Source organism: Oryctolagus cuniculus, chromosome 12 (assembly GCF_051225735.1).
Source record: "Oryctolagus cuniculus isolate XC-2025 breed Fujian yellow rabbit chromosome 12, ASM5122573v1, whole genome shotgun sequence".
In the NCBI taxonomy this organism is placed as follows: Eukaryota; Metazoa; Chordata; class Mammalia; order Lagomorpha; family Leporidae; genus Oryctolagus; species Oryctolagus cuniculus.
Genome location: NC_142878.1, coordinates 91822716 through 91892870, shown reverse-complemented (window position 1 = coordinate 91892870; position 70155 = coordinate 91822716). Strand labels below are relative to the sequence as shown.

Below are 70155 nucleotides of genomic sequence, written 5' to 3'. Positions count from 1 at the left end.
GGCTGGCCTCGGCTCCCTCTCTGCAGAGTGGGGACAACGCCGCCGGCACTCCTGGGTGATGGTGAGGACACACTGAGATGACCCATATGACACGCTAGGCCCCCCGGTGTCCGGACTCAGTAGGTGCCCAGTTAGAGGCCACTGTTATAATTAAGAAAGCTGTGAAGAAGAGGGGTGTCCAGAACCCCTCGGTTCCTTTCTGTGTCTTTTTTGTCCCCTAACTGGTGACCTCCATAAACGTTGCTTCCATGCCCACATCCATCCCCCAGGGGGGAATAAAACAAACCCTGCTTTCATAAAGGACCCCACAACGTCCTTCTCACTGGTGAAAACAATGGGTGCGGTGCGGTGCTGCGCTGGGCTCCCGGCACTGACACTCCCACGGCGCGGGCCGGCTTGATGAAACCGCGGAGGCGCAGGTGAATTCTGAGATGTCAGCCATCCACAAAGCTGAATGGGGTGGGGGGGCTGCTAGGCCAATGGGAGGTGCTCCGCTGATGCTGCCCACAGCCTCCTTTTCAGGGGGCTGACACGCGCCCCCCGGTTTCCTACTCTCCCCTCTCCACCTCCCCCTCCTCCTTCCCTCTCCTCTCCTCTGCTTCTTCCGTCTCTTCCTTGCCTAGTGGGCCATCCGCATCAACGGGCTTACATTTCCATAGGCAGGTGCATGTCTTGTTTAGTCACATTAAAAATAAATCACTTGGCCACACACAGCCGATGCATCAATCTGTTCCTTTCTAGGAACAGATCGCTCAGAAACCGAACGGCTGTGGGTGAGAGGCAAGTGGGGGAGGGAACTACTCCTTCCGAGCTTGTCGGTCACCCAGTCGGAAATTCAGTCCTGACCACAGTCAGGCCAATAACGCGATGCCCCAGCTGCAGTCTGTGGACCCCCGACATGAGCTGCACGAGCGATCTGGCTTGGAGTGGAGGGCTTGGTTTGCGTTTGCGTTTACTGAACACCTACTATGTGCCAGGCCCTGCACTTTCTCTTGCATCTATTCTCCTCAAAGGGGGCACTGGGACCCTGGCTGAGGGAACCCTGGACCACTCCACCTGTCAGGACCTCGTTCTGTCAGCTGCACCACAGAGAGTCATCGTGGACTATTCTTCCCGACGGGATGGGACGTCATGGGGGTTGACGGACTCAGCTTCAGAGCTCTGGTGAAGTGACTCAGCATCTCTGAGCCTCGGGTGCTGTGAAACGGGGATGGAAACTGAGGCCAAAGGAGATGACATATTTAAGACATATTTTCAAAACGGGCAGCTGGAGCGGGCATTGGGAGCGGCCGATAGGATGCCCCTTGGGGACTCCCACATTCCACATCAGAGGGCCTAACTCAAACCCCAGCTCCTGCAGTTCCAATCCAGCTCCCTGCTCACCAGCACCCTGGGAGGCGGCAGGTGTCAGCTCCTGTGCTGTGTCCCTGCCACCCATGTCGGAGATCCCAGTGGGGTTCTAGGCTCTTGGGTTTGGCCTGGCCCAGCCCTGGCTGCTGCAAGCATTTTGGGAGTGAACCAGTAGATGGACGATCTCTCTTTTTCTCTCTCTTCATCCCCTTATCTCTATGCCTTTCAAATGAGTAAAACATTTTAAAAATAAAATAGGTGGCTACAAAGAATGGCAGCCAGTGTCTTCAGATGTACACATACCTTCACCTCTCAGAGAGTTCTGCAGGAGGGGGCAGCTGTGTTCCAGGAGGTGTGTCTGTGGGTACGTCTCTGTGTTTGTTAGTGTTTCTATGTGTATGTCTGGGTGTGTCTGGATGTGTCTCTCTGGATGTGTGCCTATATCTGTATGTATTTGCAGGTGTCTCTGTGTGTCTGTGTGTGTATATGTCTGGGTGTGTCTGGATGTGTCTCTCTGGATGTGTGCCTGTGTCTGTGTGTATTTGTGGGTGTCTGTGTCTGTGTCTCTGTATATCTGTGTGAGTGAATGTCTGTGTGTGTGGTTGTGATTGTTTCTGTGTATATGTGTGTATATTGGTGTATATGTCTGTGTGTGTCTGTGGGATCGTGTCTGTGTTATTTGTGGGTGTCTCTGTGTATCTGTGGTTGTGAATGTGTGTGTGGTTGTGACTGTCTCTGTGTATATGCCTGAGTGTGTGTGTGTATATATGTCTGGGTGTGTCTGTGATTGTGTCTGTGTGTGCCTGTGTGTGTGTCTATGTGTATTTGTGGATGTCTCTGTGTGTCTGTATGTGTGATTCTGATTGTTTCTGTGTATATGTCTGTATGTGTGTGTGTATGTGTGTCTGTGTATATGTCTGGGTGTGTCTGTGGGATTGTGTTTGTGTCTGGGTGTGTCTCTGTGTATGTGCGTCCACGGGTGTGTGTTTGTGAGTGTTTTCTTATTCCCAATGAAAACAGTCCGAGGAAGAGGCAGCTGGGATTTCATGGAAATCTTGGCACTAAGGAAGCCAATGCCAGGCTCCATAAGACACCGCTGGCATTTGGTCAGGAGGAGCAGGTGTCCTAGAACCCCAGGCCAGGCCTCCCCATCACCACACCCAGGTGAGGTCACTCCCAGCTGGTCTGCGACTCACTTCAGGCAATAAAACACGGCAAGGGTGACGCTGGGCCAGCTCTGGTTTAAGTCTTGAGAAGTCAGAGAGGCTTGTACTGCTGTGTCCAGGGGCTGGAAGCCAGCACATAAGCAGTGTGGTGTCTGCACTGGAGACACTGTGTATGGAGAGAATAAGCGAGGGAGAGACTTTGAGACCACAGAGAGGGGAGCCCAGCTGGCCCAGTGCCCTGACTCAGCCACTCTTAACCCCCCTCCAGTGAGTGATCCCTGATGGACAGTTTGGTCCAGTCCAGCTCCCAGACCACCATGGCCTCAGCCAATGCCGTGTGCACCTGAAAACAGCCCGACTGGTCCCAGTGAACCCACGGGCTCCTGAGACGGCAGGGACCCTGAGCCATCTGCTCACTTTGGGAGCGGGGTGTCACACATCCACAGGTCCCGGGAGCAGGCAGCCACCGTTCCCAGCTTCCATGGGGTCCCGCATGCACGCTCCCATTGGGAGGGGCTCCGAGGCACTGCCCTGGGGAACTTGGGCGAACAGCTCCCAGGGCGAAATGATGGCACACGGGCTAGGACAGGGCTGGAGACACTAAGACGCACACGGGGTATGCTCAGGATCCCGGTGCAAACAGACCCATTGTTGATAGGGATTGGGGGGGCTGGGAGGGAGGCAGGAGTCACCCCAGCGGGGCAGAGTCTTGTGTGGGGTTTGGAAGGAAAGGGCAGATGATGTTGGGGAGAGTGGCATGGGAGGCGGCGCTGACAATGACATAGCTAGAAACTTAGGCTCACGTGGAGAGGGACCTGGGAAGCAAAGTTTGACATTACTTGGATATAAAAGTGACGGGGCTCCGAGGGGCTGGTAGTAATCCAGGTTCCAGACCTGCAGCAGAGATCCCAGGAAAGCAGGTTCCGTCATGAGCTCTGTCTTCTTCCTCCCATTACAGCTGAGCAGTCCCTTCGGTTCCACCCATCTGTAGATGGCCGCATAGTCCCTTTGTCACGGAGCGGGGGCGGCTGGGGGCTTCCTCTCGTGCAGCCCTGGAGAAAAGTGTGCAGAGCCTGTTTGCCGAGAACCCCTTGATGCCTCCCCCAAGGACAGCTGGTGGGGACGAGAGGGCCGGGCAGGGCCCCTCCATGTGGTTGATGAGGAGCAGAGCTAATTGGTTGGTAATTAGCAGGTTAATGGCCCACGGCAGGGACAAGGCAAGGCTGCCGCCATATGGCAGGGATGGCTTGCGAGTCCCTCCCTCTGCTGCTCTCCCAGCTGGCGTCTGGGGGGCTTGGAAGCTCTGCTCCTGGGAAGATTGGGGTGGGCGTGGTTACCCAGCTCTGGGAGTCAGGCAAGGCCACGAGGTGAACACCAGCACCCGTGAGACAATGAGCAGAGCTGCCACGCCCTTGAGCGATGGGGTGCAGATGCAGGCTGCAGGGGCCGGGGACCAAGTGGGCATAGCTGCAGGATCAGAAAGACAGGGCGGGGGTGTGGTCAGGGAGCCAGCCATGGCTGTGTGAGCGCTCTTCTGATTTGAGGTGGTGCTTCTGCCCTGTTCCTCCATTTGCAACCTCAGCAAGTGCTGTTATTACTGGTTAACAGTTACCGGGTTAGGAATAGGCTCCCGTCAATAGTGACCTAGGCAACCTAAACCTCCCCTCCAGCCAGGAAGGACTGTGGAGGGGTGACAACATGCCGGGGCTGCTGCACCACGGGGAGAAGGCGGTGGGAAGGACCCGCTTCCTGCCCTCAGGCAATAGGGGCTTGGGGCTTCTGCCTCCCGGCCACGGCAGAGCTCAGGGGCCTAGGATCTCAGTCAAGGCGGGAGGCAAGAGGAAGAAGTGGCACCTGTTCTACCTGTTCCTTTCTTTTCTTAAAAAAAAAGATGTATTTATTTGAAAGGCAGAGTTACAGAGAGGCAGAGGCAGAGAGATAGAGAGGTCTTCCATCTGCTGGTTCACTCCCCAAATGGCCGCAACGGCCAGAGCTGAGCCGATCCGAAGCCAGGAGCCAGGAGCTTCCTCCGTGTCTCCCACGTGGGGGCAGGGCCCAAGGACTTGGGCCATCTTCTACTGCTTTCCTAGGCCATAGAAGAGAGCTGGATCAGAAGTGGAGCAGCTGGGACTTGAACCAGCACCTATATGGGATGCTGGCACTGCAGGCAGCAGCTTAACCCATTGTGCTCCAATTCCAGCCCCTCGTCTGTTCCTGTCATCAGGAGAGCAAAGCCTTCCCTGAATCCCCAGCAGGCACATCCCATGCACCATCCCCAGGGAGAACCAGGCACCTAGGGGACATCGGAGTTTTCCTGAATAGTTCATCCAGCTGCTGTTTATCATCTGGGCTGCCCAGAACAAAGTCAAGGTGTGACTTGCAAGGGAGAAGAGGGTGGAGACTCGACAGGCAGGCAGGCTGTCACTGTCTGCAAGGTGAGGCAGGCATGGGCACTGTACATGTCCCTTGGTAAGTATGCATAGGCAACCACCCTAACAGTGACGTTAGATGCAGTGGGAGGTCAGGCCCAGAGTCCTTATGGAGTGCTTGCTATTTACTGAGGTCTTTCCCAAATGCTGTGCAGGGAGTGTGAAGGGGAGGAAGGGATCCAGCCCCAGGGGACCTCCAGACTGGCCGGGGACCACGCACACCCCTGAGACCACCTGCTCCTGGGGCAGTAAAAGGGGATTTGTGGAAACTGAACGCACTGCTATCCAATCATTGTAGGAGGCACTTTCCCTGCCCGCCCTGCCCACGCCCCTTGCGCAGATCACGCCTTGCTCAATGCTTGCAGGAGCCCAGGCCCATCCTCACCCCCGCAATGGCTCATGGGCCCAGATGCATCCTTACCTTAAAAACTTCAAGCAGGGGCCGGTGCTGTGGCACAGCAGGCCAAGCTCCTCTTACAGTGCCGGCATCCCAAATCCGAGCGCCAGTTTCAGTCTCCGTTGCTCTGTTTCTGATCCAGCTCCCTGCAAATGCTCCTGGGAAGGCAGCAGAAGGTGGCTCAAGTGCTTGGGGCGCTGCACCCGTGCGGGAGACCTGGGTGGAGTGCCAGCCTCCTGGCTATGACTTGGTCCAATCTCAGCTTTTGCAGTCATTTGGGAGGTGAACCAGCATATGGAAGATTCCCCATCCATCTCTCTCTGTCACCCTGCCTTTCAAATAAATCAATCTTTTTTTAAGAAAATGGCTCCTCACTGTTTTGGATTAAAGTCAGAACCCCTTAGCTGGGCCTTGAGCCCCATCACCATAAGGGTACCCCCGATCCATGGCTCAGCCGCTCCAGGATGGACTGAAGCAGCCCAGCACTTTCGGAGACATGCCAGGGCCTTGTGCACAGAGCCTCTCTCCCCTATCCCCGCCTCCTCCAAGATCACAGTCAAGGTCACCTCACCCCACCCTGACCTTCCTGCTGCTGCAGCACCTCAAGACACCTGTGCTGGCACCTGCCTCTCTGTTGCTTGGTTACATGGGCGGGGCCCTGCCTCCTCTGAGTACCCTTGTTGCCTGGTCCAAGCCAGGCCTGGGAGCCATGTGGAATGGCGAATGAATGAATGAATGAATGATTCTCCGATGGTGACTGGGGAGCATTGTGGGGGGAGGGTGAGGGGTTTGCGGAGGGTGGAGAAGAAAGGCTTCCCTGCCCTGGAGTCTGGCTTCTGGGTGGGGGTCGGTGGCACTGGGGAGGCCGTCCGCGCTCTGCCTCTCAGTCCCCATCTCAGAAGGAAATCCCCTAGGAGCCAGCAAGGTGGCTGGGAGCTGCCAAGTGTGGCTGCGATTTGACAAACAGGCGGCCGCAAAGCCGTCGGGAGAGAAGAGATCGCGGGTTATCCCCGGAAGAATTCACAAGGCAGCACTAATGAGCTGGAGGGCTGCCTCCCCCACTCCCCCCCCCCCCCCCCCCCGAGCCCTGGATCCGCCAGATTTGGGCAGAGACGCAGGGAGGGGCCCTGTCGCCCTCTCCACTTCCGGTTTGCTGGCCCCTCAAGCCTGGCGGTCGTCCACAGGAGGGATGGGCATTTTACTGGGGACCTGAATGTGACTTGCTCACAAAGGACCCCAAGAAGCCGCCTGGTGGCAGGGGCAGGGGGCACACAAGGAAGGAGACCCACTGTGACCTCCCTGCCGAGAGAGGTCAAACAGACCAAGTCCTAACATCTGGGAAATTTCCAAATCACAGCTGTCACTGACTTAGCACCTCTCCAGGCGTGCAATGGGCAGGAGTGGTGATGGACATTCACTGACCACTTCCTGCCCAATGCTCCTTGCCCCCCTCACACTCAACACGCACCCTACTTGCCCACGTGGTGCTGACAGGGCACAGCCGCCCTCGTATGAACTGAATTCCCATGATGTCCAGAACGTGGACTCTGCACATCATACTCCCTGCCCCTGCCCCCTCCCTCTGTGAGCCTGCACTCTCTGGAATGCCATTGCTTATTTACCTGTTTGGCCTGGCCTCCAGGGGGCAGTAGTAAGGACTGGGTGGTCAGGATGACTCAGCACTTACAACACACACACACACACACACACACACACACACGCACACACCCAGCACTGCTCCAAGCACCTCGGGTATATGAACTCTAGTCCCTGTCAGCATCCTAGCTGACAGGCTCATGCTTATGCTCATACCCATTGTATTGACAAGGAAACTGAGAGCAAGGGCCTCGGTTCTCCTGTCAGATGTTGAACCCACAGTTTGTCTACTTAACTGCTCCACAAAGTACTCTCTTGGGAACCCTATGGCCAGCAACCTCCCAGACCACAGCTTTGCGGGACCTGGGGGGACTGACTGTGCTGGAGCCACAGGAGAGGCTCTGCCTGCCCCTTCTGGGCACCCCAGTCCGGCCCTCTTTCCTCCAGGCTGGTTTTCTAAGGTTCTGGTGCAGGGTCCTGAACAGAGAAGGACTGGGTGTGTGAGTGCTGTCCCCAAGGAGACCGCAGTTACAATGTAACGAGCAGGTACAGTCCGTGCAGGAAAGGCATGCAAGAGTAAGGTCTGAAGTAACAAAAAAACACGAAAAGAAACAAGGGATGCTCTAATAATTCTGTCATCCATTCAAAGCAGCAGGCACTGGGGCCAGCCATTGTGGCACAGAGGGTTAAGCCGTTGCTAGGGATGCTCATGAGCCCCGCCTCTTCTTCCAATCCAGCCTCCTCCCAATGCGCCTGGGAGGCAGCAGATGATGGCTCAAGTGCTTGCGTCCCTCCCAGATGGAGCTCCAGGCTCCTAGCTCAACCCTGATTGTTGTGGACATTTGGGGAGTGAACCAGAGGACAGAAAAAGATCTCTGTTTCCCTACTTCTCTCTCTCTGTTCCTCTGCCTTTCAAATCCACACAAATGCAATCATCAACATTAAAAACAGGATGCACCCAGTGGGCTGGAGCCTGGAATACAGAGGTAAACGTGGCTCAGATGAGGCAGTGGCTGCCTCCCCTTGGGGAGAGAAGGCTCCAGGGTGAACCCCTGCAGGCCATAGGGGTCTCCTCCCAACCCTTGGAGGGGCCCAGAGCCAGGTCTCCAGGGGCCCAGCTGTAGAATAAACAGGACAGAGAGCAACCCTCCCCCTGGACCTTTGGGCCAATCATCCCCTTTCAGGGTTCCTCGGGCCTCCTTCTTCCTGGGGGGCTGGCAGAGACCCCCAGGCTCCCGGCCCAGTTGCTCAAGCACAGAGCTACCCACAGACACCACGCCCGTCATCCCACCTGCCCTAGAGCTTGGCCATGTGATGGATGAGGCCCTCCGGCTCTCAGTCCCACAGAGCGCCTTTGAATAATAACTTGGCAAAATGACTCTTTTTTTTTTTTTTTTGCTTCCCCTATTTCTGATTCATTTGCTCTTTCTAAGTCATTCATCTCTTTTGAGTTAGAAGAAGAAAGCGGGAGAAGAATGAGGAGGAGGAAGTGGGGGAGGAGGTGACACAGGAACAAGGGACCATGGGCCCCCCCACCTCCTTCTGCATAGGAGCTGCCACCAGCTTTTTGGAGTGACTTTGAGGCAGCTCCACTCTGCAGGTGGGGTTTGGAAATCAAACCTGGGCTCTGGTCGTGGAAGAAAGGCAAGTGTGGGTGGTTTAGGGGGAGGGGGAGGGGCACTCTTTCCAGGGCTGCAGAAGTGGACTTGGAAGACAGCTGCCTGCTCCACCCCCTTGCCCCAAGCCTTCAGGGCTTGAGAAGGAAGGGGGGGGCGGGGCAGTCTCAGCGGCTCCCAGGAGCCCAGCCCGAGAGAGACAGTGTGCTGCTCTCAAGGAGTTCACAGTCAAGTACCTGGGTAAATGCAGCACTGTGCAGCACCCGTGTTAGAAGCAGCCTGTGTACACACAGCCCAATCAGAGGGAGGAGGCTGTCCATTCTTGCTAGATGGGAGCCCTGGCGGTGGGCAGGGGGCTCCAAATGGCAGGCCTGGCATTTGTCAGGGGTGGGGGAAGGTGTGAGGGGCACAGTGTTGGGGGGAGGGGTGTGGCGCTAAGTGGGGCCTGAGAGCATCAGGAGTGAGACGCCCAGGTAATGACACTGAGGATGGGTCCACTGTCGGTGGGTCCCGAGTAAGGGCGGGGGTGACTCATGGTACCAGGCCAGGGGAGTCATCCGGCTGGGGGGGGGGCGCGGCCAGTCCTGCACCTGTGTGGAGGGTGGACCCCAGCTGGCAGAGGTTGTGTCCTCAACCTGACAGAAACTGACTTAGGCACGGATCCAAGGCAGGGCCCAGGAGGAAGGGGTGGGTGTGAGGCGCACTGGGCATGCCCTGCTGAGCAGGCTCAGGGGCCCTCCTGCTGCCGCCCTTGGCCGAAGCCTCTGCGGAGCCCAGCCAGGTGTGGGGAGGGGGCATGCTGTGGTAGTCTCTGGGGACCCAGAGCTCACAGCATCCAGTCCCAGGGAACACGCTGCAGGCGCACGTATGAACTTGCATTGAGCAGAATATGGCTCCTCTTTTACCAAAAATAAAAGCACATCCCTTTCTCCCTGCTGTGCGGAAACGCCCTCCTCCCTTCCTCCCCTCCTCCTCTCCCTCCACCCTCTCTCTCTCCTTCCATCCTTCCCTCCTCTCTCTCTCTCTCTCTCTCTCTCTCTCTCTCTCTCTCTCTCTCTCCATCCCTTTCTTTTCCAGCTACAGGTGCAGGGAGGACCCAGGTGGCGCACATGCTGGGTGGCGAGGTTGGGAGGCCGATGCTTCCTGGGAGTCCAGTCTGCTTCCAGCCCTCTCTGCCCTCACTCTTGGGTGTGTTTCCCCTGGGGATGGATTTCTTGGTTAATCTTGCGTCACCTAACGGTAAAGACAGATCGTAAGAAGATGAGAGGAGCATCTATTCCGCGAAGCCTCTGCACCCCAGCGCAGCTGGGCGGCCGCTGGCCATAGCCCTGTGGACACCACCTCCCTCCCCCTCCCCCATCTGCCCAAGAACTCTGCATTCTTCCTGCGCCAGGCTCCGGCCTTCTATTCTCATCCTTGGGTCTTCCAGGGCCGGCAACTTTGCGTCCTCAGTCTGGGTAGCCTCTCTTCCTGCAGCCCATGTCCTAGACACTTGAACTTGAGAATGAAGGAGCGACCCCAAGACAACACGGCTGAGCCTCTCTGTGTTCTGTTGCATCCTTTACACAGTTACAGGAGCCAGACGCAAGCGCACAGGCTACACAAGTAATACCCGAAGGGCGAGGCACACAACCTTGCCGCATGAGCTGTTCTCTGCGTAGCACAGAAACACCCGGAGCAGGCAGGAAGCAAAGCCCCCTCCTCTCCTGCACCCTGAGCCGCTGGGACCTCCTTGGGGCGTGGCCTCCCAAGTCCCCCTGCGGCCAGCTGTTTATCCCCACGTGGCACAGACACGGTCATCTCTCTTTTTATCTTACAAATAGGATCATATAAAACATCTGCTGCTTGTTTTCTTTTTCTTTTACATAACATTGTATTTTGGGCCTCTGTTTAAAATAAACCCATCAAATTAATAAATGCTCCTCACAGACTTCACAGAGGAGCAAAAAAGCAACAACCGCCACACCCCCAAAACCCAAATCCTTCCCCTGTCCGCCTCCCGCTCCCACTCTCCAGGGCACACAAAGGCATTTCTGTGCGTTCTAGAAATGACTCTGCACCACACGGCTGCAGACGGGGAAGCGCCGGCTCGGAGGGCTCCCTGGAGGCATCCAAGGTTGCATAGCTCACGGCAAAGGCAAGTGCCCGGCTCTGCGTTTTCCATTGTGCACCTGTACGTCAGGTGTCTGTCTGGTGCCAGTCTCTGCAGGTGTCTCCAATCCCTCCCTGGTGTTGACCTTGCCCACAAGGCTGGAGACAGCCCCTCAGCCTCCCCGCCCAGGGCTGCCCCCGCACTCATGCAGTGTTCCGGGTGGGTCCTGCCGAATCCCTTGTTTCATTAACACCTGCTGGCCCTGCTGTCACGTTGTTACCGAAGAAAGGCATGGACAAAGGCAAAAGTGACAATTAGAGGCACTACAACTCCCTTCATAGGCCCCCTGCGCCGGTGGGGACTGACAGATTATGCCCACTCCTCTCCGCTCTGTGCTGCATTTGGGGGCCACAAGTCTGCCCTGGGGTGTCCACCTCCATGATGGGGGGGTACAAGCCCACCCCCAGCACTCTCTTTTTCTGCAGGTAGCCCAAGCTTCCTCTGTTCTCGCCCTGTGGAAGCATCTTGATGGACAGGGGCCTCTGAGCCCGTGTGCTGCCCGCCCTGACACCCGCGATGGCTGGAACCCTGTCCTGGCCGGCCTGCATGGCTCAGCTGCTCCTCGCAGATAAGCACTGTCGCTGGCCCTGCCCCGACCCCTACTGTCCCGACCCCTATCACCGCTGGCCCTAAGCACCCGCCTCACCTCCCGGCCCCACAAAACTCCTGCGATCCTTGATTCTGCAGCGCCCTCTCGTGGGCACCTGGCGCAGTCTGGAGAGAAGACCCAGGCTGCCGACTCGTTGGGAGGCAGCCATGTGAGCTGGTTGTGGCTCCTAGAGTCCCGTGTTCATGTTTCCCACTGCTCCCTCTCGCCGCGCCGCACCCAGTTCCGCACAAACAGCTGCCGGCGTGCTTGTGCGCGTGGGGGACGGGCAGGCGCTCAGTGTGGGGAGATGCCAGTCCAGGGCCCTAGTGACTGTCCTGTCTTTGTGACCCATGCACCCCAGAGTCAGGACCAAGGGCCTAGGATCCCCACGGAGCTCTCGAATCCTAGGGAAGTCTGGGGGAGGGCACTTGCCCGGGGCTGAGTGGGAAGGAAACACAGCCCTGTCCAGAGACCCCGGCCCAAGGCCCCAGAGCCGGGTCTGCATTCTGCCCCAGGGGACGGAGGCTCCTTGCCCACCCCCGACCAGGTTCTGCCCCACCACCCTGGCGTGGCTACTTCCTTCACGACAGCTGACCACCGGCTCCTCTCTCTCCCGCAACTTGAACGTCTGTCTGCCCAGCCCTTGGGGTGCTCTGGCCTTTCCCCAGGGCCCCCTTCAGCTTCCCCGGCCCCTATTCTCTGGGAAGAGGTCCCCCCAACACACTCATCCATCTTGTATCAGCGCCACCTGCAGGCTCTTCCTGGCGCCCCAGCCCCACCTGGAATAGTGATGCCATCACCATGGCCACCGCCCAGCCTCTCTCCCTGTGCCTCCGCCAGGGGCTGCCAGTCCATGGACAACAAAGGTGCCAGCTGCAATGCCCCTGGCACCTGCCCTAGTCCAGTGGCTTTGGGGAGGGCCCGGTCAGCCTGGCTGCAGACTGAAATGTGCTGCTGGGTGGGGAGGGCAGGGCGGGCGCTGTCCGTCCCTGCCCACGGCGCGCCCGTTCTCAGAGCGCCTCTGCAGGTGCCGCGCTGCCGGCCACTCCTGCCCAGATAGGAGTGAACAAGGGCTGCAGCCCAGGGACACAGGGGCCTAGAGGGAAGGGGCAGAGACACAGAGGCCACACAGGGCAGGAGGGGGAGAGATGGCCAAGGCTACACCACACAGCCTGCTTGATTGACAGGCGGATGGCTTCCCATGGCCCCACCGACAGCCCACCCGGAGGCCGTCTCTACCTTGGTCCCTAATGATCAATTCCCAGAGAGAGAACAAGGAGGCCAATACGAAGAGCAAGAAGAGAAACTGAGGCACACACCTGGGGTGGGGGCATGCTGTTCCGTCTCCCTGTGGGAACAGATCTGGGGGAAATACACACTCCAGCTCTCATCCCCTACACCTGCACAATCAGACGCTGTGGGCATGGGCCCCAGGAATCTACATCTAAATCTGCTGAGTGGCAAAGGGTCCAGCCACTTTGAAATGTACCAGCAAGGTCAGAAAAATTGGCAGGTGCGAGAGGGACTGGTGGGTAAGAAACACTAGGGCAGAGCGTTAACTAAGACGTCTCACAGGTGGGTGACACTTCCGGTGGGCCGTTCCTTGCACTTTCTGTACATCTGGGAATTTTCCTAAGAAGCTGCTGGAGTACCTCTCCCAAGTTACTGGGTGATCGGGCAGGGGCGGGGCTGCTGCTGCAGAAGTACTTGCTTGGAGGCCCTGGGCCGTGTGCTTCACGCCCCTCTGACCGCCAGCCTCAGGCATCACAGAGTCACAGCCTTCCCAGGGTGCACAGCAGGCTGGACAAGGCCTGCCCATCCCTTGGGTTCTTTTTGTTTTTCTTTTAAAGATTTATTTATTTGAAAGGCAGTTACAGAGAGGCAGAGGCAGAGAGAGAGAGAGAGAGGTCTTCCATCCACTGGTTCACTCCCCAATTGGCTGCAACAGCCGGAGCTGCGCCAATCTGAAGCCAGGAGCTAGGAGCCTCTTTCAGGTCTCCCATGTGACTTTTCAGGGGCCCAAGCACTTGGGCCATCTTCTACTGCTTTCCCAGGATATAGCAGAGAGCTGGATCGGAAGTGGAGCAGCTGGGACTTGAACCGGCACTCGTGTGGGATGTCAGCATCACAGGCAGAGTAAGCCCACTACACCACAGCACCAGCCCCTCCTCGGGTTCTGATGCAAGTTTGCACTGAAGCCCCCTTGCCTGGGTCTCCGTGTTGAGCAGGATCAGGTGGTCCCTGGGCTTTGTCCTGCCTGGCAGGTGGTCTGAGGCTGGTCCCTGTGGGGCACTTGTGCCAGAGTGAGAAGCAGACCAACAGTCTGGGCTGGGGGCCGAGCATGGAGCACAGAGGCTAGAAGTTCTCCTGGAAGAATCTGAAGTGGAAGTCCGCGCAGTGGGCCCGCAGCACCTTGGCCAGGGCCGGGGAGCCGCAGAAGAAGACCTGCACCTTGCCCTTCTTCTCAGCGGCCACTTTCTGGAACACCTGCAGTCCGCGGGGTTGGGGAGAACACAGAAGGGTGGTGGGATGGCCAGCCTGCCCACCACACACCTGCCCGCTGGAAGTGAGCATGTGATGGTGCCAGCAATGAGCATCCCCATGGACAGAGGACACTGTGCAGCCCCGAGATGCACCTGCTGCGCTTGACTGTAGAGCCCGCCCTTGGCTGTTCATTTAAGGGCCGCTGCTCAGCTCCCAACACAACCCAGGAGCTCAGGCAGGGGCTGGGGCCAGAGATAAGCAAGAGCCAAGCCCTGCACTCTGGGATCTGCCTCCGTGGAGGACATATGCACCAAACCGCAGGCAGCAATGGCATGCCGTAGCAGACATGCGTGAGGCTACATGCTCCCAACTCCATGCCCCGACTGCTCAGGAGAGAATGAAAATGATCAAAGCAATCTAAGAAACAAAATGGAAAGATTGCAATTCTTTGCATCTTGGGCCTCAGTTTCCCCTCTTGGTGACAGTAGAAGCTAGACTCAATGTCTCCCGAGGATCCAGTCCTCTTGGGCTTCCTCCCTCTGGGAGCCGTGGCTGGCAGGGCCCTGATGGGTCTGTGGGCTAACGTCCTCTGTGAGCGAGCTGGGGTTTGCTGGCCCGCTCGGCCATCCTGTCTGGCCCGTGACTGCAGGGCCCCTGGCTGCTCGTTCCCTGACCTCCCGGCTGCGCCTCTGGCTGGTGAAGCCGTGCAGGCTGCCTTTACCTTGTTCCAGTCCGGCCGGCCAGGCTGTGTGCGGGTCTGGAGGCCTGTGATGGAGTCCTTCTTCTCCTTCTCGGCCAGGAGGTCGAGGGCCATCTGCAGGCCAATGGCCTTCATGTCGTTCTTGCCCAGGGCAGAGGTCATGTACATGTGCAGCTCCAGGAATCGGTCTGTGGGCGGGGGGAGGGCGTGCTGCTGAGAGGCTGGTGCCAGCCATGGCCTCGCCTGGAGCGTGGAGCGAGACCGAGGTCTCAGAACACGTGCCTTCAGCCAACCATAGTGGCCGGAACCTGTCACGGGGTCGGGCTCTGGAGAGGAGACGGCCCACGGCTTGAGCTGGGCCTACTACGTACAAGACACACACGAGCTCCTTAATACTCACTGCGGGCGTGCGCCTTCCAAGCACCACACTAGCTAAGCCTGATTATAGAAGGGGCCGTGGATCCCAGGGTGGCCAGCATGGGGGTCCTCAGGCTCAAAGCTCCTGCCCTTCCGTTTCTCGTTGTGTCCATCTCCAGAGTACTTGGGGACATGAGCCAAGCGTGTGTGAAAAGGGGTCAGGTCACAGGGCTGAGGGAGGCACGAAGGGTGCAGACAGCACGCGCCAATGACGGGCAGGGACAGGCTCCAGCAGATGGAGGGGTGGGGGCTGGGTCAGGTCTCAGGGGCAGGATTGGGGTGGGGGTGGGGGGTGGAAGAAGGCAGCCTAAGAAGGAAAGGTAGGAGCAGAGGCCAAGAGGTGGGAGCAGGTGCGGCTCAGGGTGACCGCCTGGCTGGAACAGAGAATTCTCCGGGGACTGGACCATGGAGGGTCTTGAATGCCCAGCGAAGAAACGGGGGAAGGTGGAGGGTGTCTAAGTTTGAGCAGGTGTGAGGTGGTGATGACAGTGCCTAAGGGAGGGGCGTCTGAGAGCTGAAAACCCATTGAGAGCCCCATTGCCCTTAAATAGCTCTATGCTGCTCCCAGCAGGGGAGCTGGGGCATGGACCCCCCAGCCCCTGGGGCAGCTGGGGCTCCCAGGTGGTCCCCCTGCCCTGCTCCCGCCCCCGCCCTGTGTTCATGCAGCTTCCTGCTGTGTGCTGCACACATGGTCTCCTTCTCTGTGTGTGCCGGGCTGCCTTAGACCTGTGCCCAGCCCTGAGCTGGGATGCCGGAGGGTGCAGCCATGGGCAGGGAATCTCTCTCGCCTGCTCTGCCTCCATTGCTGGCCCCGTGCAGGGCTTTGGGCCGTCTCTGTGGCTTCACCTGCCGCCTCCCTTGGCCCATTCTCCACTGCCTTCATGTCCCAGCCACTGTGGCAAAGCCAACGGCCCCAGGAAGGGTTCAGTTGTGTCACAAATCACCTGGGCCTTGGCAGTGCCAGGTGGTATGGGCCAGAGGGAGATGCATTACAAGGAAAGCCCACATGAGGGGTCCCAGTCCTTCGAGCTCTCCCTCGGAGTCTCTGTGCCCCCGAGAGGGCTGAGAGGAGGGGACAGGAGGCAGCAGGGTAGCAGGGGGAGAAAGGGAGGGGTGGGGCCTCTCCAGACAGCCGTGTTGGGGCGGTCGTCCCAGTTCTGGAACATCCACAGGAAGGAGACAGAGAACAGCCACGCGCACAGCTATATTCATCTCAGCTTTGTTCATGACAACTCCAACAGAAGGTTGAAGATTAAGCTATAGGATTGAAAAACGGTGGACCAGCCTCATGGCGCAGCAGGTTAAGCCACGGCTTATGGTGCTGGATGCATCCCATCTCGGAGCACTGGTTGGAGTCCCGGCTGCTCTGTTATGGGTCCAGCTCCCCACTAATGCACCTAGGAAGGCAGCAGAAGATGGCCCAAGTGCTTGAGCCCCTGCCACCCATGTGGGAGACCTGGATGGAGCTCCTGGCTGTTGGGGCCGTTGCGGGGAGTAAACCAGCAGATGGAGGCTCCTTCTCGCTTTCTGTCACTCTTTCCAATAAACAAATCTTTTTTTTTAAATCATAAGCCACAAATTCTTGCATTAAAACCTTGCTGTATAAAGTTGAAGCCAGGACCTACAAGTTCCAGAGGCAGTTAATGAGAAACCCTGAAAGAAATCTGATGTAAGAAACTGTTGGCTCAAGGTGCTCTGCGAATGCAAAGCCCTGGGTTAGCCCCACCCCTTTTGTTTACACACATGAGGAAGAAGCAAACAGCAAATATTTATATACCAGCAACTAGACATTTTAAATTTAATTGGAACTTCTCCTCTAGCTTGTCATCATAAAATTAAGTTCCTAATGAATTCATATACGTAAGAGCATTGAGGATGAAGTCAACGCTATCTAAATATTTGCTGTAATTGTTCCGGGCCAGGCGGGGCGGGAGCCTCGCTGTGATGGTCTAAGCTTTATGAGCCACCTCCCCAGAGGGTCCCCTTGAACTTCGGGCTTTGAATGTTTGTTACGGTAAACTGTCTGAATGTTTCCTACAGAAAACCATGGGTTTCATTATTTGAACTTGTGTTTATCGTAGCGATTTGAAGTTATTCATGAAAACCTTGTGATAATTAAGCAGCCCAATAAGATCTATTTCCAGGGAACTCAGCCAGTGGAAAAAAACTACCTCAATTCTCTTAAAGTTAAAAATGTATCTAAAGAGATTTCTCCTTGTGCCCCTGAAACAAAACAGAGACCCAGAAGAAGCTGGGAGACCCGTAAGAAGCTCCTAGCCCCTGGCTTCAACCTATCTGGGAAGTGAACTAGCAGATGGAAGATCTCTGAGGATCTCAGTTCATTCTCATTCTCTCTCTCTGTTTCTTTCTCTCTCCCCCACCCCCCACCATCTCTCCCTCTTTCTATATATAACTTTGACTTTCAAATAAATAAATAAATCTTTTTTTAAAAAACCTTATTATATTTATAAGGAATTTGTGTTGAGCAAAAGGAACCACCTTAACCAGCAGTTTCCAGCAGGTGCAGAAGGACTGGAATTGCTGCGAGAAGGGAGACCAATGAGGTCAGTGCACAAGGGCCAGCTTTCTGCCTGGTGCCAGCGTCATGACGATGAGGGTCAGAAACTAGAGTGCAGGGAGGCCAAGGGAGCTCCACTCTGCTGGGCACAGTGTGGGAAAGGGGAATTGCAGACAGAAAAAGGGGGAAGGAAGGAAGAAGAGAGGCAGGGAGGGAGGGAGCGAAGGAAGGGAAGGGCAGGCAGAGGGAAGCTGTGGACTCAGTGACTCGGAAGCTGCATCAAGTTCCCCCTGAGTCCTTGGCTGCAGCTGTGAGGAAGAAAATGACCCGAAAACACAAGGGTGAAAAGGAGTGGAGAGAGCTTGCACTACACAGGGCGCCAGGTCGTGTGATATCAGAAGTGTACCCATTAGTGCTGGAGCTAACAACCCTACACTAGGAGCTGCTCTGGATGCTGGCAAAAACTGCAAGCATGTCTTGAAAAAACCCACAGAATCCTAAAGAACTATGCACCAGGAAGGAGTGCAGGATGGTTTGAAGACATATCACAAAATCTGCAGTACAAAACGGAAGAGCCACAAAGTCTGAGAGCCAGGCATGCAAAGACGCCAGAGAACATGATTTAGTTGGGAGAAAAGGAGTCCTTGGAAACAGACCTGGGAGTGGCAGAGATGACGACTCAGCAGACAAAGACGCTGAAGTGATCCTTACAACTGTGCTCAAGGACAGTAGAGCGAAACGAACAAAACAAACGTAATGAGGAAAGAAATGGGAGACACTGCTGGGGAAGGAAAATACAATAACAGAACTGAAAAACACAATGGACAGACTCAACAGTGGCTCTAAATCTGTTGGATTTCCATGTAAATGCTAGAATCCGCTTGTCAACAGCTATTGTAACTACCTGTTGGGATTTTGATGAGGATGAGGTGCTGCAGAAGAGAGGAGCCGTGAACTTGAAGATGCGCAAAAGAAAGCATTCAAAATGAAGCAGTGAGAGGGAGAACACTCCTGTCACCTGTGGGATGCTATCAAGCTGTTTAACATACCAGTAAATGGAGTGATAGGAAGGGGGAAAAGACACAGAAAAAAAATATGTATGTGGGTTGGCGCTGTAGCATAGTGGGCTAAGCCTCCACCTGTGGCACCTATGGACACTGATTCTAGTCCTGGCTGCTCCTCTTCTTATCCAGCTCTCTGCTGTGGCCTGGGAAAGCAGTAGAAGATGGCCCAAGTCCTTGGGCTCCTTCACCCACGTGGGAGACCCGGAAGAAGCTCCTGGCTCCTGGCTTCAGATCAGCGCAGCTCTGGCCATTCCAGCCATTTGAGGAGTGAACCAATGGACAGAAGATCTTTCTCTCTGCCTCTCCCTCTCACTGTAACTCTACCTCTCAAATAAATATTAAAATAATAAAATCTTATTAAAAAGAAAAAGAAAAAATACATATGTAAAGAGAAAGTAGCTGAAACTTTTCCAGCTTGGTGAAAATTATAAGCCCATATATACAAAAAGTTCAGTGAACTCCAAGTATAAGGAAATGAAGCAAGTCAAAGTGAGACACATCATAAGAAACACTGAAGACCAGTGATAAAGATAAAACCTTTGAAGTGACTGTTCCACGGTGTAGTCACACAGAGCTTGCTGGCACAGGCCAAGCAGTCCATGTGGCCTTTTACATTTGAGAGACATGGTGAACACTACGGTGAACTCCAGACCTACGAGGTTGCTGCTGGCATAACCCCGCATCCTGTCTTACAGGTAACATTGGTTTTTAGAAGTGGAAAGGACACACTCTAAAATAATCTAAATGTATATTATACTACACAGATAAACAGTAGCATAGTCATTGTTATCAAGCATTATGTGTTGCATGTAATTGAATTGCTGTACTACTGTGTTACTGGCAGCCCAGGTTTGCTTGTCCCAGCATCACCCCAGACAAGGGAGTGATGAATTTTGCTACAATGTTACAGTGGCTACTATGTCAGGAGAGAGTAGGGATTTTTCAGCACCATTGTAATTATGTGGTTCACCATTGGCCACAAAATGTCATGTGGCACTTGAGTGTTTACTATGGTAAAGATGTTATACTAAACAGCTGTAAGAAGTTAAAGATGTAATAAACCCTACAGCAACCACTAGAGCAATAAAATAAAACAATAACGTACACTTAATAATCAAATAATGGAGAAAATGATTATACAAATATATAATTAATATGAAAGTGTAGAGGGAAGGAGGGGAAAAAGGACAAACAGAAAACAAACGATGGTGGATTTGAACCCAATTATATCAGTAATTCAGTAATTGTGTTACATAGAAATGGACTAAAAACTCCAGTTAAAAGGCAAAGATTATAAGATTGGACTTATAAAAAGAAAGATCCAGCTACAGCCTGTCTGTAAGAAACTCTTTAAATATAAAGATACAGACTACTTAATGGATGGAAAACACTGGAATTTCTCTACCGATGTCAGGAAGAGGAGACTCCAGAGGAGGGCTCTCCTCAGGACATCATATGCTGAGATGGCGGTTCATTCACCAAGAAGACAAACCCTCAGTGTGTGTCCATGCTTGCTGCGGAATGAAGGCTCTGACTGGCCTCTGTCTCTGGATCTTGGGAAAGAAACTTAAACCCTTGGAATTTCCCAATATGGGTATCTCTGTTACTCAGGAGCCCTTGGATCGCTCCTGGGTTTGTGCTAACAGATAGGATGACTTATCGGGACTAGTCACAGTGAATAGAAGATCGGGGTTTGAGTCAGTCCAAGCACTGGTGAGTGTAGGGCAGCTGAGGCTTGAGGTCAGTCATTCGGTCAGTGATTCAGTCACTTGCTCCTGGTTGCTGAGCTGGAGGCTGACGGATGCATCTTGGTTTCACAGGGAGAAGGCACAGAGGCTCTGTGTACAGCACTCTCCCTACGGGTCCTGCGTTGTGTCCTTTCTGTAAAACTGTAAGCCCAAGTATAGCACTTTCCTGAGTCCCTTGAGTCATTGCAGTGAATCATTTAGCCTGTGGTGGGTGTGAGAACCCACGCATCGCAGCCCACTGGTGAGGAGTGTGAGTGACCTAACAGCCGTCGTGAAGGACTGAGTCCTCGCCTTGTGTGGTATCTGTGCTAACTCGGGCCAGTTACGGGTAGAATGACATTGCAAATACCAGTTGGTGTCAGAAAAAGCTTACCAAAGAGCTTTGAATAAACAAAGCCAAGGGGAAATAGGTAAGTCCATAATGACAGCTGGAAATTTAAACACTCCTGTTCTGGTAACTGACAGAACAGATAAAAGTCAGACATGAACAGCATTCTTGGCCCACCTGATCACTTGCAGAACAGTGGAATTTCACATTCTTCTCATTTGCTGAGGGAATAATCACCAACAAAGACCATACTTCAGGTTATAAAACAAGTTTCCATCACATTTAAATGAACATGTCCTAAAAAATGTACTCTCCCTCTACAACACAATTAAATTAGAAATCAGTAGCAGAAAGAAAGTTCCAAATGTTTTAAAATGAAACAAACGTATAATTGGCCTATGGATCAAAGAAGACATAACAAAGAAAATCAGAAAACATTCTGAGTGAATGATAATGAAAATGCATACAATAAAAATTTGTGTGAGGCAGCTACAGTATTCTTTAGAAATAAATTGATAATATTAAATATATTACAAAAAAGCAAGGCCTTAAGTGTTAAGAAATTAGAAATAGAAGAGCAAATTATATGCAACATAAACAGAAAGATGGAATTAAGGTGATAAATCAGTAAAATAAGAGACAAAAAATTGAGAAATCAGTGAAATTAAAAACTGATTATTTGAAAAGATCAATAAAATTGATAATCCTCTGATGTCCTGTTCAGGAATGAAAGAGAAAAGATAAGTGACTAACATTGGGAATGAAAAGGGGGCATCACTACAGACCACACAGACATGAAAAGGATAATAAGATAATATTACGGATATTATAAAGCCAATAAATTCAGTAACTTAAAAAAAGGACAGATTTATTGAAATGTACCAACTACCCAATGTAGATTTAATGAAATACACTAGCTACCAAAGGTAAGAAGAAATAGATCCAGAGAAAGGAAGAAAATTTTTTGTGAATGATATATTTGATAAGAGGCTGTATCTAAAATATATAAAGAACTATTACAACTCAAGAATAAAAGAGACAAAAATCCAGTTAAAAAATAGAACAAAGGCATAAATAGATTAAAAGATGCCCAACATCATTAGCCATTGGGGAAATGCAAATCAAAACCACAATGAGCTGTTGCTTCACATCCATTAGGATGACTATAATAATAATGAGAATGATAATAATAATAAACAGATACCAATGAGTGTTGGTAAAGACATGGAGAAACTGGAACCCTCGTACACAGCTGAGAGGAGCAGCCAATTTGGAAAATAGTCTGCAGCCCCTCAAAAAACTGAACATAGAGTGAGCATGTTCAGATAACCAGCAATTCCTCTCCCACGTGTTACCCAGCAGAAATGAGAGTGGTCATCGATATAACAGCTTGGATGTACATAGTCATTGCACCTGTATCCAAAATAGCCCCAAAGGGAAATACCTTCCATGTCCAAAAACAAGGGAACACAAAAGCAATTGCACTATATCCGTAAAATGGAATACCACTCACCAATAGAAAGGAACAACTACGTATTGAAACTAGCATCTTTCATCTGCTGGTTCACTCTCCAAATGGCTGCAACAGCCAGGGCAGGGCCAGGCCAAAGCCAGGAGCCAGGAGCTCCATCTGGGTCTCCCACATTGAGTAGCAGGGGCCCAAGCACTAGGACTGTCTTTTGCTGCTTTCCCAGGCACATTAGCAGAGAGCTGGATGGGAAGTGGAGCAGCCGGGACTTGACCCAGTGCTCACATGCGATGCCGGTGGTGCAAGGAAGACTCAGCCTCTGCTCCACAACACCAGCCTCAAGGAATCTAAATGTTTAACAGTGCCCATTTCACATGAAAGATTCATCATCAGAAGAGAAATTACAAAAATAAAAGACTATACTTTCATAAAATGAGAATTTAAAAAAATGAAAAGGGGAGGGAAATCCTATGAAGTGCCTGGAGCGACTTGCACAGCTGGCTGGGATTATGTGCAATTTCCTCCTTTCTCTTTCTCTGTCTTTCCACTTTACAAAGTGTTAGCTTTTAGTGGAATCCACCCCCACCCACCTTTGCTAACGATGGAATAAACACCTTCCCAAAAAGTTCCTGAGTTTACTTTTAAATGGTTCGTTTTGTGCTATGTGAACTTCACCCTGATTAGAAAATGAAGACCCCAAGTGCCCCGCCCCACAGCACTGCCCTCAAGCCCTGTCCCTCTCCTACCTTGCTCAGCTTCCTTGGCCTGCTCCATCTCCAGCCTGGTCAGCAGGCTCACAAACCACTCGAAAGCCCTCTGGTCTCGGTTGATCCAGATGAAGTCCACCTGCAGAGAGCAGCCCTTTGTTCAGCACGGCCCCTCCCAGGCAGCAGGCTCACCTCTGTGGCTCCTGGACCCAAATGCCCACACTGGTGACACGGGACAGGCATCATCACCGCCATTCAACACAGGGGAGAATGGAGGTGAGGAGCCTTGCCCGGGCCACAGAGCCACACAGGACGAGAGCCTGCGCTCCTAACTCCAGGGCCAGCATTGTCTCTGCTGGTTATAGCAAGCAGTGCTTAGATACTAACAGAAAAATAATTAGTTATTCTGTTAGAAGCTCCCTTAAGTGGCCTATGTATAAGAAAGGATTTCTTTTAAAAAAAAAAAAAGATTTATTTATTTATTTGAAAGTCAGAGTTACACAGAGAGAAAGAGAGGCAGAGAGAGGGAGTCTTCCATCAGGTGGTTCATTCCCCAACTGGCCACAATAGCCGGAGCTGGGCTGATCTGAAGCCAGGAGCCAGGAGTTCCTTCCAGGTCTCACACGTGGGTGCAGGGGCCCAAGGACTTGGGCCATCTTCACTGCCTCCCCAGGCCACAGCAGAGAGCTGGATTGGAAGTGAAGCAGCTGGGACCTGAACTGGTGCCCATATGGGATGCCGGCACTGCAGGTGGTGGCTTTACCTGCTACGCCACAGCTCTGACCCCAAGAATAGATTTCAAAATGTAAAAACACATTTCACTTGTAAAACCTCCGTGGGGTCAGGGACAGCAGGCCTTGTGGTTGTAACTGACTCCAGATGACCTGACTTTCAAGCTGCACAGCCTCCAGTGGGGGTCTCACTGGCGGCAGATGGCCGACAGGAGACACATGGATAGTGAGGGGCACCAGGAGAACCTGGGGTATCCGGGGGAGACAGGTGGCTTGTAGTGAGCTGAAGGACCCCAGGAGGGGACGGTCATCTGTCCCTCCCCACCTCTGCACGGGAGGACCAGCTCTGTTCCAGGAGGTGTCCTGGGGAGAAGTTTGGGAGGCCTGCCTGCAGGAGGCAGCACTCACCTTTTGGAGTTTCATGTCCTCGTCCTGGATGCCACTAGACCAGCAATGATGGCATTTGGGACAAACTCGCTTCCTCTGCTGGTGCCTGAGGTAGGAGGAAGGGGGTTTTGGATCCGGGGTGAATACAAGACTTTTCAGCACCCCAAAGAGCAGTTCAGGAGAGGGTGGTAGTGTCCACTCTAAGAGGAAGGGGAGGGATGAGACGCACAAAAGGGACAGAGGGAAGAAAAGCAGGAGAGAGAAGAGGAAATGCTAGGAGGGGAGCAGGTGGAAGGGGAGGAAAGAGGAAGAGAAGGGGGAGGGTGAGAGGGAGCACAACGCCCTGCACTTGGGCCCAGGGCCCAGGCAGTGGCCACATCTGGCTGCCCCTCCCTCACCTGTACAGGACGCCCTGCAGGACGGCGCACCTGCCTCACCTGCACAGGACGCCCTGCAGGATGGCTCACCTCCCTCACCTGTGCAGGACGCCCTGCAGGATGGCTCACCTGCCTCACCTGTGCAGGACGCCCTGCAGGACGGCGCATCTCCCTCACCTGTGCAGGACGCCCTGCAGGATGGCTCACCTCCCTCACCTGTGCAGGACGCCCTGCAGGATGGCTCACCTCCCTCACCTGTGCAGGACGCCCTGCAGGACAGCTCACCTGCCTCACCTGTGCAGGACGCCCTGCAGGATGGCGCATCTCCCTCACCTGTGCAGGACGCCCTGCAGGACGGCGCATCTCCCTCACCTGTGCAGGACGCCCTGCAGGACGGTGCACCGGCCTCACCTGTGCAGGACGCCCTGCAGGATGGCTCACCTGCCTCACCTGTGCAGGACGCCCTGCAGGACGGCGCATCTCCCTCACCTGTGCAGGACGCCCTGCAGGACGGTGCACCGGCCTCACCTGTACAGGATGCTCTGCAGGATGGAGGCGAAGGGCGTGATTCCAATGCCCGCCCCAATCAGCACCGCGTGCTCTGCGGCGAAGATCCTGCGGGTGGGGCTCCCATAAGGGCCGTCGATGTAGCACTGGGCATGGGTGGGTGTGAGAGAAGAGAGCACCGCGTTATGCTCAGGCCGTCATCCCGCGGCTAGAACCAGCGGCTCCCGCGCCAGTGCTCCTGGCACTTGCTGTGTGCCCAGCACGAGTCTGGGGAGATCCCTGGCAGGTGCGAGTGCAGATGCGCTGAGATGGGACCCAGCAGAGCCCCTCCTCTGCACACGGGCTGCTAAGGAGCTGCGCACGGAGCTCTCTGCACTCATCCCACCCCTGGAGGAGGCATGGGCAGAGGAGGGGCTGGGCAGCATGCATATGAAGAGCAGGGGGTGGCGGAAGTCGGGCTGTGGGGCTTTGAGGAGCACGGGCACCACAGCCAGGGTCGTCCTCCCGCGGGGGGGAGGGGCGGGCGTTCTCGGCCATGGCCAGCCTAGAGCCTCTCACCTTAATGTTGCAGAACTGGTGGCTCTCGGAGGGCATCTCGGGGGCCTGCAGAGAGTTAGGGGGGCTCTGGGGTTTGGGGAAATGACAGCGACCCTGATCGTGAGCATCTGCCCATCTCTGGGGTGCCAGTACTGCCACCACAACGACCACGGTAGCCGTCCCTGAGAATGTCCCCACTGGCTCTTATGGTCCTGTCCAGGTCAGCACCCGGCTCACCTCTTAGCTCAGCCTCCAGCCACTCCCACCTTCCTTATCTCCAGCTGGCCTGGGACATTCTTCTCCCTCTGCCTAAATCTCCCTTCTGCTGCCCCCGCCTGTCACTCACCCTGCACTGTCCAGCTCATTGGAAGTAGAGCTTCGCTCGGCTGCTCCAAGAGCCAGAGTCTCCCACCCTGGCCCAAGGCTCCACCCGCCTAGCCTAGTCTCTGCTCTGGGGGTGCTGGTGCATGCGCTCTCCGAGGCAGCACCTCCTCTGTCTGCAGTGGCTGCCCACCATCTCCAGCTACAGCCCCCCGTAGACAGACAGACAGACAGATGGACAGACAGTCAGAGCCAAAGCCCTTCCTTTGGAAGGTGAAGGAAGCAGAGCCCAGAGTGGATCTGAAGGGACCTGAGACAGTTGTGCCTGCTGAGGGAGGCAGAGCTGGGAGGGGGCCTCCCAGCCAGCCGGCCAGTCTCACGGGCCCTGGGAGAGGAGCCAAGGCTGGGAGTGTGGACAGAACTAGCCCAAGATCCCACAGAGCCAGGAAGAGCCTGGGGCCGGGGCTGCCCCAACAAGACCACCACATCTCAGCGCCTGGCTGCTTGGTCTGGGGGCGACGGAATTTCGCATTCCCCACAGTGGAGGACATGAATTTGGCTCCCCTACAAGTTTCTCTAATCCTTCTGATGGCACCCAGAAAGCCTGACACTGCGCCAGCACCTCTGGAGCACCTGCTAACTTTTCTTTTTTTAAACAAAGTGAGAAAGGGAGGGAGAGTGAAAGGGAGAGTAAGGGAGCGGAGGAGTAGGGGAGGCGGCCCTGGCTCGATTTTCATTGATTTTACTTTCAGAGCAATGCTTTGTTTTCTGTTAAACACGGCCATCTAAAGAAGCCTTTTTAAATGTAATTAAGTTTAACAGTGCCGTGGGGAAGTAAGAGAAACATGCAATAGGCAGAGTTAGTGGCAGGTGGCTGGTGATGGGTTGCAGCCACAGCAGGGGCTGTGTGCCGCTTCCTGCACGGGGGCTGGGCTTCCCAGCCCCTGGGAGATGAGCCAGCCCCGCCCACCCCACCCCCCCCAGCTCCCGCAGCCTTACCAGGTCTGCGGAAGAGGCTGTCCCTGGTGCTGCAGCCTCTCTCTCAGTCCTGGTGCATGCCCAGTCTTCACCACCCTGCTGGGCAGGTCCTTCGCTGTATGACGCCAGGTCCACAATGGCGTCCTTGGAGGCGGCCACTGTTCCCTGGGCTGGGGCTCCAGAATGGACGGGCTGGGGCTGCACACCCTGTTTATTTTTGTGATGGAAACTGCTTTAGGATTTAAATCACAAGATGGATACGTGCTAGTTGAACACAATGACACAAATCGGTGAGAAATGTTTTAGACAACATAACCACGCTTGACCAGCCTTGCACATGAGTACACTGGAATGTAGATCATCTTTTAGGCACCTTCTATCCCGGGAGAGGGATGATCCCTGGCTGGGAGTCTGGACTGGCTCCACTGGCTCCCTATGCTGAACCACTGTCCCCAAGGAAGTAGCGTCTTTCCCAGCAGTGCCCCTTGTCCCCTTGTCCCTGCGTTATTCCTCTGTGTAACACTCGTCACCACCCGCCTAGTCGCCTTGTGTGTTCTGTCTCCCCAGCAGGGGGGCGTCAGGTGCTAGGCCTACTTGGCTCAGCTGCGGCCTGGAAGACAGTCACCGCTGTGCTGGAGCCATCTGCGCTAAAGGAATGCATCCAAGCCAACTGCTCTTGCGCACCTGCTCAAAGAGCTTCTGAGAGCCGATCTCTAACAAGGGAACTGCTGGGCCGGGGTGTTCCTGTGGAACACGCTCCGTCTGTACGGCCAGACTGCTCCTGGGAAGAATGTGCCAGTGGACTTCTGTGGCAGGGGTGCCCCCAGTCCCTGGCAAACGGCATCCCCATGTGTTTACCCACAGACCTCGGGGGTGGAAAGTCCTTCAGGAAGAGTCCCCTGTTGGACAGCAGAGGGCGCTCTGCCTGCCTCTACCCGCCCCAAGCTCTGCTTCTGGTAGGGTTCTGGAAAGGTCTGGCCATAGGGATTTCCCCTGGACTTTAAATTCCCCAAGAGCAAGGCAGGGCTGGGCCAGGCCTGGGGACTTGTCTGCCTTTGACCTTCAGCAGGTTTCCATACTCCTGTTATAGGTCTGCAGCCAACAGGTGCAGGCTGCTGAGTTTGTACCCAGCATCCCTCAACCCCCCCTTCTAGCCTTACTTCCTGGGGAGCTGCTCTGGGCTCTGCTCAGTCCTCCAAACCCTCTGGGGCACCAGCACCTTGCCAGTTTTGTGGGTTTCAGCCAGGCTCAGAGATAATGAGGTTGACATTGATGATGGTGATGAGGAAGGGGGCCCACCGGGGCCACGCTTCCCCTGCCCCTCAATTCTCAAACAGTTATGTGTTCTCATCCAGTTGTCCTTGAGACACTCGTGTGAGCAAGGTAAGGCTGGGAAGGAAACTGCTCCCATTTGACAGATGAGCACAGTGAGGATGAGTGAGGTAAAAGGACTTGCCCAAGGCCATACATTTGGCAAGTGTGGCAGCACAAACTGGAGATGATTCTATCTGTTCTCCCCTCTTACCGTGGTTGTTCCTGCCCCTCCAGGCTGTGCTGGATCTGGGGTGGCCAGGCCTCAAGGAGGCTCTGGGACCACACGGGCAGCAGAGGCCAGGACCACGTGGGCTGCCACCCAGCCCGCGTACACAGCAGTTGCTCCATGATCGCTGTGCACTGAGCAGGAAGAAGGCAACTTGGTGCTCACGGGTTTGCCTACTGAGTCTGCCCCTCCCATAGGCCACCTACCTGGGGCCTCCTCTGGCTCTGTCTCAGCCTCAGACTCCTCGATAGCCTCTTGGGACCAAAGCCCACAGGGTCCGATGCCTGGAAGAACTCGTGCAGCCTGTTTGTCCACTGGCCTTCCGACCGGACGTGCAGCCAGATGGTGTCTGAGCAAGAGACAGGAAGCAGAGCAAGGGCTGTGCGGGCCTCCAACAGGCCGCAGGCTTTGCACCGTGGGAGGGGTTGGTGCTGGCCTCAGACGCTTGAGTCCCAGTGGCAATGTCCTTCCTCAGGGTCAAACTAGCTCCACAGGGGCCGGCGCTGTGGTGTAGCTGGCAAAGCCACTGCCTGCAGTGCCGGCATCTCATATGGGCGCCGGTTCAAGTCCTGGCTGCTCCTCTTCCAACCCAGCTCTCTGCTGTGGCCTGGGAAAGCAGTTGAAGATGGCCCAAGTGTTTGGGCCCCTGCACCCGTGTGGGAGACCCAGAAGAAGCTCCTGGCTGTGGACCGGCCCAGCTCTGACTGTTACAGCCATTTGAGGAGTGAACCAGCAGATAGAAGACTTCTCTCTCTGTCTCTCCCTCTCTCTGTCTCTGTAACTCTGCCACTCAAATAAATAAATACATATTAAAACAAAACAAAACAAAACAAATAGACAAACAAAAAAACCTAGCTCCACAGCCAAGGGACTCGGACATCCCAGCTCTCCCAGTGCAGCCAGTGAAGCTGAATAAGGGCTCCGTCTCCTCTCCCAGGCATGTGTCAGAGTTTCTGAGCACACTAGGAACTCCCTAAGGGTGAGGGCCCTGCCTCCTCCACGAGCTGGGGTAGCTCCCATCATTCAACAGCTCTGCATTCAGTAGGTGCTCAATCCATGCTGAGACCAACTGCTCTCATTGTACCCCACATCTGAGGTGTAGCAGGTGTTTGCTGCTGAGGTTCTGTGTTGCGTGGTGACAGGTGGGAAGGAGGGGTCAGGTGTTCCCCTCTGCTGAGGGGAGCCCACATCAGAGCGAGGAGGACCACAGAGGGTCTCCGGCTGAGTCCCTGCTTCCTTCCCTTGTTTTTCTAGACCACAGACTCCCTTGGCTGTACTGGGAAGGCAACGGAGCGTCTCCTCGTTGGGATGAAGTTTTTCAACATACAAAATCACACAGAAGTCATAGCAACACAGAAATCATAAGACAAGGTTTTGGAATGCTGTCACCACAAAGAAATGGCAAATGTCTGAGGTAACGGATACACTAATTACACTGATTTGATCATTACACATTATATGCATTGTGCATGAATCAAAATGCTACATTGTATCTGAGAAATTTGTACAATTACTATGTGTCAATTAAAATCCTAATAGAGAAATTATAGAGGAAACCAGTGTAACAGCTACAAAACATTAGCAAATGTTTTGGTTTAAGAAGACATTGACTCCTTTGTCAGTAAATGTCGGTGAATTCACTCAGCCCCAGCTGCTCTGTGGAATCCCACTCCGGGACACCAACGAACTGAGCTCCACACACAAAGTGGGTGTATTTACCACCCACACAAGCTCATTCAGCTTACTGGGGGAGACTCAGGACTCGTGAGACAGGTGGATTCCAAGCGGAGACCCTGAAGAAAACCCTTCAAGAACCAACCAAGGAGCCAGTGCTGTGGCACGGTGGATCACGCCAGCACTGACAAGGACAGCATCGTGTACTGCAGTGCTGATTCTCCACTGCCAACCCAGCTTCCTGCTAATGCACCTGGGAAGGCAGTGGAAGACGGGCCAAGTGCACACACATAAAGGAGTAGATGCTAAAATAATGATTAAAAATATAGTAAACACAAAAACAAATAGTATAGTCATTTACCATCATTAGCAAGCATCATTTAACTATTCATAATTGTATGTGCTAAATGTTTATGTGATGTAGGTATCTATGCCAGCACCACCATATGGTGATATGATGGTTGTTAGGATGTGAATTCACAATAGGAATTTTTCAGCTCCATTATAGAGGGGGCTTCAAAAAGTTTACAGAAAATGTGCATTATAAAAGAGCTATGCCTGGGGCCAGCGCTATGGCCTAGTGGGTGAAGCTGCCACTTGCAGTGCCGGCATTCCATTTGGGCACCGGTTCGAGTCCTGGCTGCTTCACATCTGATCTGGCTCTCTGCTGTGGCCTGGGAGACCAGTGGAAAATGGCCCAAGTCCTTGGGCCCCTGCACCCATGTGGGAGACCCGGAGGAAGCTTCTGGCTCCTGGTTTAGGATCAGTGCAGCTCCGGCCATTGCGGCCAGTTGGGGAGTGAACCAGCAGATGGAAGACCTCTCTCTTTCTCTTTCTGCCTCTTCTCTCTCTGTGTAACTCTGACTTTCAAATTAATAAGTAAGTCTTAAAAAATGCTATGCCTGGATTTCAAAGCTTCTGCACCCAAATAAACTTTAGCTTCTAACTCCATTTTCCATGGACTTTGTGAAGTCCCCTTGTATCTTACAGGACCCCTGCCCCTACCCCCCATCCGTGCAGTCTGTCATGGATCAAAGCGTCACTAGGTGCATGACTGTGGAGAGAGATCTGGAAGGCTGTGCACCAAACAAAAGGGTTCTCCTTGCACGGATTTGCTGGAGGGATTTCCATTTCCCTCTGTACATTTCTATATTGCCTGAACTTTCAGAGAACATAGATGTTCTTTACAAAACATTAAAGGAAGGAAAAGTAGCCCATCTTGATCATCCCCAGCCCAGTCCATTGTACATCCAGGACAGAGGTGTGAAGCCCCATGTGGGCTTATGTCTGCAGCCTGAGCTGTGGGGACTGAGCCGGGGGTCCTGCCGGGCTGGGGCTGGGTGCAGCCTGAGTGGAACTTAAACTTGGAATGGGGATGACTCAGGGAGTCCCTGGCACCCTGGACACCCCTCCCCTCACTGAGCCCAGCAGGGCTCTCGCTGTACCAGAACACCAACACCACCTTACTGGGCACAAGCACTGGGGCCAGCCACCATTGCCAGGCCAATCGCTGGCCTGGCCAGGAGTGCAGGGGTCCAGGTGCCAACTCCAGCAACAGCCTGGGACCAGAAGGCAGGCATGTGCATGGGTGAGAGTCAGAGGACAGCTGGGCACGGCACGGAGGGCTTAGCAGTCCTGTGGGTGCTGGGGACCCAGGCAGAAACGGGGGTGGTTCAGGGCTGGGGGAGAAGAACGCAGGCATTCCACTGCCTTGGGCTCCGTATGGCTCATGCTCGGCCACAGAGAGGAGCCTGGCCTCCCATCACAGCCCCCTGGAAAACGCCTGCGGTGCTGCCCGAGCCAGCCACTCCTCTGCTTACGGACCACCCATGATGGGGCTCCCATTGTGGCGCAGGGCAGTAAGCTGCTACTTGCAAAGCCTGTATCCTATAGCAGAGCGCGAGTCCAAGCTGCTCTGCTTCTCACCCAGCTTCCTGCTAATGAGCCTGAGAAAGCGCTTGGGCCCCTGCTCCCGTGTGGGAGACCTGGATGGAGTTCCAGGCTCCTGGCTTCAGCCCACCCTGGCTACTGTGGTCATTTGGGGAGTAAATCAGTGGATGTAACACCTCTCTTTATCTCTCTCTCTCTCTTTCTCTCACGTTGTCTGTCAAATAAATAATTTTTAAAAAGAGACAGAGAGGGAGAGAGAACCATCCATGGCTCCCAACTGCCTCCGCCCTCCACCCGGATCCCAACTCTGCTCTGCCAGTCCTCAGCCCCACCCTGGCTCTAACTGGCTCACCCTACCTGCTCCCCTGAGCTCCAGAGGCCTCAGACTGCTCCGTGCGTCCAATTTTTCATGTTTCCACACATGCTTTCCTGCGTCCTCCCTCATCTCATAACCACCTACCAACCCTGCAAAGTGCATGGAAGTGCCGCTGTCTCCCTGTAACCCTCCCGCCAGCCGCCAGCCGGGACAGCCCCTGCCACCCCACAGGGTCAGTGTCCTCCTGTCTGCTGCCTTTCCGCTGGGGCTCCTGCCTCTGTGTGTCTCTGGTTGGGGTCGCCGTGTGGCATTCCCAGCCTGCACTGGGCCCACGGCAGCCACGGAGCCGCTGTACCTTTCTGCTCGGGAGCACTGCTGATGGTGAAAGGGTGCCACTCGTAGCGCGCGATGGTGGGGACGTTCAGGTACAAGTAGTCGCCTGGCCGGTAGTGGAAGAGAGGCGGCCGCCGGATGAGGAGGTGAGTGACCTGGGAGGCAGCAAGGGGACCTGCGTCATCCCCGCAGGCCCAAAGCTGCTAGCCGCTCCCTCCCTCTGCTGCAGAAACCTGGCAAGCCTGGGATAGGATGTGACACTGCCCTGGCAGCCTGCCAGCCTGGAGGTGGGCAACAGAGAAGGGGGAGTCAGGCTGGGCCTGAAGTGGGGCCCAGGGTTTGACTGCACTTCTCGGGGTATAAACACAGCTGCTGAGGGGGCCCCCTCCTCCAGGGAGCCTTCCTGACTGCCCCAGCTCTCTTCATGGATTTGGGCAGCACCTCAGCCAGTACTCGGCATTGTCCAGCAGCTCGTGGGCGTCCCCCCGGGGTGTCAATCACCTTCTGTGTGCTAAGCACTTGCTGTGTACCGGAGCTGTGTGCAGCGCCTCCAAAAGGCTCTGCAAGATGGCCGCTGCTTCGTGCCATGTGCCTGAGCAGCGAAGGCTCAGGGAGCTTGCATTACCTGCCCCGGGCCGCCAGGTGGGAGAGGCCTGCTGCTCGCTGGAGCCAGACCCCAGCCCCAGCCCCAGCCCCAGCTCTCCCTGTCCTCAAGTCCAGGGCTGAGCCCGCCAGAGCCGCCTCTCCTCCCTCCACAGACAGCCACGGCGCCTCCCTCCCTCTCCTCCCGAAACGCCACCAGGCACCTGTTCAGCCTTCCTGTGATGTGCAGCCCCTCCCCCCACAGCCACCGCCTCCAGGTCAAGGCCCTTGGCACCTCCCATCTTCACATGCAGCGGGTCCCCGAGCCAACAGCCCCCAGCCGAGCTCCACAGAGCAAGCACAGAAACCCAGCTAGGCTGGATACACACCACGTGTGTTCCACTCATCTCGCCCACCACGCTCCCGGGCTCTCACAGCCTGCACAGCAGGCTGCCAGCTTGGAAGGCCTTTCCCTATCAGGCCCTGCCTGCCTCTCCAGCGTCTCCCTGTTGGCCCTGTCCTGGTTATGCCCAAGGGCCCACAGTTCCCCCAAGTACAATGGACCCTTTCATAACTCCATGCTTTTGCAAGTTTGCTTCTTCTCCCAGAAATACCTTTCCTGCCTTAGCTTCCAACAAACTCCTATTCAACCCTCAAAACCCTGACACGGGCTCTCCTCCTACATTCTGAAGCATTCCCTGGAGATAGCGTCCAAACAGTTGAACACTGTCTGACATTCTGCTTCTCTCCTCACTGACACACAGCCTAACCCAGCTGCTTGACCCCGGCACCTGCCCCAGGGTGAGATGGGAAAGGGCTCCCCCCGCACCTTGGAGGGGAGGAGGTTGACTTCCACGATGCACAGGGCCTCCATGCGGGACGCTGCCAGTCCGACAGCCTTCTCCAGGAAGAACAGGGTGCCAGGGACCAGCAGCCACTTCCAGAAATTGGGTCCATGCAGGATGAGCAGAAGCCATATGGGGAGGTAGGCCAGGTGGGTCCAATAGAACACCTGGGAGAGCGGGGAGGTGGCCAACCGAGCTCAGGGACCTGGGCGTGCCAGAGAGCCCACTCCCTGGGGACGGTGTTGGGCAAGAGGCTGGGGCTGGGACGCTGCGTTGCTTCTTTGTTCTGGGGACTTGGCTGAGAGAGTGAGCAAGGGAAGGTCCTGATGCTGCAGACCAGTATCTGAGATACAGGCCTGGGGACGCACTGGGCAGAGAGCAACTGTCAAGGTCACTGGTGCAGGAGGAAGCAAGGGGACATCAGTGGACTCCTGGGAGTGGAGAAGCAAGTGCAGGTTTCACTGCCTGCTCTGCTTCTTATTTTATTTTATTTTTTTTTTGACAGGCAGAGTGGACAGTGAGAGAGAGAGAAAGGTCTTCCTCTGCAGTTGGTTCACCCTCCAATGGCCGCCGCGGCTGGCGCACCGCGCTGATCCGATGGCAGGAGCCAGGTGCTTCTCCTGGTCTCCCATGGGGTGCAGGGCCCAAGCACCTGGGCCATCCTCCACTGCACTCCCTGGCCACAGCAGAGAGCTGGCCTGGAAGAGGGGCAACCGGGACAGAATCTGGCACCCCAACCGGGACTAGAACCCGGTGTGCCGGCGCCGCTAGGCGGAGGATTAGCCTAGTGAGCCGCGGCGCCAGCCCGCCTGCTCTGCTTCTAACTACGGGGCCTCGGGATGTTCTCTGCCTCTCTCAGCGTCGCACGAGGATGCGGATCCCTACACCCAAGGCTTGTTGCTGTGGCCTGTGGGCGTCTATTCCAGCTGTGGCCAGCTCAGTCCAGGAGACCGAGTCCCCAGGCCAAATCCGCCGGGACTGCCCACATCTTGACAACTGGAACTAACACGTTCAGGGCACCTGTGTGCTGGGTAGCTAGTTAGTGGCTTCATGCAGATTCTCTCACGAATTCTTAACGGAACTTCGAAGGCGGAGAATTACACTTTACAATTTCACAGGTGAGGAAATCGAAGCTCAGCAGAGCTGAGTGACCAGAAAGCAGGGCGGTGGGACTGGACCCCCGGGTGAGCCTGCGTTTCCCCTGCCTTGCCCTGTTTGGGTCCAACTGAAGCCGGTGAGGGCGAGATGTTGGCAAAAGGGCCGAATCTTCCATAGCAAACCATTTTCGCTTGGCAGATCTGAACCACAGCCCATTGGCTGGGAGCCCCCCCACCCCATCACATGCAAATAACATGCAGACCAGCCTGGGACCTTCTTGAGCTCTGGAGTAAGTTAAAGGGAAGGTGTGTGTGTGTTGGGAGGGGGACAGGGTGGGAGCTGGCAGGGGCAGGGCAGGGGCAGGGGCAGAGGCTGGGCACCTCAAAGTGGCCGCTCCTGCGGACGCAGGTGCTGGCACAGGCGACCATGAGCAGCAGTAGCAGCAGCAGGGCGACACCTGTCGGAGAGGCCAAGCCGTGCACCCAGCCGATGCCGGGCCTGGTGGTGAGCAGCAGCTCCCAGAACTGGAAAGGGCTGGCTCCAGAGTGAACTTGCAGCGCTGCAGACGACAAGCCCAGGTCTGCCCACATCGCCTTGCCTTTGGGACCCCGCCCCTATACCCATGAGACACGGGCACAGGTGAGGGCTTTGGCGCAGGGCGCCCGCCAAAAGGGCACCCCCCGCCCCGTGTCCCCTTAGGCTGGGGGCTGGATACTTGAGAGGACCAGGAGACATCCAGCCCCTGCCCCGCCCCACCCCGCCCCCAGCCCTCTCCAGACCACTCACCAAAGTTCACCACGTGGGCCACCGTGTGCACGAGGGACAGCCCGACCACCACGTAGCCCATGAGCTGGTGAAACTGGATGTTGCGGTCCAGGGGCAGGACCTGAGCCAGCCACGTGGCCCGCAGCCAGGTAAGGCAGCGCCTGAACATGAGCACCTGGTAGGCAGAGAAGCAGGGAGCCCAGCCTCTCTCTGTGCCCCATCCCCCCCCCCCCGCGCTGCCCGTGCCCTCCTGAGCCAGCTGCACCTCCTGAGTGGGCGTCTCACCCCCCAGCCCCACCCCGTATCCCCCCAGTCTGCACTGCTCCTTGAGGTCCAGCTGGGGTCTCTCTCGGGAATTCCGGGGGAGAAGAGAATGTGTGCGTTTTACTTTTCATGTCAACGCGGGAGCCACACGGAAGCTCGGCCTGATACTTAATGCCCGCGTTGATGTCACGTCCTCTTGGTCCACGGGCTGGGTGGGCAGGTGCCACGTGTCCTGCTCTAGGCGTCCCCTGGAGAAGTCCAGGGCAGTCGACAAGGGCTGTCCTACTTGATCATTGAAACAGGATCACGTTCTGCTTTAAGTTCAAGGCCTCTCTGCCCTGAGCCTGGGACGCGCAGTCAGCCACAGGAATGGCGGCTACAAGTCACTGGCCCCCTCTCCTGGCCTCCCCCTCCACCGAGAGGGCCGGCCCAGCTGATTTCCAGGTGTGGGTGTGGCTTTGCCAGGAACCCGCGCCTGTCCTGCTGCCCGTGCCCCTCCGTGTTCCCGCGGAGCCCTACCGCGATGAAGCTGCAGTCGAAGTTGAGGCACTGGCCGCAGCCCTTGGCCACCATGACGCTGGCGCCCAGGGTCCGGTGCGCGCTGGCCGCCAGCGCGAAGAGCAACACGTGGAGGCCCGCGTAGGCGGCCAGGCAGAGCAGCTGGCTGCGGTGGTTGTGCCAGTAGGCGGGGGTCAGCAGGCGTGGCCGGCGCGGGCGAGGCTGGGCGGCAGGCGGAGTCAGCCAGTGAGCGGCGCTGCGGGAGCGGGGGCGGGGCTCAGAGGGCGGGGTGGGGAGAGTGGGGAGCGGGGCACCTGTGCTGGGCACGGGGTGTGGGCTCTAAGAGAGTTCGAACCTGGAGACCTCCTCTCCGCTTTCTCCGGCCGACTATTTGGAGCCCCGTGGCAAGCGTGTGGGGTCACCAGGAAACAGAGAGGTCAGCGACTTGGCCACAGTCACATAGCCGGGGGATGGCCCCGCCACCTCGGCCATTTCTCAGTTTTAAAAAAGGACAGGCATTTGGCATAGCAGGTAAGACACTGCTTGGGAGCCCTGCGACTCACCTCACAGTGCCTGGGTTAGAATCCCAGCTATGCGTCCAGTCCAGGTGCCGAGCTGCACCTGGGAGGCGGCTAGGATGGCTGAAGTGCTTGGGCCCCTGCCACCCACGGCGGGGGGGGGGGGGGACCTGCATGGAGCTCCTGGCTCCCGGCTTTAGCCTGGCCCAGCCCCGGCTGTTGCCAGCATTTGGGGAGGAAACCAGCGCTCTCTCTCTCTCTCTCTCTCTCTCCCTGCCTTTCAAATTTAAAAACGAAGCTCTTTTTTTAAATTAAAAAAAAAAAAAAAAAAAGCCATGGGTGGGACGAGAGAATCTGAGGTGTGTTTTTGGCACAAGGAAGTTTACACCATAAAAGGAGCTGTAGACCCGGCACCGCAGTTTGGAGTCGGATAAACTTGAGGATGTCCTTACAATGCGACATGTGTGACCCTTGTTGCTTCTCCAGCTTATTGCCATGTCCTGGTCCGGGACGCGGCCCCAGGGGGCCTGGCCGCCCGCCCAGACGGCTGAATGACAGCTGTCTTCGTGCACTCCTAGGCTCGTTACCGTTAACTGTGATTGCCTTTTGTGAAATGTGCATTGCCACAGAACGCACTGGTGCTGCAGAACACGAGGGCAGACTGGTGCCCGCGGGAGAAAGGGAGCTCACAGACCGGCTGCGCTGGGAAGGGACTGGGGTGGAGGAGGGGCCTGGAGGGCACGGGCGGGGCCTGGGAGCACTGAGAGCGGGGTCTGGGGGCGGGGCCTAGGCGCACTGGGGCGGGGCCTGGAGGGGCGGGGCCCCTGTGCACTCCGGCCAGTCTCCGGACCCAGGGTAACCTCGCGGTGGGCCGAGAGCCCCCAGTACCTGATGGTGAGGTTCTCCAGGACCCCGGGGAAGCGCTGCAGCTCGTCCCGGAGCTCGTCGAAGGTGATGGCCCCGCTGCCGTCCCGGTCGGCCGACTGGAAGAGCGCCAGCGTGAGCTGGTCCAGCTTCTCGGCGGGCAGCGAGAGGGCGCTCTCGCGCAGGCACGACTGCAGCACGGTGCGCAGCTCGTCCACGTCGATGGAGCCGTTGCCTACCCAGGGCGCAGGGCGGAGGCCGGGCGCGCGTGAGCCCTCGCCGGCCCGCGCCCTGTGCCCACGCGCCCCACAGAGCGCCAGCTCCCGCACCGCCGGCTTTCCGCCAGCCACGTCCGGTCCGGGGACTCTCCTGCGCTCAGAACCGTGCATGGCTCCCTACTGCCCAGCACCAGTCTCCCCAGGCACGAGGAACCTGGGGCCTCACCGCAAGCCTATCTCCAGAATCCGCGCTGTCTGTAAGCACCACTGCGCTCCCTAGCCCAGCACCTGGAGCGCGCACTTGCCTGCTCTGGCCCGGAGGCTAAGGGGCCGTGTGCGCGTTGTGCGTGGGGTGGGGAGTGGCGCAAGCTGTCTGCCGCGTTGTCCCCAGAGAAGCCCCAGCCGAGTTGAACTTTGGGCCCATTTTTTTTTTCCCTTAGCGTATGAAAGATCTTCAAAAAGCCCATGGAAAATGTGCATTATGGGGCCGGCGCTATGGCAGAGCGGGTACAGCTTCCTCCTGCAGTGCTGGCATCCCATTTGGGCGCCGGTTCGAGTCCCGGCTGCTCCACTTCCCATTGAGCTCTCTGCTATGGCCTGGGAAAGCAGCAGAAGGTGACCCAAGTCCTTGGGCCCCTGCACCTGCATCGGAGATCCGGAAGAAGCTCCTGGCTTTGGATTGGTGCAGCTCCGGCTGTTGCAGCCAATTGGAACCAACGGATGGAAGACCTCTCTCTCTCTCTCTCTGTTTCTGCCTCTCTTTCTCTGTGTAACTCTGACTTTCAACTAAATAATAAATGAATCTTTTTTTAAAAAAGTGCATTATGAAAAAAACTATGCATGGATGGCAACTTTTTTGTTTTTTAACAAAACCCCCTATCTTTTAATTCCGCCTTCCCACGAGCCCGTTGAAGCAGTCTCACATTTTCATTCTTCAGGAGCCGCAGGCCTTGCGATAACCCAGCCTGCTTTCCCTGCAGACACACCCCGCTTCTGCCCCTCACTAAGCCCAAGGGTGGCTCTCAGACCTTCAGAGCCGCGAGCCTTGCTTTGCTCATCTGTAAAATGGGGATAGCCATTCCTCCCTTCCAGAATTGCTCAAGGCTAGTAGCTCGTCAGGAAGCTGCCGGTGCAGATCTGGAAGGAGGTAACTGCATAGAACCGGACATTCTGACTGCTGCTGTGATGGTCATTTGGGCCCACGCCAAAGCCTGTCACCCCGTGCAAGGTGGAGTCACCAGCATCACTCCCCCTCCTGTCCCCTCCCCCACCCTAGTCACAAGCAGCCACCGCCACAGGTCCCCGCCCTCACCCCAACGCCAGTCTCTTCCTGCCCTCCCGTCCTGATGCCCTCTTGTCCTCACAGCTTCCTTCTCTCCTTGGCCAATTCCAGACCCACAGTCCTCCTTCTCGGTCCCTCTGTCCTATTCCACTAGCCCTACACATATCCCATCCCTGGGTGAACCCAGCGCAGGGCAGCTGCGTGAACATTGCGGAGAAAAAGCACCCGGAAGAGCAGCACTGCGCTGATGCCTGATTTCAGCACGATCTTAACTCGCCCTACCGTCACCTCTCGCTGCCCCAGGAAGGCTGCTCCCCTGCTCTCTGCAAGAGCCACTGCCTGTCTCACGCCCACCCCCACCTTGCCTGACTCCCGGACAACACCGCGGCCACTGGAGAGGAATTTCCTGTGGGTCCTGCCCACATCCACAGACCTTTCACCCACCTGGCCTGCCCTTGCTCCCCACCTCTGCGCTCCAGGAGGCCACGCCTCCACATGAGGTCATCGCTAGTCCCCAGGGGTGACCGAAGCCAGGTGGTCAGAAGGCAATCAGTGATGAGAGTCCCCTGGGGTCTGAGGAAGACATCCAGGAAGCAGACAAGGTCTACACCACCCATGGAGTGGAGCCGTGTGGGTTACCTGGGGAGTGGTTCCAGGAACCAGGTGTGCTTAGATGGGGGCAGGCGGGCTTGGGAGCCAGAGAAGCCTTGGCCCAGGACCGCGGATCTCTACAGAGAACCTGAGATTTCCTAGACTGTAAATCCAGCCCTGTGACTCCCGTGCTGGGTGCTCTTTGAGGGTTCCCCGCTGCTCATGGGGCTAAGACTCTAAGACAGGGTCTCTGTGGCCCTGCCCTGGCTGGCCCTGGACCTGGCTGCTCCACTTCCCATTCAGCTTCCTGCTAATGGCTGGGAGGCCCCGGCCCTCACCCCACCCCCAACCCAGGCGCCGGAGGAGCGCTCACCATCGACATCGTACACCTGGAAAAGGAACTTGAGTTTGTCCATAGGGCTCCCATGGATGAGCAGGGTCAGCGCCTCCTGCAGCTTCTGGAGGGTGATGGTGCCGCTCTTGTCCGAGTCGAACAGGGCAAAGAATCGCTCCGCAAAGAAGGACTGCGGGCAGGAAGGGTGGGCACAGGCACAGATGTGATGGCCGGGCTTGCCACTGTCTTTGCCTGACTGCAGGATCAAGGCACACACAGGGGGCAGCGGCATCCTACAGGGCTCTGAGCACCCAGAGGAAGAGCTGTGCCGGGCCCCGCAGTGAGGTGGGGGTTGGCTGGGGCCCCAGGCATGTGAGCACCTGTGCACGCCATCACCCCCATCAGCCTTGCCGTTCAGAACTCTGGGGGGCCGGGAGGGAGTCAGAGGGAGGGTCCCCTGCAGGCTCCTCACAGGCCCTGTCTCATGGGGGAAGGACTTTAGCGTAGATTCTACTTGTCTATCTGAGGCTTGAGGCTGCTTCCAGCCAGCATGGAGGTGCTCACTTGTTGGTTCCACAGCCGTGGGCTGTGCAGCTCCTGCTTGCAGGCCTGAGATCAGAGGTTGGAAACACAGACCTGCATGGCTTGGGTGGGGATCCCAGAGGTGCCCAAGCCTGGGGGGCTTCCTGGAGGGGGTGGCAGGGAGGAGCCTATAGGGCTGTATTGGCTGACACCCCAGATTTCTTCTTCTTCCTCTGCAACCCTTGGGTACCACTGCTGTCACTCAGTCCTCCAGAGGGGCCGTTCTACAGCCCCCTGTTTGGGTGGGGGTGCAGAATGGGCCACCTTCCCTCCTCACATGTGCTGGGAGAGGCACATCTCTGGTCCCCACAGGCCAAGGTGCTTCAGCTCCACAGGTGCCATGCAAGTGCTCATTGGCTGACCCCTATGGGGCACACGGGCCACCCTGACACACACACCTCCAGCCCCATGCCAGTCCAGGAGAGAGTTTGGTGCTCTGAGATCACCCCACCACCTCTGCTGACATCACCCACCAACTGTGTGGGTGTACAGGCTGTGAAGGGGGCGGGCAGAGGGCTGGGGATGGCGGGGTTCTGCACACAGGGCTTCCACACTGGCGTAAGGCAGCACCAGCTCTGTCCAGGAGGCTCACAGGGATTGTGAGAGATTCCACGAACTACTGATTTCCAGCCTCGGTGGGCTTTGGAAGACCCCAAGGGGGGTCACAGCTACTGGGGGGTGGGAGGGCACCGGGAGCAGCCTTGCTTACAGGTGGGGGACCCTGAAGGACCCCCGGAGCTGCCTCCCTTCCTTGTGAGGCTGTTCTGAGAACCGGGAACTGGATACAATATGACTGCAGGGCGAGCTGCCACTCAGAACGCTCAGCTCCCAGGTCGGACGGAGCGCCTGGGTCAAGTCCCAGCTCCGCTTGGACTGCAGCTTCCTGCTCCTGCACCTTGGGGGCAGCCGATGATGGCTCACGGCCTTGGATCCTTGCCACCTGTGTGGGCGGCCCGGCTGGAGTTCCTGGCCCCCGCCAACTGTTTCAGCCATTTGGGGAGTAAATTAGTGGGTGGGAGATTCAGTCTCTCTCTTTCTCTCTGCCTTCCAAATAACACACACAGCACACACACACACACACACACACACACACACACACACACACACACACGCAGGGCGCCCTCTGCTGGGCCAGCACTCGCCTCTTTCACGTTCAGAGCCGCCTTGAATTCCTGCAAGCTGATCTCCCGGTCCTCTCCCGCAATGGCCTCAAACTGGTGCGTCACCCATCGCAGCCACTTGGTGTCCTCCTGGGCAGACAGGGTGCTGGAGACAAAGGAGGTGGGGTTGGGGCTCAGCCTCTGCCCCGCCCCCACAGCTCCTCCTCCTCTTCTCCACCCTGGGGCTCCTCTAGGGCCCCCACCCCTGACCCTCCAGCCTCCCTGCCCACTCAGCAAGGACACCCTAGTTCTTCTTGGCGCCTCTGCCCCACCTGCCACACACTTCTCCTCAGACACTCCGACTCGGGTGATGGATTGGGGCTTTCTGGGTGCCTGAACACCTGCACCTTCAGGGCAGGCTGGGGAGTCCCCTCCCTTCCAATATTGCCGTGGGCTGGGCGACTGAGGTCCTGGCTTGGGGACTTCAGAGCCTGGGCCTGGAAGTGTGGATCTGAGCAGCACGCGCAGAGCTGCAGGTTGAACCCAGGCCTTCAGAAACGCTCAGACATGTTGGGGGGAGGGGCGAGCTTTCCAGAGCACCCCGGCCTGCTGGGGGACCCTGTGCCATCATCCGGGTTCCCTGTTTCTCTCCTGATCTCTTCTTAGGAAGGTATTTTATGCTGTATATGCAGTGTGTGTGTGTGTGTGTGTGTGTGTGTGTGTGATATGACAGTCTTCAAATAGCTCATGTAAAATGGAATTAAAAATAAGTTCTTTTTGCTGTCAAGTGTTTGAAATCCATGTATGGGAGAGGTCTTCAAAAATATTCCTGAAAAATGATTACTATGAAAAACTGCATGAATTTCAAAATATTTTTGCACCAAAACAAACATGCCACATAATTCCATTGTTCCATGAACATTCTGATGTATCCTTGAGTGTGCTTTGGTGCCTGTATCCGCACCTATTTTGCATGCTTTCACGTGTGTGATGTATGTACACACTCGGGGGGCGTGGAAGAGTCCATGGATGGCAGAGTTGAAAGATAGGGCGGGGTGTTGCAGGGCGGGGGTTAAGCTGCTGCTTGGGTCTCCTGCTTCCCACGTAGACATCAGTTCAAGTCCCGGCTGCTCCACTTCCGATCCAACTCCCTGCTAATGCACCTGGGCAGCAACAGAAGGTGGCCCAAGTGTTTGGGTTCCTGCCGCCCACATGGGAGACCCTGGCTTCTGGCTTTGGCCTGGCCAGCAGATGAAATCTCTCTCTCTCTCTCTCTCTCTCTCTCTCTCTGCCTTTCAAATAATTTTTTTAAAGTAAATCTTTTTTTTTAACTTTAAAAAGGCAAGTCATGTGCATTTCTGTGAACTTGCCAATGAGCTGTGGGACGTGTATCCCACTGCTGCATCCGGGCCGTGTGCACCTGCTCAGTCTCCTCTTGTACTGACCAGCCTGCGAGAGCTCAGCTTGTGGAGCTGCTGTGACCACGCGCAGCCCCCAGTCTAGCACACGGCCCGCAGGAGTCCCGTCCATCCTCCACCTCTTTTCACACCTGTGAACTCACTCTACCTCCCAGTCAGCAAAGCGCTCAGGGCCCCCATATCCCAGAGGGCACGTGGAGAGGAGGTAGCCCCCCAGAGCCCCACCGTGACTTGTGGCACAGCCATGCACTGGGCCCCGGAGTCCTGGGCATGTGCTGGGCTATGGGCAGCTCCTCCCTGGAAATGGGGGCCAGGGTGGGACCTGAAAGCCTGCGCCCGAAGTGGCGGGAGCTGTGCCAATGCCAGGCTAGCCTCCCGCCCACTCAGGCCCCTTTCGCACTGCCTGCGGTGGGGCCTTGGCCTTCCTGTGTGCCAAGCTCCTCATCCTCAGTATACCCGCCCCTTTGGTCTTTGGAGCAGCCTGGCGGGGCAGGCGCCACTATGGTTATGGTGATATCCCTGCTGGGCCAGCACAGAGAGGTGCCACAGCTTGCAAAAGTGGGAGGGGCTTCCAGCCAGACCTCCCACTCCTGGTGCGCCAGCCAGGGAGCCCCCTTTGAAATGTGGCTGCCCTGAGCTTCCTGGATGACACCAGCCTGGCTGCAGCCCCGCCCAGCAACTCCGCTGACACCTTTGCTGATGGGGTGGCCTCCACAGCCACCAAGCCTGGGGTGCGTGCTCCTGAAGTCCCTGAGCTGATGCTGGTTTCCCACCACTGGCCCCAGGACCCTTGCACCTCCGTCTGATTTCGAGGTACCTTCCAGCTGCTTTGAGGCAGCCCTCCGCAGCCCCCAAAGGCGCCCTCCCACAGGGGAATGGCCCCCAAGCAGTGAGCATGCCTGGCAGAAGCAGGAGAGCTTATGCAATGAGCATTCTCTCCACATGGGATAGGGCCCAGGGGTCTGCACCACAGACACGTGTGTGGGTGGTCCGGGCCCAGCCCTGGAGAAGCGCCACCCTGAGTGTTAAACAGCCCCTGTTTATTTCACCTCCTGCGGTGCCTGGGGCAGGCAGGGCAGAGAGCAGAGAGGACTCTGGGGCACAGGCCCGTGCAGGGGTGGCCGAGGGTGGCTGGGATTGGGTAGCTGTTGTTTGTCCCCTGCTTTTTAAACAAGAAGGGTGGCAGCCCCCCTGGAATGGGAAGGGACCAGCAGAGACCAGGACAGCCAGAGCGGGCAGGTGGCGAGAGCGGGGGGTGGGGTGGGGTGGAGAAAAGGAGTCAGGGAAGCAGAGGAAAGAGAGCAGGACCTGCAGATTTCAGGGCAACAAGACATCTGCGTGCTCAGCGGGGCCGGAATCCACGCAGGGGCAGCCTTGCCCTGCAGCAGCCCCCGACCACCCTGCCAGCAGCCCCACAACGGGGGCCTGAGCCAGGGTGGGAAGTGCCACTGGGAGGCCCAGGTCAGAAGCGGGGGTGGGTGCACTGCTCTTGGGCTGACACGGCCAATGCCTTATATCACAGATGAGAAAACAGGCCCAGAGATGGCGAATGACTTGTCCAAGACGGCACGGCACGCCAGTAACAGAGCAAGAGCGGAACTCAGGTCTCCGAGACTTGTGCCCACCGCTGACACCGTCACACTCTGTAAATTCACAGAGGCAATGAGTTCGGCCATTGCTCCTTCCTCCCCGCAGTGGAGAGGCCCGGGGGGGGGGGCACTCACCTTCTGCCGCCCTGGGGACCTGGTTGGGCAGGGTCTCCTGGTGAGCTCATCGCGCCTCTGGAGCACACATCCGAGCAAGGCGACCGTCAGCCCCGCAGCCTGCGTGGTGAGGCCGCCTCTCCCAGCTCCTCCCAGTCCTGACTTTCCTAAAGACCTGCTCGCACTCAGGGCCGCTCTGTGATCCAAGTGCTGGCTGGTGGCTGACTTGGTCCAGAGAAATTCCAGCCAGGAGGTCTGGTGCAGGGGTGGGGCTGGGCTTTTATTGGAAGGATGTTGGCTGCGGTCCATCTGCTGGGTCGGTGCCTTCCACTTTCCCTCCCTCATCAAAACCCCATGCATGCAGCCCAGGGGCCTGGGGGGTGGGGTCTAGGAAAGCACCGTGGAAAAATCACCAGCAGCCGGGGCAGGCCCTGCTAGGAGAGTAATCAGCAGTGGGGGATTTGGTCCATAACCCATAATATCGATGACCAGCAAAATGAACTCTTGCGCTTTCATCCTGCCTGGGCTGAGCCTTTCCACACCTAGCACAGCCTGGGGCAGGGGTGGGGAGTGGGGTTCACTGTCAGCATTCTGCAGATGAGGAAGAAGAAGCCTGGAGGCTAGTGACAATGGCAGGTGTCTCAGCAGGCCCCCTGTTAAACTGATCCTGGAGACCGTGCCACCCAGGGAGCTAAATTCTGGCCCAATGTGCTGTGTTGGGACACCCACAGGCAAGGTTCCCAGCCCACAGATCCTGGGATCTACAGGCTCTTAAAAAAAGAAAGAGACAGAGACGGGGCCGACGCTGTGACGCAATGGGTTAATGCCCTGGCCTGAAGTGCCAGCATTCCATATAGGTGCTTGTTTGAGACCTGGCTGCTCCACTTCCGATTCAGCTCTCTGCTATGGCCTGGGAAAGCAGTAGGAGATGGCCCAAGTCCTTGGGCCCCTGCACCTGTGTGGGAGACCCAGAAGAAGCTCCTGGCTCCTGGCTTCAGATCAGCTCAGCTCCAGCCATTGTGGCCAATTGGGGAGTGAACCAGGAGATGGAAGACCTCTCTCTCTCTCTGCCTCTCTGTGGCTCTGGCTTTCAAATGAATAAATAAATCTTAAAAAAGAAATAAAGGAAGGAAGGAAGGAAGGAAGGAAGGAAGGAAGGAAGGAAGGAAGGAAGGAAGGAAGGAAGGGAGGAAGGAAGGAAGGAAGGAAGAAAACCTCAGGCTGATAACCCCGGGCAGCTGGTGGAGATCAGGCCCTCCTAGGGTGCTGTTGCGCTGTCTCTGGCTGTGTGATTTTGATTCACAAGGGCACTTCAGTGAGTTCATGTAAACAGTTTCTGCAATCCAGGCAGAGCTTTCCATAGCATGCGTGTCCTGTGAATGGTCAGCACACCCTGCAAATGTGCGACTTCAATTTTTTCCTTTTTGTGCCAGAATGAACTTATCTCTTCATTCCGCCTGCCATGGGCTTTCGGAACTGCCCCAGATATATTTTGTGGTTTTTAGCCTCCAATCCTGGTTCTGAACTCCCCCCACCGAGGCAGCTCAGAGAAACCAGTTCTCCCGGAGGCAGATCTTGGAGACTCGGATCTTCCCCTGCCTGCTTGTCCTGGAGCTGCTTGCGGACGCTCCCTGGCCTGTCTTGTCCCCAGCAGATCAATAGATCCTGAGTCGGGGGAGGCTCTGCCCTGTGCCCGGGTGGGAGGACCCTGCACAGAGCAGACCTGGCCGCTTTCCCCACTCAATCTGCTACCATAGGTCCCCCTCCTCTGTCCAGTCCCATTTCTACACAGTTGGCCAGACTTCTCCAACACTTGTGCAATGAAGTCTTCAGAAAAAGCTCCAAAGGACAGGGTTCGGAGAGCTTCCGGATACCTGAGTATGGGGGGGGGGCGTGGTGCACCTGCGCAGGGCGTGGCAACTGGGCGTCCCCCCAACCCATGTATCTCTTCATCTGTGTCTTTTGTAATATCTCTCATTTATTTTATTTTATCTATTTGAAAGGCAGCGTGACAGAGAGAGAGAGGGAGAGACAGAGAGAGAGAGGTCATCCCATCTGCTGGTTCACTCCTCAAATGGCTGTCACAGCTGGGCTGGGCAGCCAAAGCCAGAGCCAGGAACTCCATCCGGGTCTCCCATGTGGGTGCAGGGGCCCAAGGACTGCTTTCCCAGACGCATTAGCAGGGAGCTGCATTGGAAGTGGGGCAGCCAGGCCTCCAACTGGTGCTTTATGATAAAACGCTGGTGTCCAGAGGTGGCTTCACTCACCGCACAACGCTGGTCCCTGTACTGTTTGCTATGATACACTGGGAGCCTGTTTCCCTGAGTTCTGTGAGCTGCTCCAGCAACTGCATCAAACCTGCCGATGGGGTTGCGGGAAGCCCAACGTGCAACCCGCTGGAAGGCGCAGATCAAGCAACCCCAGGAGCTTGCAATGGTGACTGACCGAGCTCTCCACCTGCGGCCCCTGAGGGCGCCCGCAGGCACACAGAACAGAATTCAGTTAGAGGACACCCAGCTGGGCTCAGAGGCAGCCCGGGGTTGCCTGCTTGCAGAGGGAGAGAACCCCTCGTGCCTTTAGGATCACAGAGGCGCTCAGTGTTGTGAGTCCAAACACAGGAGGAGCCTGAGGTTCAGCTTCTGTTAATTTCCAAAATCAGGGCCAGAATTCATTGCCACCTGGTTTTGAAGCAGAGTGGTAGCAGTGACTCCCTTCTGTGTGGCCCGCGGTGGGGCTCCTTCCAGGAGCTGCCTGGTGGCCGCGGCTCAGGACCCCTGCCCCTGCGCGGCTGCCACGCGACCCCACCTCCCCTCCCCCTCCCCCCAAGCCCAGTTGCTGCTCACTTGGGCCGCCCCGGGCCAGGCAGGGGGACGGTCTGCAGAACTGCTCCACCTCCTGGCGGCCTCTGGAAACGCGCCCGCCCCCACCGGCTGGTGGTCCAGCTACTGGGGGGCCAGATGTGGCAGGCAGACCACGTGGGGCGCTCTTCCGTGGCGCGGACTGTGACGACAGCATTTTGGGGGGCCCATTTCAGGATCCTGGGTGAGGCTTCCCTGATCTTCCTGATAGTAGAGTCGGAAAGAACGTCAAGGTCATCCACATCACCGATCTTCTTAAGCACCTGTCTACCTCCCCACCCCTTCCCTAACAGCGCCTGGTGGTCCATGCCTCCCACCAGGGGTGCTCACTTGCTTGTGATGCAGCAACCTGTGGGGGGCTACTTCCGCTGTTCGAATTGTCCTGCTCGTACTGGAGAGGAGAGAGAAGGAGAAACACCCTCCACTGAATGATTCCAGGAGCAATGATTGCACTGTGACACACAGTGGGGCTGCTGCCTCTGTTGAGCGCGTGCGCTGGGCAGTCCGGCCGCTGAGGAGGGTTCAGCAGAGGGCGTGGGGGTGGCGTCTGCGGAGGAGGCGCCCCCCCCCCCAGTTTTGCAGACTCAAGATGGCTCTGGTCCCTTTTGGGTGCTCTGGGGTCTTGATTTTGGGGGGCTCCGGGGAGCGCCCCTGCACTGAGAGATGCTTTCCAAAATGACACAAGTTATGAGAGTGGGGGGAGGGATGTCCTCACCTAGGGGCTGGGCAGGGCAGGCTGGGGGGACCCTCCCCGGGGAGTAACTGCGGGAAACTGGGCAGCGGGGAGCAGAAGATGGGCCCAAATGCTGACGCCACTTCCGCCACACCCACCAGCGGAGTTCAGAGCCTAAGGAGCTGTCCTGTGGGACTTCTGGTTCAATCAAACTCGGTTCACTCTCAGAGCGCTTTTAAAGCTAAAAAGACCGGCTGCTCACAAAAACAGACGTCTCTGTTCACCCGAGTTGAGCAGAAATGCTCACGAGCGAGTCAGAGCAAAGCGAAGGGCTTGCTGCTGTCTGGTCCAGAGGCCAGGGCCGTCTTCTAGGGAGGCTTGGGCGGGGCCCTGCCCTTGGCAGAGAGCTGACCAGAGTGGGCGGGACAGTGGTTTACGGTCTGCACTTTGAGGCAGAGGAGAAGTTGGCACAGCCTCTTAAAGGAGAGCCGGGCCAGACCAACTGTTGCTTGGTGACCGGACCCACCATATCCTGGGGTCTTCAAGGACCTGAAGCCGCCAACGGGGCCAGTGGTTCACGGGGGCCTAGGAAACTGGGTGGCCGACCCTAGAAAGCTTCTAGAAGAGGGCTGAGCATGGACACACACACAGTTACCATTCAAGTTGAGCCGACAACCTGGCATTCCAAAAATCCTTCAACGAGGGGCTGGCACTGTGGTGTAGTAGGTTAAGTATCTGCCTGTGGCGCCAGCATCCCATATGGGCGCCGGTTTGAGTCCTGGTTGCTCCACTTCCCATCCAGCTCTCTGCTGTGGCCTGGGAAAGCAATGGAAGATGGCCCAAGTCCTTGGGCCCCTGTACCCACGTGGGAGACCTGGAGGAAGCTCCTGACTCCTGGCTTCAGATCGGCCCAGCTGCAGCCATTGTGGCCAGTTGGGGAGTGAACCAGTGGATGGAAGACCTCTCTCTGTGTGTCTCTCTCTCTCCCTCTCTCAGTCTGTAGCTCTGCCTCTCGAGTAAATAAATAAATCTAAAAAAATCCTTCAACAGGAAAAACAAGGCTTTGGAGATAGCCATGAAACTAACCAGAGGGAGAATAATTCACATTGTAAGAAGTGAAAATAACAAAATCTCTAAATATAATTAGAATCTTTAAAGGACAAAATGATAGAAAAGCATGCATAAAAATATGAACTTAAAAAAATAAAAATGAACATAAATGAAGTGAAATAAGCCAGTCATGGAAGATTAGGATTTCACTAAGACGAGGCAGCTGCGGCGGTCAGCCTAAACAGGAAGCAGAATGGTAGCGGCCAGCGAGGGGACAGTGGGCAGTGAGTGTGTGAAGGGTGCTCAGGTTCAGTTCTACACAAGGGAAAGAGTTCTGGAGACGCTGGTGCTGATGGCTGCACAATAGTGGGAAACACATCGCTGCCACGGAATTGTTGTACTCTGCCAAGTGGTCAAGACCGGAAATTGTATGTTATGTATGGATTTCACCACACACACACACACACACACACACACACACAACTGGCCAGGGGCCGGCATCCCATATCGGAGCACTGACTCGAGTCCAAGCTGCTCCACTTCTGATCCAGCTCCCTGCTAATGCACCCTGGAAAGCAGCAGCAGATGGCCCAGGTGCTGGAGTCCCTGCCACCCATGTCAGAGACCCGGATGGAGTTCTAGGCTCCTGGCTTTAGCTTGGCCCAGCCCTGGCTGTTGCAGCCATTTGAGGAGTGAAACAATGGATTGGAAGATCCCTCTCTCTCTCTTTCTCTCTATCATTCTGACTTTCAAAAATAAATAAATCTTTATAAAGAAATTAGACCACAGGGGGCAGAAATGAAACTGACCCCACTTGGCTTGAAGAAAATGCACTTAGAGATCATGGAGAAAAGTAGGGTTATTAGCATTTGATTTGACAATGTCAAATAAATAGGATAACTCAGTAATCATTACTCAACAGTAGCCGATTTTTAGGCTAGAAATAGTTGAAGAGAGAATGAGAGCTTCCTAAGATAGTATTGAGTAGTTCAACGGAAATGATTTTGTCACTTCTTTCTCATTTTCCAACACGCGTTAAGCGTTTTTCCATGTTATTAAATATGGACATGTCAAACTGTAGTTATCTCGGCTTCCACGTTTGGACACGCGATTTCCTTGCCTTTGTTCCGCTGCCCTAAACGACCGTGTGAGCAATCGTGTGATCGAATCCCTGTCCAAGTTTCCAGTGATTTCTCTAGACTGGGGACACGAGGGGGATCAGAGGGGGATCACGAAGCCCTAGAAGTACGAAGTCTCCAGTGTCATCGATGTTGCCCAGCAGCTTCTCCCAGATCTCAGCGGCTGTCTCTCCCCTCCCTGCCTTAGGAGAGCGCCTGTTTCCCCAGACATCTGGTACTAACAGGCGTTATCTTTGAAAATGTTTGTCCCCTGACACAAAACTGATCACAGCAGGAAACCAGCATTGTGGAAGGAAAAGTCGTGAACGCCTCTCATTCTCATCCCTTGGATGAAATGGGGGTGCATTAGCCGTGTCCCCACTGTGTTGTTGCTGTGGTTTGGAACACAGAACTTTCATGTCCTGTTTTCACTCCAGCCCGACAGCATGGGTCACTGGTGTCTTCCTTGCTGGCTGTAGAGTAGGGACATTGCTATGGCCACTTTCATCTGATAACACACGTCAGGAAAGACAGATGACCCCTGAAACAATACAGACCCACAGTGGGGAAGAGGAGGGGCATCCTGCCACTTGTGCCCGGAGCCACATCCCCTCCCCGACCCGGGAATCTTGAAATTCCTCCCTTGCCTCCTGCACCATTTCCTGCTGCTTCGTTGGATCCTTCTTTCTCCAGCTGTTACCCAATCCCCCTTTTCCTTAACAAAACTTCCTTTTTTTTTGAGAGAGAGAGAGAGAGAGATGATCTGTCTATAGCATCTTGTTTTTTTAGATTTATTTATTGATTTGAAAGGCAGAGTCACAGAGAGGCACAGGCAGAGAGAGAGGTCTTCCATCCGCTGGTTCACTCCTCAGATGGCTGCAATGGCCAGAGCTGGGTTGATTTGAAACCAGGAGCCGGGAGCCTCCTCCAGGTCTCCCATGCAGGTGCAGGGGCCCAAGGACTTGGGCCATCTTCTACAGCTTTACCAGGCCACAGCAGAGAGGTGGATGTGAAGTGGAACAGCCGGGTCTTGAACCAGTGCTCATATGGGATGCCGACACTGCAAGCGGTGGCTTTACCCACTACACCATGGCGCCAGACCCAACAAAACTTCTTGAGAGAGTTGTCAATACGTGGTCTTCATTTCAACATTTCCTATTCTGTTGTTGTTGGGAACTCATTCCAATCCAATTTCTCTCCCCAAAAGAAAGGTTTCTGGATAAGATTACCCATAACCTCCTCCTGCCCAATCCCAGGGTCCTTCTCAGTCCACAGCAGCACTGGGTAAATGTCTGTGCTCGCTCCTTCTTGAACCATGGCCTTTGCTAGACCCCAGGGCCCCAGACCCTCTCCAGGTCTCCCTGCTAACTCCCTGTTCTTTAATCCGACCTTTGAAAGTTGGGCCCCGTCTTCCCCTGTCTTGTCTTTTCTAACTCAGACCAGCTGCCTTGTTGCGCTCACCTAGCCTCATGGTTTTCTACATCCTGGCCCAGAACAGTTTTACTCCAGAGAGTCACATGGCTAATGCCCTCACCTCCTTCAAGCTTTTACTTCTATCACCTTCTCATGAAGTCTAGGCTGAGCTCCCTGGTTTAAAATTGGGTCTTGAGCCTGGTGTTGTGGCGCTGTCATTCACGATGCCGGCATCCCATCTTGGAGTCCAATTTGAGTCTCAGCTGCTCCGCTTCTGATCCAGCTCCTTGCTAATGCACCTTGGAAGACAACGGATGGCCCAGTACTTATGCTCCTGCACCCACGTGGGAGACCCAGATGGATGTCCTGGCCCCTAGCTTTAGCCTGGTCCAGCCCTGCCTCTTCAAAGTGTCACAGGAATAAATCAGTGGATGGAAGATCTCTGTCTCTCCCCCTCTCTCTGTTGCTCTGCTTTTTAAATAAATAAATTTTTAAAAAGAATTATTTAAAAAAATTGTATCTCTCCCCTTCCTAAATTACTGACCCCATTTCTCTGGCCACCCTTATCTTCCCGCATCGTGGGTCTTTTTCTAACTTCCTGGGTAAGGTGCTCACCGCTGTGGTTACTGGCTTCTGCCTGCCTCCCCTCCCCACTGGAGTGTAAGTTCCATGGAGGCAGGAACTCATGTCTTCTGTTTGCCGGAGGATCTCAGCAGAGAGGAGGGTTGCTGGCCTGCAGCGGTCACAGTCAGTGCTGGGTGAGTGTGGTGGGCTGGCGCTGCCTTGCTGGCCCCACAGAGCAATGCCTGCTACTCTCAGCCATTCCTGCCTGCTAGCTCCCTGCAGGACCTGGCCCACCCCTCCCCAGGACCCAGGGCCTTATCTGCTCCCCGGGGAATTGGCCCTGGCTTCCTGCCCCAGCCGTGGAGTGAGAGCAGGCACAGGCACTGACAGAGTTGCAGGCATCAGCTCCCATTCCAGGCGGGAGGGTGGAGACAGCTCATCCTCAGAGGCTTCACAACCAAGGTGGTGCCCCTGAGGTCAAACAAGCAGCCACAAAAATGTGCTAGCGCAGTTTTCCTGCAGATGGAATGAGTTTATCCTGATGTGATTGGAATGTGACCAAGCTCCCTCGGTCCCACCCCTGTAGGGTTGAAATTCTCAGGCAAATTCTATGATCGATCATTTGGAGCCAGTTCATAACACTGCAGGGTGGGGCTAGCGCTGTGGCCAGCACAGTGCCGGCATCCCATGTGGGCGGCAGTTCAAGTCCTGGCTGCTCCACTTCCAATCCAACTCTCTGCTATGGCCTGGAAAAGCCGTGGAAGATGGCCCAAGTCCTTGGGCCCCTGTACCCATGTGGGAGACCCGGAAGAAGCTCCTGGCTCCTGGCTTCAGATCGGTCCAACCCTAGCTGTTGCAGCCATCTGGGGAGTGAAGCAGCAGATGGAAGACCTCTCTCTCTTTCGGGTCCCTTTGTCTCTCCTCCTCTTTCTGTAACTCTGCCTTTCAAATAAATAAATAAATCTTTGAAAACAAAGCATTGCAGGGGATGCTGTGTGCACCAGCTTTGCTCACTTTCTGATTACACCCTGGGATGCTGGGATCTGTCTTCCAGGGGCTTGGCCTGCAGTGGCCACCTGCCAGCATAGCTGCTGTGGTTCTTTTCTGTTTCCTGGGCCCCAGGGCATGCTCCTGAGCTCTGTGGACCACACATCGCATCTGCCTCCGGGGCTGAGTGCTGAGTGCCTATGAGGCAGCACCCAGGTGCAAGGTGGTTGTGCAAGTGCATCCCAGGAAGTCCCCACGAGACCCCAATGGGGCAGCCATGCTAAGGCGCACTGTGCTGGGGGCAAACAGCAGGAGGGTAAGCCGGCACCTCAGCTCAGAGCAAGCTGAGAGCAGGGCCGGGAGCGCAGAGCTGTGCTGCCCTGGCACCTGCCGGGTCTCCCTTCTCTCTGCACAGAGATGCCTCTGCGTGGTGCCTTCGTGACCGCTCACCCCTCAGGCCCAGCAGAAGTCCACCTCCTCCTGGAGGCCTTCCCTGCTGCTCCCAGCCCCGAGTCACTGTATGTCCCTGTGGCCCTCACTGTCTGCATCGCCAATTTGTCCTGACACACTTTTTAAAAAAAGATTTATTTATTTATTTGAAAGTCAGAGTTACAGAGAGAGAGAAGGAGAGTCAGAGAGAGAGATCTTCCATCTGCTGATTCAATCCCCAGTTGGCCACCACGGCCAGAGCTGGGCAGAATGAAGCCAGGAGCCAGGAGCTTCCTCTGGGTCTCCCACACAGGTGCAGGGGCCCAAGCACTTGAGCCATCCTCTACTGCCTTCCCAGGCCACAGCAGAGAGCTGGATTGGAAGTGGAGCATCTAGGACTTGAACCAGCACCCATATGGGATGCTGGCACTGCAGGCGATGGCTTTACCCACTATGCCACAGTGCCAGGCCCCTGACACACTTTCTTGAACTATCTCATGTCTTTGCTTTTCCAGGTAAGTTGGTCTTTGGGTTGTCATGAACCTCTTCTGTGTGTTCTGTTTCCCTGTTAGTGGCGATGGGTGGTCGATTCTTGTCTTCACGCAAGAAAGGCACGGGAGAGGGAGAGTCCCCCCGTTCCTCAGCCCCTGGTCTCCTCCATTAGAATGGTTTTAATGTACAGATCATAGTGTCTTTGATTACAGAGCTGCCTGCCCACACCCCAGACACACATACACATATATACACATACACACAGAACACATGTACACATACATACACCATACACACATATACACATACAGAACACATATACACAGAACACATATACACACACACACATACATATCTATACACGCACAGAACACATGCACACATACATACATATGTACACATACACACAGAGAACACATGCACATACACACATACACACAGAGAACACATATACACAGAACACATACATATCCATATACATACATAAATACATACACAGAACACATACACACACACATACACACATACACATACATGCACAGAGAGAACACATGCACAAACACACATGCACGCAGAGAACACACACATGCATACACACATACGTACACATATGCACAAACACATGCACAAAACACACATGCACAAAACACACATACATACACATACACAGAACACGTGCATACACATATATGTACACATATACACATACACACAACATACCCACAGAACACATGCACACATACATTCACACATACACATACATACACAGAGAGAACACATGCACAAACACACATGCACACAGAGAACACACATATGCATACACATATGCACACATACACACAAGGCATACACACAAACACACGCACAGAACACACATGCATACATACATACACACAAGACATACACAGAACACATATGCATACACACATGTACACGTATACACATACACACAGCATACATACACACACATACATACCCATAAATACACAGAGAACACATACATACACAGAACACACATGGTACATGCATACATACACATATACACATACACACAAACACATGCATACATGCATACACATACATACACACAGAGAACACATACACACAGAGCACATACACAGAACACACACATGCATGCACACATACATACACACAGAACATATGCACACATGCATACACATACGCACACAGAGAGCATATACCACATACACACAGAACACACATGATACACACATGTACACACATACACACAACACATACACAGAACATGTGCGCACATATACATACATACACACAGAGAACACATATACAGACATATACACCCAGAACACATACACAGAACGCACACATGCATACACACATACATACACATATACACACATACGCACAACACATACACACACAAAACACATGGTGGGTACTGTGCTGCCTCTGCTTTCACCACCTACTTAGAAGATGATTCTGCGTCAACATTGTTTTTTAAGATTTTATTTATTTATCTGAGAGGCAGAGCTACATACAAAGAGTGAGAGTGAGAAAGAGAGAGAGATCTTCCATCATTGGTTCACTCCCCATTTGGCCAGAATGGCTAGAACTGGGCAGATCTGAAGTCAGGAGCTTCTTCCAGGTCTCTTACATAGGTGCAGACACCCAAGCATTTGGAACATCTTCTGGGCCATAGCAGAGAGCTGGATGGGAAGAGAGCAGCTGGGACACGAACCAGTGTCATATGGGACGCCGACGCCGCAGGTGGAGGCTTAGCCCGCTCTGCCACAGCGCCGGCCCTCTTCATCAGCTTACTCAGCCAGCATCTTATTCTTCAACAGCACAAGTGCCCCATTTCTGGGCCCCTTTCAATGAAATCAATTGGATGCACATACCTTGGGAATGAACACCACCTTCCACACAGCCGAAGTGTCACAGTGTCTCTGTGTTTCCTTTCGATGGGCGCTTACTCCAGGTGCGTGACTGTGGAATACGCCCTCCGCGCGTGTTATGAAGGTCTGTGTCAGCGGCAGGTCCTGACGACAGCTGAGCCCTTGCCAAGGGCTGAGAATCAGGGCTGGGCAGCAAACCGAGAGAGGAAGCGTGGGGAGCTCTCTCGTGGCAATGGGATGGTCCCGCACCCCGACCGTGGTGGTGGTGGTGATGACACAAGCTGCACCACTTCCAAACCGACATATCCCTCCACACGCGCACACACACAAGCACAGGCAGGGCTGGTGAAGGCTGACCGAGTCTGTGGCACTGTTCCAACGGAACTTTCTAGACTTGATCGTGTGTGCGTGCTCACGTGTGTGCACCCATGTGTGTGTGTGCATGCCCTGTGCGAGTGCACATGTGCATACGTGTGTGTGTGTATGTTCATGTCAGGGTGATGGCAGGCATGCAGCCAGGGCCTAAAGAGTGTGGGGAGCAACTGGGAGCAACCCGGACTAGACTAAGTTACTGGAATTAAGACTTATTCTATGCATCTGCTCTCCCACAATATGGCGCTGGGAGAGGAGGAAACAGCTTCTACACAGCTGCCTCCAGTTCAACCAATAAACAGCAGGACCTGCTCCTGATTGGAGGAGAGCAGCGTACTCGGCGTGTGGGCAGCCGAGTTGGGATTGGCGGAAGAGGACTATAAAGGAGGAGAGAGACAACATGCACCAGGAACATCTAAGAGGAACATCTAAGGGGAACACCTGTGCAGCCCCCGAGAGAGCCGGCCGGCGGTGTGCCGCTCCCCCGCGGAAGTGGGGAATGTGGCAGGGGGAACCGCCCTTCCACGGAGGTGGGAGGGACGGCAGCCAACCCGGGAAGAACCAGCAGCAAACCCGGGGAGGGCCGAGCAGACGAAAGAACAACGCAGAATCCTGTGTCGTTCCTCCACGAAGAGGGGGAGCGACATAATGGTGCCGTGACTCGGATATGAAGCCTAGGCAGGGTTTAGTGTCGTTCCTCCATGAAGAGGGGGAGCGACAAAGAGCGTGTGCACTGACGTGTCCAGGACGCGTTTCCAAGTCCTTGCCCCTTGCACCCTCTGAAGAAAAGGTCTGTTATCAGGATCTCATCCCCCGTCCCCACCCCACATCCTTGACTGACAGCAGAGTCAGCCAACAGCAGGCTGCATTACTCCTCCTGGGAGGGTCTCTGCTCACCAGGGAGTGGCTGCTTCTCTCTCTCTCTCTCTCTCTCTCTCCCCCTTGTCTTGCTCCCCTATCACGTGCGCATCCTGTGGGGACTGCGACGGAGCCCTTGCACTCGGGTGACAACACGGTGCACCCCAACTGTGGAGCAGAGTTTAGGTGAAGGCCCTCAGAGACAAGCAAGAAGTGGACGGGCTCCTTCTTGGCCTCTTGAGGTTGAGCTTTCCTGGACAGGGGTGACCAACTCACCTTGTCTGGCCCAGCACCCAAAGTCCCAAGTCCTGGGAAAGCCCTGGGTCCAGGGCAAACCAGGGCGGATGGGCCCCCACTAGGACGATGGTGGTTCCCGGGTCCCAAGGCACCTGCCAGTGGCCTCGCCTTGCTATTCCCCGGGGAACTGGTCCCACTAGCAAATTTGCCCTTTGCACCAGCAGCTGCTTCAAGTTCTTGCAGTTTCGGGCAGACGCCTGCCAGCAGAAGCCATTCGGAGGGTCACCAAGGGACTGGAAATCAAGCTTGCGGATGACGCATGAGATCAGAAAGGAAATCACAGGCAGGACCCCCGCAGGAGGCGACAGTGGCGACCGGAGCCTGTCGCTCCCCCTCTTCGTGGAGGAACGAAACAGGACCCTGCGCTGTTCTTTTGTCTGCTCGGCCCTCCCCGGGTTTGCTGCTGGTTCTTCCCGGGTTGGCTACCGTCCCTTCCACCTCCGTGGAAGGGCGGTTCCCCCTGCCACTTTCCCCACTTCCGCAGGGGAGCAGCACACCGCCGGCCGGCTCTCTCGGGGGCTGCACAGGTGTTCCTTCAGATAGATGTTCCTGGTGCATGTTGTCTCTCTCCTCCTTTATAGTCCTTTTCCACCAATCCCAACTCTGCTACCCACACGCCGAGTACGCTGCTCTCCTCCAATCAGGAGCAGGTCCTGCTGTTTATTGGTTGAACTGGAGGCAGCTGTGTAGAAGCTGTTTCCTCCTCTCCCAGTGCCATATTGTGGGAGAGCAGATGCATAGAATAAGTCTTAATTCGAGTAACAGTCTAGTCTGAGTTGCTCCCCACAGGAGCCTCCAGGAGGTGAGAGGCAACGCGGTGTTAATAAAGCAAGACGTGGACTCCCATGGCTTCAGCTGGCAAGATCATGGCGCAGCCTGCGTGTCTCAGGCTGCTGATGAGACACTAGGGAGGCAGCATGCTGCTACGGTAAGATCTGGGATGCCAGGAGGTCTCGTTCTCTGGGGAAAACTCGCCGTCTCCTGCCCCTCGGCCATCATCCTCATCATCCCCAGTCCCTCATCTTAAATGACACCATGGCCGTGGCTTGTCCTAGCTGCAAAGCTTCGTACACCCGTGTGCCCCTGCCCCTTGTCCCTGAAGTAAAAACATAACTGCTGAACTATGCACTGCTCGGCTTCCTAGGAAAAGGCAGGAACGCTGGGATAAAGTCAAGGGCGGGAGGCCAGCATCAGGCTGAACTTTGCTGGCGGCCAGCAAATGATAAACTTCTGAACTTCCTGTCATTAAACTTCACACAAATTGATTAGACACCTGCTACGTGCCACACCCTGAAGACTCAGAAATCAGTAAAACACACATCAGAGCTGCGAAAACCTCCCTCTCCGAGGGGAGCAGAAATAAGACGGATCCGGGGTGGGCTGCAGTTTAAGATCTCACTTGGGATGCCCACGGCGTCCCAAACTGGAGAGCCTGGGTTCAAGTCCCAGCTTTGGTTCTGGTTCCAGCTTTCTGTTAATGCAGACTTGGAGAGGTAGCAGTGATGGCTCGACTAGTTGGGGTCCCTGCCACCCAGGTAGGAGACTTGGGGTCCTGTTTTGACCTTTGACACCTTTGACTGCATTCCCAGGGTGGGTCAAAGTTCTAAATTTAGTCCTTGGACCCTGAGATGTCCAGGTAGGCCCCTGGAGACCCTCGGACATACATCGCTCAACTTAGAAAGATGAGAGCTAATCAGGTTTAGATTGCGTGGAGAGCATTGTCAAGTTCTAAGAAGATGTTAAACTTTAAGTTCCACTTCTATAGGTTTGCTGTGGATACAGACGAGGTGTTACATAGCCCGAGGGTCCTGGCGAGATGTTACCAATCATGACTACTGTCTCACCATGAAGCATGGGGTCCCAGCATGACTGAGACTGCCCCTCCCATCCCGCCTGGAGGCCGAGGGCACCGAAGTTTCAGGACTCTCTCCAGCTGCTTTATAAAATGTGGTACACAATTGCCGAGCTGCTATCAGCAATTTAGCCATGGAAATTGTAAGTCTCTTGTCATTCATGTTCTGATTCTTTTCCAGAAACATTCACAATCTGACTTACGGAAAAGACGCTAACAAATAGTCTCTTTTTTTTAAAAAAAAAAAAAGAGATTTATTTTATTTTTGAAAGGCAGAGTTATGGAGAGGCAGAGAGAGAGAGAGAGCGCGCGCACTTCTATCCACTGGTTCATTTCCTAAATGGTTACAATGGCCAGGGCTGGGCTTGCCCAAAGCCAGGAGCCAGGCGCTTCCTCCGGGTCTCTCATACGGAGAGAACACCTGGATGAAACACTTGGACCATCTTCCTCTATTTTCCCAACTACATAAGCAGGGAGCCGGATGAGAAGTGGAGCAGCTGAGACTGGAACCGGGGCCCATATGGGATGCCAGAATCACAGGCAGCGGCCTTACCTGTGACACCACAATGCCCAGCCCCTTAACAAATTTTCTTTTTCTTTTTGTTCTTTCTTTCTTTTTTTAATTTGACAGATAGAGTTAAACAGTGAGAGACAGAGAGAAAGGTCTTCCTTCTGTTGGTTCACCCCCCAAATGGCTGCCACGGCCGAAGCTATGCCAATCTGAAGCCAGGAGCCAGGTGTCTCTTCCCGGTCTCCCATGCGGGTGCAGGCGCCCAGCACTTGGGCCATCCTCCACTGCCTTTCCGGGCCACAGCAGAGAGCTGGACTGGAGGAGCGGCAACCGGGACTAGAACCCGGCACCCATATGGGATGCCGGCATAGCAGGAGGAGGATTAACCAAGTGAGCCACGGCGCCGGCCCCAACAAATTTTCTAAAACACAGATTTCTGACAATGAGAAATTCATAAAGCTGAGATTGAACAAGAATCACTCACTTGCGACTGCACGAACTGAAGCATTTTGTGAGTTTCCATCACTTTTATCTAAAGCATTGTTGGTTCTATGCTTAAATGTTTTGTCTTCTAAAGTTTAAAGACACTTTCTTGGTCTATCACTGGCTTATAGCATTTTGATAAAGCACTTTTTTGTAAATAAAGATAAAACCATTTGCTTTTGCTCCCTATTTTAATTCCTCCAGAATCCAAAAAAAAAAAACACACTACTTATGAAATTTTTCTTTTGATGACAATGTGATGATTCACACAAATTCAATGAGAATCTGTCATCTTCATAATAGGATACAATTGGAAACACTAGCATATCCAAAATACACACAGACTGCCCGGCACCAAGGTTTCCCAGTTTTACAGAAAACAAATAAGATTACTACCTCTTAGTAATCCTTAAAATCTCAAAGGATTAGACACTATGGTTAAAACAGCAACAACAAAACTAAACTCTGCGTTCACTGGGCTTCTGAACTTTGAGTTCCTTAAAGCTGAGATTATTATATGGCAAATCAACTTTTCTTGCCGTACTCATGCAAATAGCCAGCCATCCTATGCCTGCCGTTGGACTGTAACTCTGTTGCTTTTAACATATGGACCTGATGTGTTGTGTACTTGCTGGTTTGGGGCTTTGTGTCTGTTGTCCCTCGGAATTCTGCAGAAGTACAACTCCCAGCATAATGCTGCTGATGTAACATTTTGAAATGATGGCTCTCATCCACAGAACTGATAAAGTCAAATCTCACAATGGACTCTAATAATCTTTTAATAATCTTTTTCACAATGGACTCTAGGCAGTTGGCTGAAGAACCACTTCTTCCTAAGCCTCTTTGTTGCTCCAACATGTGGCTAAAAGGATTTATGATGCTGAATCTGTACTGCAAATGTGGGACCAGACCAGAGACCAGAACAGGTCCATCCTGGTAGCGTGAAACAAACACAGCCTAGCCACAAGGTGAGATCCGCGGCGTTTTCAGAAAAGGATGACAAGGTGGGAGCATAAAAGTTGCAAGATGCTGTCAACACGAACTAAAATACAAGGCCAAAAGGTCGTGGGAAAGGGCTCTTACACATGATTACCTGCCAGTCACTGTCACAATGCCTCTTCCAGAGCTCCCAGCTCTGCAGAGGCCACCACGCCAGGAGAGAGGCATTAACTAGACGTGATGCTTGGTATCTTCACATGCACAGCACGCACACGGAAGGGTCCCTTTGTTCGGGAGAGGTAGGGATGAAGCCTAGGAAGGTTGACTCCAAATCTGGGTTCAGACACACCGTAGGGGGTGCCCATATGGTAGCCAGCTCCGTCTGCTAGGCTTACATCAGCACTCATCCCAAGTAGAAAGAACCATTAAAAAAACTGACACCAGCGCTCCCAGGAATGGGGACCCACTCAAGGCTTACAGTTAAAATGCTGAATTGCAACTATAGAGCTAACATGTTACGACTTTCTCTAGCTCTACCTGTTTTTTCTGTGCCCCTTTTAAAATCTGCTGACTTTTTGCACCTATTAAGATAATTTTGTTATTCAAGGTTGCTTAAAAGTTTGATATTTCAGGCAGTGCTGGCTAAACATGTAAGCACCTGAACCATTACCATCTAAGCTAGACAGAGAAGGAGCAAAGGAGGAGTAATATTTGTCCTAAAGTAAAACGACTGGTGTTCCACAAGGAGAAGGAGGAGACCGAAGGAGTGGAAGAAGGTTGTACAGGTTTGTGAAAGACGAAACTGTGTGAGATTAGGTTGGATGAGATCGGAAGGGAGTTAACTCCAGATTTCCCAAACGCTGAACTTTGGTGTCCAAGGTGCAGACATAAAACTAGAATTTGGTTCCCTGTGTTAAAGCAAGAAGGTTTATTTCAAGTATCGACTTGGTGGTAGAAGTTTGCGAGGCATTTTGATCTCTAGTTTTAAACTCCATTTCTCATTCCTTCGCCCATCTTCTACAGCTTCTGCTTCATTGAGGGCTCTCTGGCTTGACTTTCCAGTCTGCTCTGGTAAGCTCTTTCTGCCTCCCTGGTTTCATGTGCACAGCCCAGGACAGCCAGATGGCGTCATTATTTGCCCCTGACCTTTCTCCGTGCACTTAAATCGTCCCACACAATCAGCCGATGGTGCTGCAGGTTTTCCTGCCGACACTCTTTCATTAACAGAGTGACCCACTCGCCCCTTAGGACACATCCTATTCCAGCGGCTAGGCAAACTGGAGCACTTTCCCACCAGGCTCGACTCCCAGGTTACCTGGACGGACTTCCTACTAAGAAACCAAACGTTCCACAGGGCCTCCACGGCCGGTATGATTCCTTCCTCAGTCACTGCCTGGCACTGGGTTGTATCCTTGTGGAACAAAGAAGTGGCTGTGCTGTTAATTAATCAGACTCGCCACCCACGTGCAAAAATACATCAGGACAGATAGAGACCAACGTCCAGAAAGTCTATGGACAAGGGGAGTGGTCCCAACAGTGAGCAGGAGTAAAAAACCAGCTGGGTTTGGACCACCTTCGAGGCAGCTCTTTCCCCTCCCACATGGTTCTTAGCCCCCCAGGACCCTCGATGCTTGCTGTACTGTTGCTAACACTCGGACCTTGCCTGTTTAACCTGCTTGCTATGTGTGTGTCTTCTCGGCTTCAGCAGCTTCCTATGAAAATGTCGGCCTTCAAGGACTTCAGCCAGTGCCTGCTGCCAACGGACACCACTTGCCCGAGACCCTTGGGCAGGGCCGTGAGAGAACTGTATTCCTCCTGTGACAGGCGGGGCCGCACCCTTAATCAGTGGGAAGCAATTATGGAAAATGAGACTTTCATTCTGATTTCCTTAGAAAGGCAAGGAGGCATAGACTTCTCCTGGGAGGAATGAGATAATAGCCTCCACCTACGAGAAACTGGAGAGCAAGACCAAGGCCTCACAACTAACTGGAAGCACATGGGAGACCGGTACAAACCGGTTAGATCTGACATAGCAGCTGGAGGACCAGTTCCCAGACCCTGTTCTACCCCCACTGAATAACAGGGAAAGAGAATTCCTCTTTCAGCCACAGGCCGGCTGGCCACGTGACAACAGCGACCCTCCTTCCCAGGAGGACTGGAGATCTCTTAAGGAATTCTGCCCCGACAGATCCTGGCAGAAGTAGGTGTACCCACTCGGAGGTCCTTTGGCCATGGTCTTACTGCTTGGCCTTACATGGTCTTACTGCTTCTCCTGTTTGGCCCCATCACCCCCAATTCCTCACTAAACTCGTTTCCCAAACACTTCTGGCCACTGGGCTAGTTCTGTGCCACCTCAACCCCAAACGCAGGGGGTACCAACCTCTCTATCAGTCCCACAGAAGGGATGGAGAATATATATGACTTGGTGCCAAACCATCTCATTCCTCAAATCCTGATCGACCTGCACCTTTTGTCAGCCGGAAGTCGCTCAGCACAGTCATTGCCCCTTCTCCCTGCAAGACAGGAATGAACCCAAAAGCGGGGGTGGGGGGAGGTTGATCTGAAATCATGGACAAGAAAGGATCAGAGTACCCAGCCCTTGCTCAACAGTGAGCTTACCAGGGGCTGCCTAGCATGTGACAGCCAATAATAGTTCTTAGCATACCTGTTGCATAGCAACTTGCAATCCTATCACCGTTGCTTTGGCAAAAAAAAAAAAAAAAAAAAAAAAAAAAAATCTGCTGAGCTATCTATCCAGGGTCCTTGATAAAACTGGACAGAACCAGCTACAGCCAGTCCCGTAACTGGAGCCTTTGCAAATGAGCTCAGACTGACCAGCGAGCTGCCTACCAGTGCACTATGATGTCCAGTGACATTCCTCTGATGATGCCTCAGTAGCCCTCTTTGAACTGACCTGTAAAGATGGGATTTGTCAAGGCGCATGCTCCAACGACTTACTCCAGCCCTTGTCTCTGCACCTGCCGAGTTCTGCCCCAATCACCCTAACTCTATAAACTCCCAAACCTCCCTCAATGGGCAGACTGACTTGGGCCTTGCCTCTGTCCCTTACAGGCCTTCAGCGAGAAATAAACGTTCTCTTCCTCAAACAGTGACTCTAATACGGTGCGTGCGGGCAGGGCCCTGTCCCGTAACCCCTGCTCTTACCAGCCCTGAGACACTACTCCCTTCTTTGTGGTAGCCCTGACCACACCTTTGTAAAAGGTCCCCCGATTACTTCTCCTTAAATTAACTAGCTTGGGGACGCCATCTCTTTCCCTACATGGTATGGAATGCGGCCCCAGGAAACAGACTCTCAAAATGGGATTCTCGCTTTGAGGAGCACTGGGATATACCTTGCTTGCCTGGGAGAAATGGGAGACGGGTAATTCAGAGCACATGGAGGCACCCCTGGGTGTGGCACCGTGTAAGGTGCTTCAGCTGCCCCATGCCGTACTCCCAGCCCATCTCCATGTCAGCCCCGCTCCCCAGCTCAGGATGCTCAGCCCTGAAAAATGCAAGGCCTAGGCTGGCGCAGTGGCTCACTAGGCTAATCCTCCGCCCGTGGCGCCCGCACACCAGGTTCTAGTCCCGGTCGGGGTGCCGGATTCTGTCCCGGTTGCCCCTTCTTCCAGGCCAGCTCTCTGCTGTGGCCAGGGAGTGCAGTGGAGGATGGCCCAAGTGCTTGGGCCCTGCACCCCATGGGAGACCAGGAGAAGCACCTGGCTCCTGCCATCAGATCAGTGCAGTGCGCCGGCCGCAACGCGCCAACCGCGATGGCCATTGGAAGGTGAACCAACGGCAAAGGAAGACCTTTCTCTCTGTCTCTCTCTCTCACTGTCCACTCTGCCTGTCAAAAAAAAAAAAATGCAAGGCCTGCAGTGGCAGGGGAGCCACTGCCCCTACAGAGAACAGCGCCCGTGCTACCGCCCCTTCCTCACCACTTCTCCAGTTAAAACCAACTGCCCAGACTTACGGTGTGAAAACACTGCTGCATTTCCTGTCAAATGCGGATCCTGCTTTCTTGGATCGTCTCCCAGATAAACTTCCTGCATGCATGCCTTTGGCATAGACTCTGCTCTCCAGAGGCAGAGGCAGAGGCAGGATCCTGTCTCCTTGGGCTGGGCTTCTGGAACTGGCTCCTTCAGGCAGATATCAACAAGCAGCACGTGGGTGGTGCTAGGTATGGTGATCCCAACCCCTGCTATGCTGAAGCCCCATAATGGCTAAGACTCTCCCAGGTAGTAGGTTGGGATGAGACAGGAACTGTCTGAACAACAGTGGCCATCATCATAGGGCCAGGACCAAGGTGAGCAAGCAAGTTGCCTAGCACATACATTTCAGAAGGGACACACACTCCATGGGTGCAGGTGCTGGACTGGCACCTGAGAGTGAACGCTCCCTTACAATCTGCACCCTAGGGGCCTCACTCACCTCACCCTGGTCCCGGCCCCGCATCACGGCCTCCAGTGAGAGAGAAGGATTAGGGGGTCAGATGGCACATTGTGTCCTCGCTCCAAGCTGTCTTGCAGGGCTTCCAAAGGGTTCTGAGCCTCACCCTCTCCTTGCATCCCTGTGCTGGAGGGCACCATGGAGATGGACCTCCTAGGAGCTCTGGATCATCACTTGGTTTTCCTGGCATTGGAGTCATTGTGTGGGAAGGCCCGTAAGACCCTCCCCCAGCAGCCAAATGGCAAATCAACAGAAAAAATGAGTCTTGGCGCCTTTGCTGGGTCACTCTCAAAAAGAAGGAATGCTGAGGCGGTAATCCCATCATCATCCTCATGAACCCTGCAGAATCCAGACAGACAGTGGAGGGTGAGGGCTGGCAGGTAGCTGATAAGCAAAGAGGAGCTGAGTGACAGCTGGCACCCGTGCCCCACGCACCCCACACCCTACTCCTCCTGTGCCAATCCAACATGACTGTGGGCTCGGCACACCCACTCCTCATCCGGCTCCTGAACCTCACTTCCCGTCATGCACGAGATGCTGTGACACCTTCCTAGAGATGGCCACGTGTGTGTGTGTGTGGCAGCTCCAGGTGGAGATGCCATGACATTTTCAAGGTCCCCCAAATGGGGATGTGAATGCAAAGAGTACTCAAGCCCCGCCCTGATTCTACCCTATTTGAATATTCAGTTAGGCCCTGCCCAGGGCATTGTCTATCCTATAAAAGGGGGGGACACGAAGGGAGGCTGCCTGCACTCACGTCTGTGTGCTGCCCCTTTCAGTAAACCCTGCTCTCCTGTCCACCGTTACGCCTCCTCCTTGCCTTCTTTCCTCTGTGGAGGGAAGAGTCTGGAACAGGCCCAGCCAGGGGCCAAGGTGCACACAACACTACTGAAAACTTAACCGAGTGACAACTCCAATTGCAGCTCATGCGTCAGGTGCTAGGCATTTACTACAGCAGAAGCAACACTCAGTATACTGCTTTTTCCTTTCTAATTATTATTTACTTAGTGTATGTGTCTGAAAGGCAGAGAGATAGAGATCTTCCATCTGCTCGCTCACTCCCCAAAGACCCACGACAACCAGGGCTGGGCCAGGCGGAACCCAGGAGCCCAGGACTCCACTCCAGGTCTCCCACATGGGTGGCAGGAACCCAAATACCCCCAGGGTGCACATTATTGGCAGGAAGCTGGAATGGAAAGCAGAGCTGAGATTCAAATCCAAGCGCTCTGCTATGCAGCACAGACATTCCAAGCAGCCGTGTAACTGCTGTGCTAAATGCCCACCTGACTAATGTTTCAGTAAATGCGATCTTTAGAAACCTCTGTCACTAAAGGCAGGCAGATAAAGGTAATACATGCATGGAGAGGATGGGAGTACACACTCCTTGACTGGCCCCAGGGCCACGTGACAAGGCAGACCACAGGTGTCTTGGTCATTTCAACACTCCACTGGCTGTTGTGCTGGGCCAGTACGCTGACAACAATAGCACGCTGATTAGATCTGCTGAGTAGAGTAGGAAATGGGAAGTGCTCAAGAAGGCTGCCACGGGTCCTGCTAAGACCCGGGTGACTTCTAGCAGGGAGGAAGAACACCCTGGGGCTGCTTCAGGGATGAGTCAGCTTGGGGTGTTGCATGAGCCCACGGGGATGGCTGCCACCATGCAGCCCTGCTTAGGAGTGAACTAGGGAGCAGCGGTCCAGGGGAGCTGTGTGCCTGCTGGGGCTGGTGTGTATGTGTGTGTGTAGGGGGGTGCTCCTCTCTGTGGGGAGAGCTTTGAGAAGAAAGCGTAACCAGTGACCGTGTCTGCAGGGAGGAACTGCCCAAAGCAAGGACACAGGTGGGCTCCAGGGGGCGATGAGTGGCCTGAGAGTAGCAAGAGAGGGACCAGGGGATCTGGGAAAGAGACATGCAGATGGCATGTAAGGGCGGGCATAGTGTGTGTGGCTTTGTCAATCAATGCCTGCCAGACAGTGGCCACGGAAGAACCCAGGGAGCAGGAGGATCCATGCTGGGCGTGGCAGCTGGGTGCCGTCTGTTGCTTCCTTGGTGCTGGCCAAACGACACAGCCTTCCCTCCCCAGGACCGCTCTGGTGATTGCCGCTGCTGCCTGCATTGAACCTGGACGTCACCAGGATACGGTCTCTTGAGCTGAGCAGCCAGCTAAAAAACACTCAACCCTCCCAACACGCAGGGGGCAGCACCCCAGCCTCCCTGGATCTTCTGCTGGTCCCCACATATCCCAGAGTGCAACTGAGTTCATTGGCTTGAGGGCACTCACCCAAGATGCAGGATTTAATGCAGTGGCTTAGGCTTAAGCACCGGAACATCACAAGCCGGCTGTGCAAAACAGCCTAAACAACACTGGCTCTTCCCTAAGGAGCCCCCAGGGCTGCCACGCCCCAGAGTGGAATTCCAAAGATTCCCAGAGAACTCTAGATGTGAATCTTCTAGGTTGTCCTATTTTTTTTTTTTTTTTAAGGTAGAAGGACATACATTCCTTAACAATTTTTTTACCTTGGCTTACAGATTTTTTTTTTTTTAGATATTTGAACAAGATGTATATGGCCTTCCATTTGTGCCCTTTCTGCAGTCTCCACACACAAGGGGAGCAGGCTTCGTAGTGGTCTGGAGTTAATGAGGAGTAAGTATATATCCTGGGATGTATAAGGGGTTGCAAGCAGCGGGGAGAGAGGAAATCCTCTGGTATACACAAAACACCTGTCAGGCAGGAGCCACATGAGCCTGTGCGTGTGCGTGCATGTGCGTGCTTGTGAGTAAAGAAAAGAGGAAGTTGGTGCAGTTAAGGGGCCTGGACGCCCTGGAAGAGACAGGACACTTGCCCATCACAGGTCCCGCGTGCAGGGAAGGTCCCATGCCTGGGAATGTGCCTGTCCCTGTCCAGTGAATCATAGGGAAAATCTGGTGCCAGGAATCTTCCTGTTCAATAACACTCCTGCTCCTAGCCCTCCAGGAGCAGCCCTTGGAGGTGTCCCAGGGACCTTTCTTTTTTTCTTTTCTTTTTTTTTTTTTTTTTTTTTTTTGACAGGCAGAGTGGATAGTGAGAGAGAGAGAGAGAGACAGAGAGAAAGGTCTTCCTTTGCCATTGGTTCACCCTCCAATGGCTGCCGCGGCTGGCGCACTGCGCTGATCCGAGGACTTGGGCCATCCTCCACTCACTCCCTGGCCACAGCAGAGAGCTGGCCTGGAAGAGGGGCAACTGGGACAGAATCCGGCGCCCCGACCGGGACTAGAACCTGGTGTGCCAGCGCCGCAAGGTGGAGGATTAGCCTAGTGAGCCGCGGTGCCGGCCCCCAGGGACCTTTCTGTCCCATAACACTGCATGCGACAGGGGAATCCTGCACCCCCAGAGCTTTCCGCCTGGCAGCCTTCCAGCAGAAGAGGGGGAAGACGGTCACCCTGCGCCGGTCGATGCTGAGACAGGCACTCAGCTCTCTGCCGAGCTGCCCACCTGCCTGTCAGGTGTATTCTCTCCATTCAACTTGGCTAGCTCGCTTCCTGCTGAGCCCTGTCTCTTGTCTGAATTATTTTCTTATGAGGACACAAGGATCTATCACAGTCCCTGCCTTACCAGTAGCGCGAAGGGCCAGGCTTCAACTGCCAGCCGCGTCTGTAACAGACCCACGGATTCAGAATGGGTCGGTGGCAGACAGCCACACCCCTGGGTAGCCTGGAAGACACCACTTCAGCAGGGTATTGGGTCACACCTTGGGAGGGCAGGTGTCGGCATGCTCAGAGACCTGTGCCTTGGTTGTCGTCTCTAGGATGATGACAATAGCAGGAGACGATGGAATTCGATTCTCTCTGTCCACTGTGGATTTAGTGGAGTTTCGAAGCAGCAGAGGCCAGGTGGCGGCACTTCAGTTTCACAGACGACATGGGCACAGGGACACACGGGGACGGGGCGGCAAACAGAGGGTTGGGATTGCACGG

The 70155-nt window shown here is 54.9% G+C and overlaps 1 protein-coding gene and 2 long non-coding RNA genes across 3 annotated transcripts; 1 reads left to right on the top strand and 2 right to left on the bottom strand.

Moving 5' to 3' along the window:
* Positions 1-13122: 13122 nt before the first annotated feature.
* NOX5 (NADPH oxidase 5) lies at positions 13123-45246 on the bottom strand. Its single transcript, XM_008249804.5, has 17 exons — positions 45004-45246; positions 41904-42027; positions 40219-40369; positions 37779-37989; positions 36394-36628; positions 35632-35785; positions 35226-35404; positions 33732-33914; positions 32343-32475; positions 28314-28456; positions 26589-26774; positions 25290-25334; positions 24753-24877; positions 23869-23953; positions 22769-22868; positions 14501-14667; positions 13123-13782 (listed from the first exon to the last, which is right to left on the bottom strand). The coding sequence occupies exons 1-17, from the start codon at positions 45051-45053 to the stop codon at positions 13651-13653; spliced, it is 2403 nt and encodes an 800-aa protein (XP_008248026.2). The 5' UTR covers positions 45054-45246; the 3' UTR covers positions 13123-13650.
* On the top strand, positions 36671-38812 carry LOC138844712 (uncharacterized). Its single transcript, XR_011380948.2, has 3 exons — positions 36671-36903; positions 37799-38229; positions 38413-38812. It is a non-coding gene; the product is annotated as an uncharacterized LOC138844712 (long non-coding RNA).
* A 10802-nt stretch (positions 45247-56048) lies between the features above and the next one.
* LOC149123162 (uncharacterized) lies at positions 56049-58518 on the bottom strand. Its single transcript, XR_016218559.1, has 3 exons — positions 57950-58518; positions 56447-56628; positions 56049-56254 (listed from the first exon to the last, which is right to left on the bottom strand). It is a non-coding gene; the product is annotated as an uncharacterized LOC149123162 (long non-coding RNA).
* Between the last annotated feature and the right edge of the window lie 11637 nt (positions 58519-70155).

Coding starts and splice junctions, on each gene's coding strand:
- NOX5 (XM_008249804.5), bottom strand. CDS start 45,053: ATGAGCTCACCAGGAGACCCTGCCCAACCAGGTCCCCAGGGCGGCAGA. Junction 33,915..35,225: donor GCAGGAGCGGCCACTTTGAG/GTGCCCAGCCTC, acceptor CCGCTCTCCCAG/GTGTTCTATTGGACCCACCT. Junction 25,335..26,588: donor CAGCCTCTTCCGCAGACCTG/GTAAGGCTGCGG, acceptor AACTCTCTGCAG/GCCCCCGAGATGCCCTCCGA.